Below are 70,425 nucleotides of genomic sequence, written 5' to 3'. Positions count from 1 at the left end.
GACGTTATTTCACAAAAAGTGTAAAGAACAATAATATTTACAATAGTTATAACAGAGCTGTGCCCCCTCCATATATGAAATAATTGTATACCTCAGGCCTTGTGGCTCCTCGCAGATATATGTAATAATAATAATATCAGGACACCCCAGAGCTGTGCCCCTTCCATGTATAAAATAATTGCAGACCCCAGACCATGTGGCCCCCCGCTTAGTTTTCAATATTTACAGACCCCCAGAGCTGTGCTGTAAAATAAATAAAAAACCAACACAAGTGGAACCCCCCCCCAAAAAATGTCACAAGAATAACAGACCTCAGATCAGTTGGGAAATGCTGAAAAACTAAGAATGATGCGCTGAAAATACACTGCCGATTGAAGAGACCGGTCACCAGCAAAAACAAGCTGCAAGATAAGCTGAAAATCAAGCTGGAAGAAAAGTAATGCCAGGAGACCCTGCAAGGAAACCGATCCCTTCAAGCGCCGAGGAGAAAGTGAAGGGAGAGGAGCGGTTGCTGACAACTTTGCCGGTTGCTAAGCGACGTCACTTCCGGAAGTGACGTCACGCGTGACGTCACGAAGGCGGGCTTTTCAAACTGAAAACCAGGAAGAAGCTCTCGGCAGCGCGCACGTATCAGAGAAGAAGCTTGCTGGCCCTTCAAGATGGCGAAGACTCAATATTCATCACAGAAAACGGCGAATTGGATTTTTTACTCATCCATTATAGGAAACCAGTATGCAGCAGAGCATTTCAAGTCAAAAATGTAAGTTGATTATTTTGGGCTTTTATGACTAAATGGTGTTACTGGTCCTTTAAGACTTCAGTTTGGCCAAATTCAAAAGCTGAATCCTACATGACACAACTTCTAGATATAAAAATTTGTTTATATAAAATAGAGAGCCATTAAACGGTCAGTGGTCAGTGGTCAGTGGTCAGTGGTCAGTGGTCAGTGGTCAGTGGTCAGTGGTCAGTGGTCAGTGGTCAGTGGTCAGTGGTCAGTGGTCAGTGGTCAGTGGTCGCCCCTACACCCACAACCCCCAGGCCAAAAGGCACTTAGGTGCAAGGGTCAATGGGAACCTTCACACAAAGGCTAGGGCGCACCCCTTTATCCCACAACCCCCAGGCCAAAAGGCACTTAGGTGCAAGGGTCAATGGGAACCTTTACACAAAGGCTAGGGTGTGCCCCTTTATCCCACGACCCCCAGGCCAAAAGGCACTTAGGTGCAAGGGTCAATAGGAACCTTCACGCAATGGCTAGGGCGAGCCTCTTTATCCCCAAGCACCAGGCCAAAAGGGTCATTAACTCACCTTCACCTGAAGGTTAGGGAGAGCCCCTTTATCTAAACACACAGCGCAAAAGGCACAAAGGTTGTTGGCTTCACATTCACCCAAAGGCTTGTAAGAGCCCCTTTATCCCTGACCCACAGGCCAAAAGGCACTAAGGGGCAAGGATCATTGGATTCACCTTTGCCTGAAGACTACACTTGCTTGTACAGTTATAAAACATCCCTTAGACCTACTACAGTACCCCCAGCATGTGCCCAGTCCATTCACCATGGGGGAAAAGGCAGAAGGTCTATAGGCAAAACCCCACGCTAAGTACAGGGAAACCATTGCACAGACACTATATACCTTCCCAGGCATGCTGATTTGCATATGCAAATGATGCTGGCCCCATTGCACAGCTCTGTCGGGGGGTACGGCCATATTGAAGTTTCCTATAGAAGGAGTTGCATTTTTTCCCCCTTCTCTAAATTTTCCACCTTAGAGACAAAAATTGGATTTCCCCTGAAATAAACAACGCAATTAGACCCTGACAAACTCACTGACATAATCACAGTAACATTGCTTGTGGCATCTCTTTGCTCCCCCATAACTAGAGATGTAGCGAACTGTTCGCCGGAGAACTAATTCGCACGAAAATCGGGTGTTCGCAAGTTCGCAAACTTTTAGCGATGTTCGCAATTTTGGGTTCGCCTTAGCTGGAGCCAAATTTTGACCTCTCACCCCAGAGCCAGCAGATACATGGCAGCCAATCAGGCAGCTCTCCCTCCTGGACCACCCCTGGACCACCCCTGGACCACTCCCTTCCATATATAAACCGAAGCCCAGCAGCCATTTTACATTCTGCCTGTGTGTGCTTGTTGAGTTAGCATAGGGAGAGAGCTGTGCAGGGGTTTGAGGGACAGTTTAGGTAGCTTTGCTGACTAGTAATCTACTTTCTACTGCTCTGTATGTAGCTGCTGTGGGACAGCTGTCCTGCTGATCTCATCTGCTGTAACCCAATAGTCCTTGTAAAAGCAGTTTATTACACAAGTTTAGAAATGTAGTGTGATTTCTGCCCTTTACAGCACAAAACGCAACGTTGTGTCAACAACGTATTTTTCAGAGAAATTTTTGCCCTTGATCCCCCTCCTGCATGTCACTGTCCAGGTCGTGGCACCCTTTAAACAACTTTAAAATCAGTTTTCTGGCCAGAAATGGCTTTTCTAGGTTTTAAAGTTCGCCTTCTCATTGAAGTTTATGGGGTTCGCAAAGTTCGCAAAAGTTCGCACTTTTTGGCAAAAGTTCGCGAACGGGTTCGCGAACTTTTTTTCTGAGGTTCGCTACATCCCTACCCATAACTTCCTCCCTTCCCAGCAGGTCCGACCTCAGCTTCATAGAGTTTGGCCTGGAGGGAATGTGCCATTGTGCTTGCTGTACTAGTGATTGGCAAGTTAAAGGGAATGTAAGAGCTCTGCGCAGTGGCAGTATCATAGCCAATGAGGTCAAACTGAGGCGTGATTATTGCTAATTGTGATGAAGCTGAAGCTTGATGAAAGCAGAGGGGCTGTGTTCCCATTAGGGAGGAGCTGCTGGCTTATTTTTTGTCGGGGGCTTCGCACATGCTCCTTCTGCCTAATCATGCTGCACTTCCTTTGCCCCAGCCATTAGGTGGGCGGGAGGTATTTTTCTTTTATTCCTTCCAGCTGCCAGCTGGAGCCTTACCAAGGCAAGATTTGTGCACCCTGGATGGGTGTCATAGTCCTCTGGGCTTGACCCTAGGCCAAGACTTGGTGGGTCTCACCCTAGCTTCAGCGAAGGTGGATCTGCCCACACATGCTGTTCATTGGCGAAAGCCTTGGGCACATGAGCATCGGAGCCCATACCTTCGGGTAGGACTCACAGGCGTAAGAACTGAAACACCATTCCCAAACACAGAAACCATCCCCACACAGATTCTGTAGCTGATCCAGCCCAGCAGCCCTCTCCCCCCACTGATACAAACCCCCTTACACTTAGGGAGACTATCTTTAGAGACATGCAAATGTGCAGTTGTTACACCATGCAGCCATATTGGGATTCTGTAGAACTACAGCTGAAGAAACAAACATTCTGCGGGTTTCCCTCACTTTCCAAATTGCAGGAGTCTCGGGGCTGGAACATGAAGCAACCCCCCCCAAATCCCCAGCAGTAAAGACAGTAGATGGTTTAGCTCTATTAGCCGGACTACACACTTCATGCACAGCAAGATTTTTGTTCCCACTTTGCACGTCCATTGACTCCCCCACCTCACCCCCAGCCGTGTCCCAGACAATCTCTCCAGGGATATTTCCATCAGAAAGTGGACTCACAGCACTTCCAATCAAGAATTCCTCCAATACACCTGCAGTTTGGCTCCCATCATGGGCCCCACCCCCTTCCACTGTATGCCCCTCCCCCACACTCTCCAGTGTAGCCCCCTCAGCTATTGGCTCAATCACAGGGAATAATTCAGTTTCAGCAACAACATTTTCAGAATTGTCCCTCAGAGACAGCCCACCCCCAGATTCCCCTCACCCCTTCAGCCTCAGGGGGTTCAGCCCTTCTCACAATCCCTGCATAGGGCACCCCAGCTGCTCAAACTCTGGGGCAGTTTCTAGCCGGATGCTCCTGGCTTTCCCATATATCCCACCACCTTGGCTGCATGCAAGCGCCAGCTTCATGGCCCACATTAGCACAATTGCCCCAGCACTTACCCTTAGGGCAGGCATCATAGATATGGCCATAAGTAAAGCATTGCCTACAGTACTTGGGTACCAGGGTAATACACAAAACCCCTGTTCCCAGAAATAGAAACATTTGCCGGAGGGTGTTTAACCCCTCCAATGCCATCCGGGCCAGGACTGAGCTTCACCCAAAATTTCAGCTTTCCATTAAATATTTTAAAGCAGTTGGTTTGCCTTATACCTCCTTTAATTTTACTGCAGTACTTTTTCGAAAAGAACAGAATCAGGTCCTAATCCGTAAGATTAAGCATGTGCAGAATAAGGGGTTTTTCCTCCATAAAGTATAGCGGGAGCACATCAAAACCTCTAAAGGAGCCATGTTTCATGTTAAATCTTTCAAAAATATCCCCACACATAGATACATTATATAATCACATCATACGATCTAAGCAATACATAATCCTGCCGGCAGAAAATGTCTTTTACCTGAAGCTCAAATTCTGCCATTATTATGTCTTTTCCAAAACATCCCAACCCAACTCCTGCCCCACATACAGGCTTCCCCGGACAATGTAAAATTTAACTTACAGACACAGTCTCCTTCATTTCTATTATGCAAGAGTTACAACACAAACAAAACAAGAGTGTGCTAAGCAGACTGGGGGTGCCATGCAGACTGGGGGTGCCATGCAGACTGGGGGTGCCATACACAGCCTGTTTATAATAGTGAGACACAAACTCTGAGCTCAGTGTCAGTCACTTTGCATCCTGGGAAGGAACATAGTGTTTGTGCAGAGGTTCCCCTGTACATGTTGTTCTGCCTATACACCTACTGGCACAGTTTGGCCTCTCCCCGTGTGTAATGCACACACACCCCCATGCAACTGGCTTCATAAACACTTTGAGAGAAGTTATTGGTCTGTTGTGTGGTTGTATATAAAAGAAAAGAAAAGAAAAAAAAAAAAAAAAAAACACCCCGGTGCTAAAGCTAATATATATATACAGGCTAAAAGGCCCACGCTTGAGGTGCTGAAAGTGATGTACTTGGCCTCATTAAAACTGTCCGGTAAGCTCCGAGCTAAAAATGCTAAAACAAAACTAACAGCTGCCAGAAGCCCCATATACCCAATAACTGAGTAAAAGCCAATAGCTGAGCCCTCATTGCACTGAATGATGATGGTTCCAGGGGAAGTGTGAATGTCCAGTTCCTGAAAGGGAGGAGAAATGGCCAACCAAGTCATGCAGATGATTATTTGAATGGATGAGCAGAACAAGACTACAGAATTGGACAGTTTGACTCCCAGCCATTTTCTCCATGAGCTCCCTGGCTTGGTGGCTTTGAAAGCAACACAAACCATGATAGTCTTGGCCAGGAGAGAAGAGACAGCTATGGAGAAGGTGATTCCAAAAGTGATGATGCGCAGCATGCAGGTTATATCCACAGGGCGACCGAGGAACAGAAACACACTGAGGAAGCTCAGCTTGATGGAGACAAGGAGGAGGAAGCTCAGGCTCCGGTTGTTGGCTCTCACTATGGGGGAGTCCCGGTATGTAATGAAGGCGCCTAATATTAGTAGAGTTATAAGAAAAGACAGATCTGAAATTGATGAAAAAAATACAGAAATCATATCACTTGTATATGAGAGAAATTGTTCTTGCAATACACTGATTTTTTTCTCTCATTGGGCCATTCCATGTCTGGGGATCTGATGCAGTTCTCATTATCTGTAACAATAACAAAACAAATGCAAAATAAAATATATTTGGTTATCGGTGATAAACGATTAAAAGAATAAAATTGAGAGTGTACTTACTAATGCTAGCACTGCGCTACGAATACTGTCACGTACAATTAGGATAATTTGGTAGTTAAATGGACACAAATCCCAGCACTAAAGCTGCCCCACAGCGCCCCCTAGTTCTCTATAGAAGTTGATAAAAAAACATAATTTTACATGGAAACCAATTCCCCAATGTGAATTCTACCAAAAACTTAATTAAAGATACAAGAGAAGTGACCAATGAGAATGCTGATTCCCAGCACTGTGTCAGGCCCCTTGCTGGTACCTTACATATAGAGATAATGATGCCATTTCTTCTTCTGCGGCCCTCCGCTCTCCCTATGCTAATGCAGAGGCAGCAGAAAGTAGAGGGCGCCGCGGATTGCTAGCCGGCAAGGCTAGCTAAACTTGCCGGCCCTCCGCTCTCCCTTTGCTAATGCAGAGGCAGCAGAAAGTAGAGGGTGCCGCGGATTGCTAGCCGCCAAGGCTAGCTAAACTGGCCGGCTCTCCCTATGCTAGTGCAGAGGCAGCAGAAAGTAGAGGGCGCCGCGGATTGCTAGCCGCCAAGGCTTTCTAAACTGTCCGGCCCTCTGCGGCCCTCCGCTCTCCTTATGCTAATGCAGAGGCAGCAGAAAGAAGAGGGCGCCGTGGATTGCTATCCGCCAAGGCTAGCTAAACTGGCTGCTCTCCCTCTGCTCTCCCTCTGCTCTCCCTCTGCTCTCCCTCTGCTCTCCCTCTGCTCTCCCTCTGCTCTCCCTCTGCTCTCCCTCTGCTCTCCCTCTGCTCTCCCTCTGCTCTCCCTCTGCTAGCCGCTAAGGCTAGCTAAACTGGCCGGCCCTCCGCGGCCCTCCACTCTCCCTATGCTAATGCAGAGGCAGCAGAAAAAAAGAGGGTGCTGCGGATTGCTAGCCGCCAAGGCTAGCTAAGCTTGCCGGCTCTCCCTATGCTAATGCAGAGGCAGCAGAAAGTAGAGGGCGCCGCGGATTGCTAGCCGCTAAGGCTAGCTAAACTGGCCGGCCCTCTGCAGCCCTCCGCTCTCCCTATGCTAATGCAGAGGCAGCAGAAAGTAGAGGGCGCCGCGGATTGCTATCCGCCAAGGCTAGCTAAACTGGCCGGCTCTCCCTATGCTAATGCAGAGGCAGCAGAAAGTAGAGGGCGCCGCGGATTGCTAGCCGCCAAGGCTAGCTAAACTGGCCGGCTCTCCCTATGCTAATGCAGAGGCAGCAGAAAGTAGAGGGCGCCGTGGATTGCTAGCTGCTAAGGCTAGCTAAACTGGCCGGCTCTCCCTATGCTAATGCAGAGGCAGCAGAAAGTAGAGGGCGCCGCGGATTGCTAGCCGCCAAGGCTAGCTAAACTGGCCGGCTCTCCCTATGCTAATGCAGAGGCAGCAGAAAGTAGAGGGCGCCGTGGATTGCTAGCCGCTAAGGCTAGCTAAACTGGCCCGCCCTCCGCCCTCCGCCCTCCGCCCTCCGCCCTCCGCCCTCCGCCCTCCCTATGCTAATGTAGAGGGTGCCGTGGATTGCTAGCTGCCAAGGCTAGCTTAACTGGCTGGCCCTCTGCGGCCCTCTGCGGCCCTCCGCTCTCCCTATTCTAATGCAGAGGCAGCAGAAAGTAGAGGGCGCCGCGGATTGCTAGCCGCCAAGGCTAGCTAAACTGGCTGGCCCTCCGCGGCCCTCCGCTCTCCCTATGCTAATGCAGAGGCAGCAGAAAGTAGAGGGCGCTGCGGATTGCTAGCCGGCCCTCTGCGGCCCTCCTCTCTCCCTATGCTAATGCAGAGGCAGCAGAAAGTAGAGGGCGCCGCGGATTGCTAGCCGCCAAGGCTAGCTAAACTGCCCTCCGCCCTCCGCCCTCCGCCCTCCGCCCTCCGCCCTCCGCCCTCCGCCCTCCGCCCTCCGCCCTCCGCCCTCCGCCCTCCGCCCTCCGCCCTCCGCCCTCCGCCCTCCGCCCTCCGCCCTCCGCCCTCCGCCCTCCGCCCTCCCTATGCTAATGCAGAGGCAGCAGAAAGTAGAGGGCTCCGCGGATTTCTGGCCGCCAAGGCTAGCTAAACTGGCCGGCCCTCCGCTCTCCCTATGCTAATGCAGAGGCAGCAGAAAGTAGAGGGTGCTGCGGATTGCTAGCCGCCAAGGCTACCTAAACTGGCCGGCCCTCCGCTCTCCCTATGCTAATGCAGAGGTAGCAGAAAGTAGAAGGCGCCGCGGATTGCTAGCCGCCAAGTGTGGCGGAATGTGTTTGGGAAATTCCTTGCTAATGCCCACAAAGACCTTTCCTGGGCCATTGTACACCAGTGTCTTCCCACGCGAGAGTTTCAGCACAAAAGGGGACTGGTGGCAAGGGCTAAATGTCCTCGGGAAACCTGCTGCATTGATGAGACATAGTTACATAGTTACATAGTTACATAGGGTTGAAAAAAGACCATTGTCCATCAAGTTCAACCCATCCGAGTAAACCCAGCACACAACCTATACTAACCAATCTATACACTCACATACATAAACTATATATATACAACCAGTAATACTAACTGTAGATATTAGTATCACAATAGCCTTGGATATTCTGCTTGTTCAAAAACTCATCCAGGCCCCTCTTAAAGGCATTAACAGAATCTGCCATTACCCCATCTCTAGGGGCATTCCATAACCTCACTGCCCTCACCGTGAAAAACCACCTACGCTGCTTCAAATGGAAGCTCTGTTCCTCTAATCTAAAGGGGTGACCTCTGGTGCGTTGATGGTTTTATGGGAAAACACAACCCCCCCATCTGCCTATAATCCCCCCTAATGTACTTGTACAGAGTAATCATGTCCCCTCGCAAGCGCCTCTTTTCCAGAGAAAACAACCCCAACCCTGACAGTCTCACCTCATAGTTTAACCCTTCCATCCCCTTTACCAGTTTAGTTGCACGTCTCTGCACTCTCTCCAGCTCATTAATATCCTTCTTAAGGACTGGAGCCCAAAACTGCACCGCATACTCAAGGTGAGGCCTTACCAGGGACCTATAAAGCGGCAAAAATATGTTCTCATCCCTTGAGTCAATGCCCTTCTTTATACAAGACAGCACTTTATTTGCTTTAGTAGCCACAGAATGACACTGCCTGGAATTAGACAACTTGTGATCTACAAAAACCCCTAGATCCTTCTCCATTAAGGAAACCCCCCAACACACTCCCATTCAGTAGATAGTTTGCGTTTATATTATTCCTACCAAAGGGCAGAACTTTGCACTTATCAACATTGAACCTCATTTTCCAGTTTGCTGCCCAGTTTTCCAATTTTGTCAAATCGCTCTGCAAAGCGGCAGCATCCTGCATGGAACTTATAGTTTTGCACAATTTAGTGTCATCAGCAAAAATAGAAACAGTACTCTCTATGCCCCCCCCCAGGTCATTAATAAACAAGTTAAAAAGCAAAGGACCAAGGACTGACCCCTGCGGTACCCACTAACCACACTGGCCCAATTAGAAAATGTTCCATTTACCACCACTCTTTGTACTCTATCCTTCAGCCAGTTCTCTATCCAATTACAAATATTATGTTCTAGGCCAATATTCCTCAATTTGATCATTAACCTTCTGTGAGGTACTGTATCAAACGCTTTAGCAAAATCTAAGTAGATGACATCAACTGCCATTCCAGCATCAAGGTTCCTGCTCACCTCCTCATAAAAGGCAACTAAATTAGTCTGGCAAGATCTGTTACGCATAAAACCATGCTGGCACAAACTAATAGTATTGTGAACTGCAATGTATTCAACTATCCTATCCCTTATTACCCCTTCCAGAAGCTTTCCTACTACTGATGTCAGACTAACAGGCCTATAGTTTTCAGGCTGAGAACGAGATCCCTTTTTAAATAACGGCACCACATTAGCAATCCGCCAGTCTCTCGGCACCATGCCAAACCTCAACGAATCCTGAAAAATTATGTGAAGAGGCTTGGCAATCACAGCGCTCAGCTCATTTAATACCCTGGGATGAATCCCATCCGGCCCTGGACCTTTGTTTACCTTTACATGTTCAAGTCTCTTTTGAATCCCCCCCCGAGTGACCCATGCGTCAGTAGCTAAATTACTAGCACTGGGCATATTACAAGGGAAGCCTTCATTATCTGGCTCCTCAGATGTATAGACAGATGAAAAATAAGAGTTCAAAATTTCAGCTTTTTCCCCGTTCTCATCAACCAACGTACCTCCCCGTATTGCATTTGTTTTGGAACTGCCCTTATGCACAAGAGGTATGGAAAGTGGCAGCTCCTCTTTTTAAACATGTCGGGGGTCTTAACAATTTTAATCATCTTATGGTTTTATATGGTCTTTTTGTATGTCCTAATAAAAATCAATACAATGTATGTTGGATGAGTATTAATTGTTTTAAAAATGCCATCTGGAAAACACGAAATATTTTACTTTTTAAACATGATTTTATTGATGTTAAAAATTGTATTAAAATTGCTTTTAGTGACATGTATATATATTTTTTAAGAGATAAAAAACATTTGGGGACTGAGAAAGCTATGTCTGTCTGGGGTTTTAAACACTGGAATGACATTTTAATGTGATTTTACTGCTTTCTCTTTTTTAAAAATTGTATAAATCCTCTCTTAAGCATTGTATATATTTTATATTCAACAAAGTATTTTATGGTGTTTTTATTCTGTAATTCAATAAAACTTTGTTGAAACCTTAGTGCTAAAGCTAATAATATTCTGTACCTTAGCCCTGGGGGGGAGTGTAAGGGGCAGATACAGTCACTGTGTTACATACAGAGAAACCTTTCCAATGGGGCAGTTTATTCCCAGAGGGGCTGTTTGTAACAGCAAAGTGACTGGAACTTTTGTCTCAGCTTCTGCCTCTGTTTCCAACCTTTGTAACTTATATTTGTTACACAGCTCAGTATTTGGGATCATTACAAGGGGGAAAGAGAAGCCACACTAAGGATTCAGCTAAAGTCTCACCCCAAGCTCAAAGTGCCAGAGCAGGACTTCAGTTATTTAGGGAGCAGCCAGACAGGACTGTGATTGGTTGGCCTGTATGCATGTTTAATAGGGAACAGGCAGAGACTAGAGCAAGCATAGGAAAGAAGAATATTGTGAGTGTCTAGTAGAATTAAGTCTAAAACAACTGGACTTTTCTGAGTTTTTCTTGAAAACGTTTCACCACTCATCCGAGTGGCTTCTTCAGTTCAAATGACTGGTAGGGAATTCCCCGGTATTTAAACTCTTGATGGTAGTAGAGTCACAGACATCCAATAAGAGCCAATCAGAGCCATTGGCTCTAGAGAGCTGGGAAAAGTATATTAAACAATACAAAAGAAAACTATAAAACCCACATTACATTACAGGGCAACACATAAACCAGTCCTGTCTGAATATTATGGTTCTCATTTTTAATCAGCTTTTATGTTTCTATGAGATGTTACCTGCAGTTTCATAATTTACTATTATCCCTATTATACTATTATAAGTTCTGTTTCCAAGCAAATGGGACTTTGTGTTCATTTCAGGTCTCAACAAAATAATGTAACATTTGGGCAGAAATATAGAGGCTAAAAGGCCGGCGCTTGAGGTGAGTATGGCAAATATCTCCACACACACAGTGTTTTTGCCTTTGGTGCTCAGATAGGCCGGGATCATTGTGATCCAAACACTGCAGAAGAGCAGCATGCTGAAAGTGATGTACTTGGCCTCATTAAAACTGTCCGGTAAGCTCCGAGCTAAAAATGCTAAAACAAAACTAACAGCTGCCAGAAGCCCCATATACCCAATAACTGAGTAAAAGCCAATAGCTGAGCCCTCATTGCACTGAATGATGATGGTTCCAGGGGAAGTGTGAATGTCCAGTTCCTGAAAGGGAGGAGAAATGGCCAACCAAGTCATGCAGATGATTATTTGAATGGATGAGCAGAACAAGACTACAGAATTGGACAGTTTGACTCCCAGCCATTTTCTCCATGAGCTCCCTGGCTTGGTGGCTTTGAAAGCAACACAAACCATGATAGTCTTGGCCAGGAGAGAAGAGACAGCTATGGAGAAGGTGATTCCAAAAGTGATGATGCGCAGCATGCAGGTTATATCCACAGGGCGACCGAGGAACAGAAACACACTGAGGAAGCTCAGCTTGATGGAGACAAGGAGGAGGAAGCTCAGGCTCCGGTTGTTGGCTCTCACTATGGGGGAGTCCCAGTATGTAATGAAGGCGCCTAATATTAGTAGAGTTATAAGAAAAGACAGATCTGAAATTGATGAAAAAAACACAGAAATCCCATCATTAGTGCACAAGAGAAATTGTTCTTGCAATACACTGATTTTTTTCTCTCATTGGGCCATTCCATGTCTGGGGATCTGATGCAGTTCTCATTATCTGTAACAATAACAAAACAAATGCAAAATAAAATATATTTGGTTATCGGTGATAAACGATTAAAAGAATAAAATTGAGAGTGTACTTACTAATGCTAGCACTGCGCTACGAATACTGTCACTTACAATTAGGATAATTTGGTAGGTAAATGAACACAAATCCCAGCACTAAAGCTGCCCCACAGCGCCCCCTAGTTCTCTATAGAAGTTGATAAAAAACATAATTACACATGGAAACCAATTCACCAATGAGAAATCTACTACTTAATTAAAGATGGCCAATGAGGATGCTGATTCCCAGCACTGTGTCAGGCCCCTTGCTGGTACGGAAAATATAGTGTTGGTGGATGGAGCACGCCAGGACCACTTCTCCATGAAAATGTATTCTTTATTTCATATCTCCATTAAAAACATGTTGCAAAAAACCACACCATGAGCTTAACGCGTTTCGTGGCCTGCTGCCACTTCCTCAGACTCTATAACAGGTATATACACACACACACACACCCACCAGTACCTTAAATACCCAAGTGAGACCCACCCCCATGGTATACATTAACCTCCAGGTTACCAACTCAACCCTAATTGAAATGCATATACAAACATAAGATTAAAATATTAAGCAGTTATACATAAAATTAATAAATAATCTCATGTCTGAGGGGTGACTCTATGACACTTATACTAAGTCTCAAAAAAAGAGAAATACAATATGATTCACTCCTAAGATGTATCCCATGAATGGACTGGTGTGGTTATGGTACAATTGCTGGTACCTTACATATAGAGATAATGATGGCATTTTCCCGTCATTATATGGCACAGGAATCAGACATGGGGATAAAGGGACAGACTTGTTCAGTGCTGGGAAACTGTGCTTATTGCTCCCAACTCCAATTGCAGGAACAGAGAACAGGGAGCCGGATTTACTCACATCAGCTGGGATTCTCATTGGGGGATTTCTTGCATTTTAATGCAGTTTTATTGGGCAATATTGCTTTAAGAATACAACCCTGATGTTGCTGGACTACAGCTCCCAGCATGCCTCACCCTTCATTATATGTTACATTATTCTGGGATTTGTAGTCCGGCAACAGCTGAGTAAAGTTTGGTTGAGCCGCGCTGTGCCGCAGGGTTTAGTTTCCCTTTGAGACTTCAGTTTGGCCAAATTCAAAAGCTGAATCCTACATGACATAACTTCTAGATATAAAAATATTTGTTTCATTATTACATTACCTAAAAGCTCAATTTCCTTACCTTTCTCTGTTCTGTTGCATAATGGTGAGTCCTGCAGACGTACTGAGCCCCATGATCTCCCCCCACTCGGGCAATATATTTATATAAATAATGAAATGAGTGAAATGATAAACTGGCTGGATCTGTAGGAGGTTCTTTTGCCTCTGGGGCAAGTGCACTTGTTCACCTTAGTTTATATAAAATAGAGAGCCATTAAACTGCCCCTTATCTCATTATAAGGAACCCCAATATAGTGCACCCCAGCTTTAGATGAATCTGTATTCCTTGTACTACAACCTGCCCCTTATGGAATCAGTTCAAGACCCCAGCAACTCTATACACAAAACTTACTTTTTTCTTTCTTTCGACTTACTGTTAGGGTGAGCCCCTTTATCCCACGACCCCCAGGCCAAAAGGCACTTAGGTGCAAGGGTCAATAGGAACCTTCACACAAAGGCTAGGGCACGCCCCTTTATCCCACAACCCCCAGGCCAAAAGGCACTTAGGTGCAAGGGTCAATGGGAACCTTCACACAAAGGCTAGGGCGCGCCCCTTTTATCCCACAACCCCCAGGCCAAAAGGCACTTAGGTGCAAGGGTCAATGAGAACCTTCACACAAAGGCTAGGGCACGCCCCTTTATCCCACGACCCCCAGGCCAAAAGGCACTTAGGTGCAAGGGTCAATGGGAACCTTCACACAAAGGCTAGGGCGCGCCCCTTTTATCCCACAACCCCCAGGCCAAAAGGCACTTAGGTGCAAGGGTCAATGAGAACCTTCACACAAAGGCTAGGGTGAGCCCCTTTATCAGGCAAGCCCCTTTTATCCCATGACCCCCAGGCCAAAAGGCACTTAGGTGCAAGGGTCGATGGGAACCTTCACACAAAGGCTAGGGCAAGCCTCCTTATCCAAGATCACAAGGCCAAAAGGGTCATTAAATCACCTTCACTTGAAGGTTAGGGAGAGACCCTTTATCCCAACACACAGTGCAAAAGGCACAAAGGTTGTTGGCCTCACATTCACCTAAAGGCTTATAAAAACCCCTTTATCCCTGACCCACAGGCCAAAAGGCACTAAGGTGCAAGGATCATTGGATTCACCTTTGCCTGAAGACTACACTTGCTTGTACAGTTATAAAACATCCCTTAGACCTACTACAGTACCCCCAGCATGTGCCCAGTCCATTCACCATGGGGGAAAAGGCAGAAGGTCTATAGGCAAAACCCCACGCTAAGTACAGGGAAACCATTGCCCAGACACTATATACCTTCCCAGGCATGCTGATTTGCATATGCAAATGATGCTGGCCCCATTGCACAGCTCTGTCGGGGGGGTACGGCCATATTGAAGTTTCCTATAGAAGGAGTTTACCCCCTTCTCTAAATTCTCCACCTTGGAGAGGAAGATATGGCTGGATTTCCCCTGAAATAAACAACTCAATTTGACCCTGACAAACTCACTGACATAATCACAGTAACATTTCTTATGGCCCCCCCTTTGCTCCCCCATAACTTCCTCCCTTCCCAGCAGGCCCTGCCTCAGCTCCATGGAGTTTGGCCTGGAGGGAATGTGCAATTGTACTCGCTGCTCTAGTGATTTGGCACCGCACCCTGCGCTGTAAAGTTAAAGGGACACTAAAGCCTAAAAAAAAAAGAATATGGCTAGAAATGTTTAGCTCTGCCTGTTCCCTATTAAACATGCATACAAGCCAACCAATCACAGTCCTGTCTGGCTTAAAAACTCAAAGCAAAGTCAATGGAGACTCAGGCACTGACTGGTTATTATACAGAGACATAAACTGTGCCAAAAGCTCCAATCATTTTGTTTATACAAAATTTGGTGAATTTCCCCATTACAGATTTCTCTATACATAATATAGTGATTTGCATATGCACCTTACGGTCTCCCCAATGTACAAAGCATTATTGGCTGTAGCTGTGGGGATATAAAGTAACAACTTCTGTCAAAGTGTTTAAGAAGCAGTTGCATGGGGGTGTGTGTGCATTGCACACGGGGAGAGGCCAAACTGTGCCAGTAGGTGTATAGGCAGAACAACATGTACAGGGGAACCTCTGCACAAACACTATGTTCCTTCCCAGGATGCAAAGTGACTGACACTGAGCTCAGAGTTTGTGTCTCACTATAATAAACAGGCTGTGTATGGCACCCCCAGGCTGTATGGCACCCCCAGTCTGCTCAGCAAACCCTCGCTTTGAATAGTGCTTTGGTTGAGTTATAACTCTCAGCCAAAGTGATGGAGACCGGTTCTGTGAGGAATACGCTCCGGTTTCAGGTGAAGCCTGGATGTGTGACTAGAGTCGAGCTGGGATCTTTTGTGAAACAGATACTAATGAAAGAACTTGAGCTTCAGGTAAAAGACATCTTCTGCCTGCAGGATTGTGCATCACCTCGATCATATGATGTGACTTTTTATAGTGAATCTGTTTGTGTGGAAATTTTTGAAAGATTTAAGGCAAAGAGAAACATGGCTCCTTTGGAGGTTTTTGATGTACTCCCACTATACTTTATGGAGGAAAAACCTCTTATTCTGCACATGTTTAACCCGTTTACTGATATGGGTCTGATTCTGGCCTTTTTGAAAAAGTACTGCAGTAAAATTAAAGGAGGTATAAGGCAAACAAACTGCTTTCAAATATTTAATGGAAAGCTGAAATTTTGGGTGAAGCTCAGGCCTGACCCAGATGGCATTGGAGGAGTTAAGCACCCTCCGGCAAATTTTTCTATTGCTGGAAACAGGGGTTTTTTGTATTACCCCGGCCAACCCAAGTACTGTAGGCAATGCTTTACTTATGGCCATATCCGTGATGACTGCCCTAAGGGTAAGTGCTGCCGCAATTGTGCTAATGTGGGCCATGAAGCTGGTGCTTGCATGCAGCCAAGGCGGTGTGATATATGGGGAAGCCAGGAGCATCCGGCTAGAAACTGCCCCAGAGTTTCATCAGCTAGAATGTCCTATGCAGAGATTGTGAAAAGGGCTGAACCACCTGAGGCTGAAGGGGTGAGGGGAACTGGGGGGGCTGTCTCTGAGTGACAATTCTGAAAATGTTGTTGCTGAAACTGAATTAACTGTGATTGAGCCAACATCTGAGGAGGCTACACTGGAGAGTGTGGGGGAAGTGCCTAGAGTGGAAGAGAGTGTGGCCCCTGATGGTAGCCATACTGCAGGTGCATCGGAGGAATTCTTGATTGAAAGTGCCGTGAGTCCACTTTCTGATGGAAATATCCCTGGAGAGATTGTCTGGGACACGGCTGGGGGTGAGGGGGAGGAGTCAATGGACGTGCAAAGTGGTAACAAAAATCTTGCTGTGCATGAAGTGTGTAGTCCGGCTAAAAGAGCTCAACCATCTACTGTCTTTACTGCTGGGGATTTGGGGGAGGGGGTTTCTTCATGTTCCAGGCCTGAGACTCCTGCAATTTTCAGAGAAGCCGTACAATCACCTGACCAAAGCTACTTGGAAAGTGAGAGTGTGGAGAACCTGCAGAACGTTTGTTTCTTCAGCTGCAGTTCTACAGAATCCTAATATGCTTGCATGGTGTAACAACTTCACCTTTGCATGTCTCTCCCTAAATGTAAGGGGGTTTTCATCAGTGGCGAAGAGGGCTGCTGTGCTAGAATTGATTTCTGTATTTTTTCTGAGCATTTTAGTTTTGGTAGGATGAGTACTCAGGCCATTCCTTTTTCTGATCATGTTATTCTTTGTTGGGAAGTCATGTTAAACAATACATTTTCCTTTGGGTGGGGATTATGGAAATTACATTTGAAGCTATTGGAGGATAATGAGTGCAGGGAACAATTTGAGTGCTTATATAGAAAGTGGTGTATGGAGAAAGGGAATTTTGTTAATATACTGGAGTGGTGGGATTGGGCAAAAGGTAAAATAGCCAAGTTTTTTAAACGGGAAGGATATAAGAAAGGCAGATTGAGGAGAAATATGTACGATGGGTTATGTAATAGGCTGCAAATGCTGTATAAACTGGGAAATGCTGCTGTTGATGTAGAGGAGGAAATTATTAAGGTTAGAAAGGAAGTTCAAAAGACAATTAATGAAAGGGGTAAAAGTATCATTTATAGAACCAAGGTTAAGCATCTTGATAATGATGAGAAATGCTCACGTTTCTTTTTCAAAAAAATGTGTCATAAAAGAAGTGTTTTTGTCAAAATTCTAAATAAGGAGGGTGATGAGGTATATGGGGGGGAAATGCATAAATGTATCAGAGAGTTTTATGGGGATTTGTTTTGTGGGAGCAGAGAGGGAATTGACACGGAGTTCTTGAATATTATTGATAACTGTTTGGACAAGGGGGACATAGACTTTTTGGCTAAAGATGTGGATGTTGGTGAAATTTGGGTGACAGTGAAGTCGATGGGCCTTAAATAAAACTGCGTGTAGTGACGGGATAATCAGTGAATTTTATGTGAAATACTGGGATATAATTAAGGAGGAGTTTTTGGAATTGTGTAAATATATTATGCTGAATGGAGTGTTGTCTAGGTCAATGAAGGAAGGGGTTATTGTTTTAATCTTCAAAAAGGGGGATCGGCGGGATATTAGAAACTGGCGACCGATCACATTATTAAACTCCGATTATAAAATTCTGGCAAAGATGGTGGCGAACAGGTTACGGCTGGTTGTGGAGAAGTTAGTTGGTGAATCTCAAGCGTGTGCGGTGCCTGGGCGGGTAATTACGGAGAATTTAATTTTGTTACGTGATATTATTTCTTATGTTCAAGAGAGAAATTGTTCCATGTTTGTTGCTTCGATAGATCTAGAGAAAGCATACGATAAGGTCTCACATAAGTTTCTGTTTGCCGTTTTAAATAGGATGGGGGTCCCAGAGAGGTTGCTAAAAGTGATTAAGGGGTTCTATTCTGATATTGTGAGCAGGTTGTTAGTTAATGGTTCTTTGGGTGAGAGCTTTAAGGTATTGTCTGGTGTGAGGCAGGGGGGCCCCCTGTCTCCTATTGCTTTTATTTGTATAATGGAACCTTTATTGAGATTAGTGCAGAAAGATAAAGTTATTAGGGGATGTACCGGGGAGTGGGGGGAGGAAGGTTAAATCTTTATGTTACATGGATGACATTGTTATTTTGTGTGAGTCATATGTGGCGATACATAGGGTGACGTTATTGCTAAATGTATTTTGTTGTGTATCAAATATGAGGGTTAATTGGAGTAAGTGTAAACTTTGTGTTTTTGGCAAAGATGTGGAACTAGAGGAGGATGTGATAGAGGTAGCAAAGGATGGAATGAAGGTGCTAGGGATCTTTTTTGATAAGGGATTGAGTGGGGGAGTGGTGTGGAATGCTGTGGGTGAGAAAATTGCAAGAAAATTGCGTTTTTGGTGCCTGAGAGACTTATCTTTGGCTGGGAAAGTGATTGTGGTGAAAACTGTCTTGTTGTCTATCATTATTTATGCAAGTAATGTATTCCCTCCGGATACCAAGTGTGTGCAAAAAATGAATAGGCTGATTTTTGTTTTCTTGTGGGGGTCCCGTATGGAGAAGTTGAGGAGAGAAATTGTGTATAAGCAGCAGAAAAATGGTGGGTTGGATTTACCAAATATTTGTGTGTTTGTGCAGCTGCAATATTGGGGCTGTATTGTGAGAATACTAAGTAAGGATAGCTGCTGTGCTTGTATGATTCAGTATATGGGCGGGTGGCTGTTTAGGCGGTGGGGATGGCAGGCTACAGAGTTAAATAGACCTGTTCATTTTGAAGTTCCTAAGTTCTATTTATGTCTGAAAGAGTTTAGGGATACATATGAGCTGGAGAAATTGGGAGTAGAAGAGAAAAATAAAAAAGTTGTTAAACAATGGATAAGGAGGAATGAGCGGGTAAGTAACATGGATGGGTTGAAGTCTGATTATTCTCTTAGATTGTGGTCTGGGGAAGCGGGGATTGTGTAGGGCTGCGGTGTGCCCAGTGGGGGGGTACGGTGATGTTGAGACAGTAGATCATTTATTTTGGGGTTGTGTGTATGCTCGTGAGGTTAGGGATGGGCTCAAACCTTTATTTAGAGAGTTATGTGGGTTGGAGACTGTTACCTGGGGAACAATTATGTTCGGGCTGGGTGTTGCTAACAAAGTGAAATCAAGAGTATTATGGCTGTTGTTAGGCTGTATTAAAGAAGTCCTATGGGATGTTAGGAATCTATTAATATTTAAAAACCAAGTGATTGGGAAAGAAATGTGTTTAAATATGATTTTGGGGAGATTATATGTGTATTATTTGAGAGATGTTTATCATTCAAATGCTACTGATGCAGAAGGCGTATGGAAGTATAAAAAATGGCGGTTTTTGATCAAATAAATATGTATGCTTTTTTTTGGCTGATTTAATTATCATTTAAATAAAGGTGCCACGATGATGTAAATTGAAAGATTTATTGTCTAAATATTTGACTGAGTATCTTTCTAACCACTGAGTGGTTTAAAAAAAAAAAATGCAAATGCAGAGGCATCAGAAAGTAGAGGGTGCCGAGGATTGCTAGCCACCAAAGCTAGCTATACTGGCCGGCCCTCTCTCACTATGCTAATGCAGAGGCAGCAGAAAGTAACGGGCGCCGAGGATTGCTTGCTGCCAAGGCTAGCTAAACAGGCTGGCCCTCTCTGGCCCTCTCTGGCCCTCTCTGGCCCTCTCTGGCCCTCTCTGGCCCTCTCTGGCCCTCTCTGGCCCTCTCTGGCCCTCTCTGGCCCTCTCTGGCCCTCTCTGGCCCTCTCTGGCCCTCACAGAGGCAGCAGAAAGTAGATGGCGCCGAGGATTGCTAGCCGCCAAGGCTAGTTAAACTGGCCGGCCCTCTCTCCCTATGCTAATGCAGAGGCAGCAGAAAGTAGAGGGCGCAGAGGATTGCTAGCTGCCAAGGCTAGCTAAACTGGCAGGCCCTTTGCGGCCCTCTCTCCCTATGCTAATGCAGAGGCAGCAGAAAGTAGAGGGCAACGAGGATTGCTAGCTGTTAAGGCTAGCTAAACTGTCCGGCCCTTTGCATCCCTCTCTCCCGATGCTAATGCAGAGGCAGCAGAAAGTAGAGGGTGACGAGGATTGCTAGCCGTCAAGGCTAGCTAAACTGACTGGCCCTCTGCGGCCCTCTGCGGCCCTCTCTCCCGATGCTAATGCAGAGGATTGCTAGCCGCCAAGGCAAGCTAAACTGGCCGGCCCTCTGGGGCCCTCTCTCCCTATGCTAATGTAGAGGAAGCAGAAATAAGAGAGCGCTAAGGCTAGCTAAACTGGCCGGCCCTCTGCGGCACTCTCTCCTTATGCTAATGCAGAGGATTGCTAGCTGCCAAGGCTAGCAAAATTGTCCGGCTCTCTCTCCCTATGCTAATGCAGAGGATTGCTAGCTGCGAAGGCTAGCTAAATTGGCCGGCCCTCTGCAGCCCTCTCTCCCTATGCTAATGCAGAGGCAGCAGAAAGTAGAGAGCGCCGAGGATTGCTAGCCGCCAAGGCAAGCTAAACTGGCCGGAGGCGGAGGCGGAGGCGGAGGCGGAGGCGGAGGCGGAGGCGGAGGCGGAGGCGGCGGCGGCGGCGGCGGCGGCGGCGGCGGCGGCGGCGGCGGCGGCGGCGGCGGCAGCGGCAGCCGAGGATTGCTAGCTAAACTGACCTGCCCTCTCTCCCTATGCTAATGCAGAGGAAGCAGAAAGTAGAGGGCGCAGAGGATTGCTAGCCGCCAAGGCTAGCTAAACTGGCTGTCCCTCTGTTCCCCTCTCTCCCTATGCTAATGCAGAGGCAGCAGAAAGTAGAGGGCGCTGAGGATTGCTAGCCGCCAAGGCTAGCTAAACTGTCCGGCCCTCTCTCCCTATGCTAATGCAGAGGAAGCAGAAAGAAGAGAGCGCTGAGGATTGCTAGCCGCCAAGGCTAGCTAAACTGGCCGGCCCTCTCTCCCTATGCTAATGCAGAGGCAGCAGAAAGTAGAGGGCGCCGAGGATTGCTAGCCGCTAAGGCTAGCTAAACTGGGCGGCACTCTGTGGCCCTCTCTCCCTATGCTAATGCTAATGCAGAGGCAGCAGAAAGTAGAGGGCGCCGAGGATTGCTAGCCGCTAAGGCTAGCTAAACTGGGATATTGTACTGTTTAAAGAAACACAGAGAGAAGAGGTGACTGAGAGCTTAAAATGGCAGCACATGCTCTTGAGGGGCCATCATCTGACAAAATGCATCCTTGCTTTGTGCTTTATTTGTCTCCAAAGGAAAGCCTTATATGGCTGAAGCCAAAGCTTTGCTGGGGCAGTCATACTGCACTGAAAGATTTTTCTGTCTGCTTGGTGATACCCAAACCAATGCACAACTGACCAGGAATGGAAATAGAGTAAAGCTCCAAAATGCTTGGCCTACTGTAACATTACATAGAACTGTATTGTATTGTGGCCCTCTCTCCCTATGCTAATGCAGAGGAAGCAGAAAGTAGAGGGCACAAAGGATTGCTAGCCGCCAAGGCTAGTTAAACTGGCGGGCCCTCTCTCCCTATGCTAATGCAGAGGCAGCAGAAAGTAACGGGCGCCGAGGATTGCTTGCTGCCAAGGCTAGCTAAACAGGCTGGCCCTCTCTGGCCCTCTCTGGCCCTCTCTGGCCCTCTCTGGCCCTCACAGAGGCAGCAGAAAGTAGATGGCGCCGAGGATTGCTAGCCGCCAAGGCTAGTTAAACTGGCCGGCCCTCTCTCCCTATGCTAATGCAGAGGCAGCAGAAAGTAGAGGGCGCAGAGGATTGCTAGCTGCCAAGGCTAGCTAAACTGGCAGGCCCTTTGCGGCCCTCTCTCCCTATGCTAATGCAGAGGCAGCAGAAAGTAGAGGGCAACGAGGATTGCTAGCTGTTAAGGCTAGCTAAACTGTCCGGCCCTTTGCATCCCTCTCTCCCGATGCTAATGCAGAGGCAGCAGAAAGTAGAGGGTGACGAGGATTGCTAGCCGTCAAGGCTAGCTAAACTGACTGGCCCTCTGCGGCCCTCTGCGGCCCTCTGCGGCCCTCTCTCCCGATGCTAATGCAGAGGATTGCTAGCCGCCAAGGCAAGCTAAACTGGCCGGCCCTCTGGGGCCCTCTCTCCCTATGCTAATGTAGAGGAAGCAGAAATAAGAGAGCGCTAAGGCTAGCTAAACTGGCCGGCCCTCTGCGGCACTCTCTCCTTATGCTAATGCAGAGGATTGCTAGCTGCCAAGGCTAGCAAAATTGTCCGTCTCTCTCTCCCTATGCTAATGCAGAGGATTGCTAGCTGCGAAGGCTAGCTAAATTGGCCGGCCCTCTGCAGCCCTCTCTCCCTATGCTAATGCAGAGGCAGCAGAAAGTAGAGAGCGCCGAGGATTGCTAGCCGCCAAGGCAAGCTAAACTGGCCGGCGGCAGAGGCAGCGGCAGAGGCAGCGGCAGCGGCAGCGGCAGCGGCAGCGGCAGCGGCAGCGGCAGCCGAGGATTGCTAGCTAAACTGACCTGCCCTCTCTCCCTATGCTAATGCAGAGGAAGCAGAAAGTAGAGGGCGCAGAGGATTGCTAGCCGCCAAGGCTAGCTAAACTGGCTGTCCCTCTGTTCCCCTCTCTCCCTATGCTAATGCAGAGGCAGCAGAAAGTAGAGGGCGCTGAGGATTGCTAGCCGCCAAGGCTAGCTAAACTGTCCGGCCCTCTCTCCCTATGCTAATGCAGAGGAAGCAGAAAGAAGAGAGCGCTGAGGATTGCTAGCCGCCAAGGCTAGCTAAACTGGCCGGCCCTCTCTCCCTATGCTAATGCAGAGGCAGCAGAAAGTAGAGGGCGCCGAGGATTGCTAGCCGCCAAGGCTAGCTAAACTGGGCGGCACTCTGTGGCCCTCTCTCCCTATGCTAATGCAGAGGCAGCAGAAAGTAGAGGGCGCCGAGGATTGCTAGCCGCTAAGGCTAGCTAAACTGGGCGGCACTCTGTGGCCCTCTCTCCCTATGCTAATGCAGAGGAAGCAGAAAGTAATGGGCGCTGAGGATTGCTAGCCGCCAAGGCTAGCAAAACTGGCCAGCTCTCTCTCTCCATATGCTAATGCAGAGGCAGCAGAAAGTAGAGGGCGCTGAGGATTGCTAGCCGCCAAGGCTAGCAAAACTGGCCAGCTCTCTCTCTCCATATGCTAATGCAGAGGCAGCAGAAAGTAGAGGGCGCCGAGGATTGCTAGCCGCCCAGGCTAGCTAAACTGGCCGGCCCTCTCTCCCTATGCTAATGCAGAGGCAGCAGAAAGTAATGGGCGCTGAGGATTGCTAGCCGCCAAGGCTAGCAAAACTGGCCGGCTCTCTCTCTCCATATGCTAATGCAGAGGCAGCAGAAAGTAGAGGGCGCCGAGGATTGCTAGCCGCCCAGGCTAGCTAAACTGGCCGGCCCTCTCTCCCTATGCTAATGCAGAGGCAGCAGAAAGTAGCTAGCCTTGGCGCCCTCTACTTTCTGCTGCCTCTGTATTAGCATAGGGAGAGAGGGCCAGCAAGTTTAGCTAGCCTTGGTGGCTAGCAATCCTCTGCGCCCACTACTTTCTGCTGCCTCTGCATTAGCATAGGGAGAGAGAGTGGGCCAGTTTAGCTAGCCTTAGCGGCTAGCAATCCTCGGTGCCCTCTACTTTCTGCTGCCTCTGCATTAGCATAGGGAGAGAGGGCCGGCCAGTTTAGCCTAATGCAGAGGCAGCAGAAAGTAGAGAGCACTAAGGCTAGCTAAACTGGCCAGCCCTCTGCGGCCCTCTCTCCCTATGCTAATGCAGAGGCAGCAGAAAGTAGAGGGCGCCGAGGATTGCTAGCCGCAAGGGCTAGCTAAACTGGCCGGCCCTCTGCGGCCCTCTCTCCCTATGCTAATGAAGAGGCAGCAGAAAGTAGAGAGCGCCAAGGCTAGCTAAACTGGCCAGCCCTCTGCGGCCCTCTCTCCCTATGCTAATGCAGAGGCAGCAGAAATTAGAGGGCGCCGAGGATTGCTAGCCTCTAAGGCTAGCTAAATTGGCCGGCCCTCTCTCCCTATTCTAATGCAGAGGCAGCAGAAAGTAGAGGGCGCTGAGGATTGCTAGCCTCAAAGGCTAGCTAAACTGGCTGGCCCTCTGCGGCACTCTCTCCCTATGCTAATGCAGAGGCAGCAGAAATTAGAGGCCGTCGAGGATTGCTAGCCGCTAAGGCTAGCTAAACTGGCGGGCCCTCTACGGCCCTCTACGGCCCTCTACGGCCCTCTACGGCCCTCTACGGCCCTCTACGGCCCTCTACGGCCCTCTCTCCCTATGCTAATGCAGAGGAAGCAGAAAGTAGAGGGTGCCAAGGATTGCTAGCCACAAAGGCTAGCTGAACTGGCCAGCCCTCTCTCCCTATGCTAAGGCAGAGGCAGCAGAAAATAGAAGACGCCGAGGATTGCTAGCCGCCAAGGCTAGCTAAACTGGCTGGCCCTCTACGGCCCTCTCTCCCTATGCTAATGCAGAGGCAGCAGAAAGTAGAGGGCGCCGAGGATTTCTAGCCGCCAAGGCTAGTTAAACTGGCCGGCCCTCTCTCCCTATGCTAATGCAGAGGACTGCTAGCTGCCAAGGCTAGCTATACAGGCCGGCCCTCTGCGGCTCTCTCTCTCCCTATGCTAATGCAGAGGCAGCAGAAAGTAGAGGACGTTGAGTGATCGCTTCTCGGCCTTTTGGCTCAGACCAAGTGTAGGACTGAGTCAGAAGTGCCCAGGGACATCGCCCCTTGGCCTTGTAGCATCGGCTATCAGCCTTAAAGGACAACTAAAGCCTAAAAATGAATATGGATAGAAATGTTTAGCTATGTGTTTTGGGCCCTTATACCAGCCCAAAGCCACGAAAGCTCTATAGAAATAAAGATTCATGCCCCTGAAGATGCCCACAGTAGCTCTCCATCTTTTGCCTTGCCCAACTACTGCACATGCTCAGTTTGCTCTTGGCTGATGTCAGTGACCTGAGCTTAGGGATCCACTCACAATATTTTTCTTTCCCCTGCCTGCTTGGTCTGGTCACTATTAAACATGCATACTAGCCAACCAATCACAGTCCTGTCTGGCTGCTCTCTTAAAAACTAAAGGCACTTTGAGCTTGGGGAGAGACTTTAGCTGAATCCTTAGTGTGGCTTCTCTTTCCCCCTTGTAATGATCCCAAATACTGAGCTGTGTAACAAATATAAGTTACAAAGGTTGGAAACAGAGGCAGAAGCTGTGACAAAAGTTCCAGTCACTTTGCTGTTACAAACAGCCCCTCTGGGAATAAACTGCCCCATTGTAAAGGTTTCTCTGTATGTAACACAGTGACTGTATCTGCCCCTTACACCCCCCCCCCCAGGGCTAAGGTACAGAATATTATTCACTTTAGTGCCCATCAGCCCAATAACTTCTCTGTATGTAACACAGTTAGTGTAATGTGAGTATAAGAGAAAGTCATTTGTAGAAGGATAGAATTCAGAATGTGTTTATGTCAGAAAAAGCCCCAATTATCTTCTGAGCTGATATTTTGGGGGATGGGGATATGGGAATATTTGGGAGTCTGTTGTAAACAAGTTATGTCTAAATACTGAGCTAAAGCTTGTTTGTATTGATATCCTGTAATACAGTGTGTATAATAGGGCAGCGCTAGTTTATATGTACCTGTACCCATGATGCACCTGTGTCTCTGTGCCAATGGGATCATTTGTAGGTTCCACCTAGTTCTCTATGTAGGTTGAAGGAAAAAATATATACACAAAAGCATTGACCAATGAGAATGCTGATTAGATTCCCAGCACTATATCAGCCATTTTGATATTATCTTACATATAGAGATAATGATGCCATTTTCCCGTCATTATATGGCACAGGAATCAGACATGGGGATAAAGGGACAGACTTGTTCAGTGCTGGGAAACTGTGCTTATTGCTCCCAACTCCAATTGCAGGAACAGAGAACAGGGAGCCGGATTTACTCACATCAGCTGGGATTCTCATTGGAGGATTCTTTTGCATATTTATGCAGCCACTGGCTTTGTGCTGTTGTTTTGATAATTTACTACGTTCCCTAAGCTCAGCCTCCCAACAGCAGCCCAGAGCAAACTGAGCATGTGCAGGAGCCAGATCTTATAGAAGATGGTATAACAAAGTAACAAGATGGCGGCCCCCTCGGGACAACTTTGAAAGCATAAATCATTATTTAAATAAGGCTTCTCAACCCCTGGGCTTGTGCAGTAAGTTCAGAATGTTTATTTTTATGTTCAGTATATAAAATACAGCATTTCTAATGATTTTCTATTTTAGGGTTTAGTTCTCCTTTAAACTCTTCAGTGGGCCCCTGGTGTTCATATTTAGGGTGTTTTATCTTGGTACCTAATGCTATGTGGGAGATAAGATGCTGGAAACTGGAAGCTTTGAGTGGATTTTTGGAAATGTTATCAAAATTGCCAACTTTAGGAAAGCTTTATGGCTTGGTACTGTGGAGTAGAAAGACATGGGTACCCATTTTAGATTCGGGGGAATGTGTACTTTCCAAAAATATATGACTTTCTGGGGTGAATGTACTTTTTACTAGTTTTATCCCACATCTAATGATGTAAATGTTGATTTTGCAGAAGCTGAAATGACAGTACATATGGGTGTATGTTCCCATTGGGGCCCCTACATGCCACATACTTAGCTAAACCTATACATATTGGGCATCAAACTGTTCAGGGGACCCCTGGCGTTCATATTTAGGGGGGTTTATTTGGTTACTTTATGACCTGTAGGAGATAAGATACTATAGACTAGAAGCTTTGAAGCGATTTTAAAAAAATTTCACAAATTTTGATAAAAACCAATAACTTTAGGAAAGCATTGCGACTTCATAGTTTGGAGTAGACAAACAGTTGTGCCTATTCTGGATTCCCCAGAATCTCTTCTTTCTAAAAATGTAAAATTTTCTGGGATAAACTTTCTGTAAGTGGAATTTTTGGCCTTGAAATCTAAAGTATGCAGCTTTCTGGAGCAGTGTTTTGGAAATTTGGTAGGTTACTGCTGGGAGTTTGTGACCTAAACAAGTGAGAAATCTCCATAAAACTATATATATTTGGTATTGGCACATTCAGGAGACATGGGACTTTCCAAATCAGTTGTAATTTCATGCATAAACTAATTTTTGTTTCTGGTGCATGTGTTTATATTATGGAAAATATGATTTTTTTTCATTTTTTAGACATTTAGAAGCCTATATCTTGTTACAGAATTGGAATTACACAAAAAGTCTACCATATTTTAAAAGCTTAGGTTGTCCTGAAAAAAACAATATATAGTTTTCCTGGGTAAACTAAAAGTCCCCCCAAGGAAAGGCCCCTAAAGTGAAACAGTGCAAAATGTTCAAAAACTGTCTGGCAGTAGAAGTTCCGCTTTGTCCAAAACGGCTGGCAGTGAAAGGGTTAATGCCATTTTACTTGCCTATGCAGTACTGCTCTGTCCATTTACTTTGGAAGAGTCCAATATTGAAGGGGCATAGTAGAACCCCCACTCTGCAGGCAACTTCAACCGTCTCTTCAAAACATTATTTAGTAGAATTAAGTTTAAAACAACTGGAAGGGTGGATGGGTAGAATTCCCTACCATGCAGTTGAACTGAAGAAGCCACTCGGATGAGGGTGAAATGTTTTCAAGAAAACTCAGAAAGTCCAGTTGTTTTAGACCTAATTCTACTAGATACTGTATATCATGGGCTGGGTGAATGAGAAGCTTCATAAACATCTCTTTAAAACATTATTAACCAACAATGGGCAAATCTGCCCCTTTTCACTGCGCAAATAAAATTGCAAAATGGCAAAAATTCACAAAGCACATTGAATTCACAAGGGTTTTTTTTTCCAATTCTTGGCATTTTATTTTCCAGAGCACAATACATTGGAGTCTATGGAGCAAAGCCCGGCAAAAAAAAAGTTGCTTATCACTATTAGTAAATACAGCACCAACATATTCCTAAGGATTTGCAGACATGCTTGGATTTGTGCAACAAGTGACATCCTAGCCCAAAGCCATCGCTTGATAAGGTTATAGCAATAGGACAAGCCATATATACCCTACTGTACAAAACTCTAGTTCATGTTTTTATCTGTATAACTATATAGGCTGATGCCACACGGGGCTGAGGTACACACAGTGGATTTTGGTGTGGAAATGAATCCTCACATATGTACCTGCCCCGGGCCGGAGCAATGGTTCTGGGTGCAGACAAGGAAGGAGGTTGATGCCAGCATGGGGCTGATTCTCAGCCTGTGATTTTCCCACATTCACATACATTTGGCACAGCACATACATAATAATAGTAATAATAATGCTTTATACAATGTTAATTTTGCCTAAACCTTAACCTTAAGCTTTAGTGGCCTTTAAACTTGATTAGATCAGTGATTCTGCTCCTGTACAGCAGGGCCCCCCATAGAGTTACAAGGAAGAACGTTACCATTTAGAAGATGAGACAAATGACTTCTTGCTGCCAGAGATGCAAAATGGATCATTGCTCCTTCTATATTGCTGCAGTTGCAGTTGGTCAGTGCAGTTGGTGGAACAGACAGGGAGCTGCTCTATTTATTAGGACAGTGAGGGTGGGTATCATGGTGCTTATATACAGTTCCCTGTTTGCTGATGGCTCTTATATGATGCTTGGAGCTACAGGGAAGAAATGATTCCCAAAATACCAGAGTTTAATACAGATATATAGAAAATTAAACATTTATAGGCACAAATGGAACTCACAGTAGATGGATTTGCTGAGGTAAAGAGGCCCAGGCACACTCAGTACCAGAGCGTATCCCACACTCACACTCCTCTCTGGGGACTGAGCAGGATCCCACTCCCCTCTGTGTGACACCCTGTAGGGGGCCTGGGTCACTTCCAGTGGAACCTCCAGACCCTCAGTCTTCGCAGTGAATTTCCACATTTCGCCATTGGCAAATTGTTTCGCGAAACTTCTGTGAAAATTCACCACGAAAAATTTGGCGCGTGGAAATTTTTTTGTTGCGCGTCAAATTGGGCATGGTCGCATCAAAATGGGCATGTAGTGTCAAAAAAGGGTGCGGTCACGTCAAATAAGCGAGGGCGACAAAAAAATAGACACGAGTGACAAAAAAATAGCCACAGGCGACAAAAAAATCACAGAACAAATGCGTGTCACTAATTTTTGGCCATTTCGCGAATTTTCTGGCAAAGCGAAATGGGACAGATTCGCTCATCACTACTGTTATGGCAAAGAAAGCAGCGCCAGAGTGAAGCCCCATGATTAATTACATCACAGAGTCAGTGCAAGTTCAGGAAGTGGGGGTTGCACCTACGTTGGGGGGGGGGTGCCCCTTTCCAAACCCACGGCAGAGGGAAGCAGCCAGAAGGAATTGTGGGACTCACTCAAATGGGTGCGGCTGAGCTTTAGAAGACCTGCTCAGAGCATGCAGCAGATGTGAAGGTGAGATCCAAACCTACAAGAGACACTAAACCCTGCTGTGCAACACTGCTCAACCAAACTTTACTCAGTTAGTAGTGAATTAAAAATCCCAGTGTAGGGGACTGGAAAAATATCTACCACTTTCTCGGGCAGTTTCTCCTAGACAAGGCTGGCACCAGGGGTAGACAAAAGAGGCACCTGCCTAGGGCACAACTCTGGGGGGGGCACCAGTCAATTACCTCTCCTGCCTACCCCTGGTCCTAGGGCACCCAGTCAGCTTGGGCCTCCCCTGTTCCTTGATCTTAGAAAGCTAAGGAGGATCCTTGGGTATAGAAGGGCCCTAAAGTCCTGTTCCTAAGGTAAAGTTTGCCCCTGGCAGTTTAGAAACTAAACCACAGTCCAGAGAGAAAATCTGGAGAGTAACTTCTAAAACTTCTATATGCACCACATTAAAGGGAAACTAAAGTCTAAAATAGAAAATAATTAGAAATTCTGCATTTTGTATACAGAACATAAACATTATGAACTTGCTGCACCAGCCCAGAGATTGAGAAGCCTAATTAAAGTAAAGCTTTAGGGTTTCAATGTTGTCCACAGGGGGCCGCCATCTTATTACTTTGTTAGACCTTTATTATAAGGGCTTGCACATGCTCAGTGAGCCCTGGGCTGCTGTAAGGAGGCGGAGCTTAGGGAATGTAGTAAATTATCAAAACAAACAACACAAGTCACATTACATCTGCCATAGAAGCCGATACAGCAAAGCTGATTAATAATAAGAATCATAATATGCAGCCTGCACTGATTCCTGTGTTGCCCTGTAATGTAATGTGGGTTTTAGAGTTTTTTTCTTTTGTTTAATACAAGTTTTCCCAGCTCCTCAGTGTCAGTGGCTGCATTAATATGCAAAAGAATCCCCCAATGAGAATCCCAGCTGATGTGAGTAAATCCGGCTTCCTGTTCTCTGTTCCTGCAATTGGAGTTGGGAGCAATAAGCACAGTTTCCCAGCACTGAACAAGTCTGTCCCTTTATCCCCATGTCTGATTCCTGTGCCATATAATGACGGGAAAATGCCATCATTATCTCTATATGTAAGGTAATATCAAAATGGCTGATATAGTGCTGGGAATCTAATTAGCATTCTCATTGGTCAATTTTTCCAACCAAAACACCTTCCATCCTTCCATCCTTCCATCCTTCCATCCTTCCATCCTTCCATCCTTCCATCCTTCCATCCTTCCATCCTTCCATCCTTCCATCCTTCCATCCTTCCATCCTTCCATCCTTCCATCCTTCCATCCTTCCATCCTTCCATCCTTCCATCACATTACACTGACCAAAGCAAAGGGTTGCTGAGCAGCCTGGGGGTGCCATACAGACTGGGGGTGCCATACAGACTGGGGGTTCCATACGCAGCCTGTTTATAATAGTGAGACACAAACTCTGAGCTCAGTGTCAGTCACTTTGCATCCTGGGAAGGAACATAGTGTTTGTGCAGAGGTTCCCCTGTACATGTTGTTCTGCCTATACACCTACTGGCACAGTTTGGCCTCTCCCCGTGTGTAATGCACACACACCCCCATGCAACTGGCTTCATAAACAGTTTGACAGAAGTTATTGGTCTGTTGTGTGGTTGTATATAAAAGAAAAGAAAAAAAAAACCCCGGTGCTAAAGCTAATATATATATACAGGCTAAAAGGCCCAGGCTTGAGGTGCTGAAAGTGATGTACTTGTTCTCATTAAAACTGTCCGGTTAGCTCCGAGCTAAAAATGCTAAAACAAAACTAACAGCTGCCAGAAGCCCCATATACCCAATAACTGAGTAAAAGCCAATAGCTGAGCCCTCATTGCACTGAATGATGATGGTTCCAGGGGAAGTGTGAATGTCCAGTTCCTGAAAGGGAGGAGAAATGGCCAACCAAGTCATGCAGATGATTATTTGAATGGATGAGCAGAACAAGACTACAGAATTGGACAGTTTGACTCCCAGCCATTTTCTCCATGAGCTCCCTGGCTTGGTGGCTTTGAAAGCAACACAAACCATGATAGTCTTGGCCAGGAGAGAAGAGACAGCTATGGAGAAGGTGATTCCAAAAGTGATGATGCGCAGCATGCAGGTTATATCCACAGGGCGACCGAGGAACAGAAACACACTGAGGAAGCTCAGCTTGATGGAGACAAGGAGGAGGAAGCTCAGGCTCCGGTTGTTGGCTCTCACTATGGGGGAGTCCCGGTATGTAATGAAGGCGCCTAATATAAGTAGAGTTGTAAGAAAAATCAGAACTGAAATTGATGAAAAAAACACAGAAATCCCATCATTAGTGCACAAGAGAAATTGTTCTGTTCTTGCAATACACTGATTTTTTTCTCTCATTGGGCCATTCCATGTCTGGGGATCTGATGCAGTTCTCATTATCTGTAACAATAACAAAACAAATGCAAAATAAAATATATTTGGTTATCGGTGATAAACGATTAAAAGAATAAAATTGAGAGTGTACTTACTAATGCTAGCACTGCGCTATGAATACTGTCACGTACAATTAGGATAATTTGGTAGTTAAATGGACACAAATCCCAGCACTAAAGCTGCCCCACAGCGCCCCCTAGTTCTCTATAGAAGTTGATAAAAAACATAATTTTACATGGAAACCAATTCCCCAATGTGAATTCTACCAAAAACTTAATTAATGATACAAGAGAAGTGACCAATGAGAATGCTGATTCCCTGTGTCAGGCCCCTTGCTGGTACCTTACATATAGAGATAATGATGGCATTTTCCCGTCATTATATGGCACAGGAATCAGACATGGGGATAAAGGGACAGACTTGTTCAGTGCTGGGAAACTGTGCTTATTGCTCCCAACTCCAATTGCAGGAACAGAGAACAGGGAGCCGGATTTACTCACATCAGCTGGGATTCTCATTGGAGGATTCTTTTGCATATCAATGCTGCCAATGCGGGCACTGGGGAGCCTGAAAAGTTTTATTGTGCAATATTGCTTTAAGAATCCAAACCTGATGTTGCTGGACTTCAGCTCCCAGCATGCCTCACCCTTCATTATATGTTACATTATTCTGGGATTTGTAGTCCAACAACAGCTGAGTAAAGTTTGGTTGAGCTGTGCTGTGCAGCAGGGTTTGGTGTCCCTTTAAGACTTCAGTTTGGCCAAATTCAAAAGCTGAATCCTACATGACACAACTTCTAGATATAAAAATTTGTTTATATAAAATAGAGAGCCATTAAACGGTCAGTGGTCAGTGGTCAGTGGTCAGTGGTCAGTGGTCAGTGGTCAGTGGTCAGTGGTCAGTGGTCAGTGGTCGCCCCTACACCCACGACCCCCAGGCCAAAAGGCACTTAGGTGCAAGGGTCAATGGGAACCTTCACACAAAGGCTAGGGCGCACCCCTTTATCCCACAACCCCCAGGCCAAAAGGCACTTAGGTGCAAGGGTCAATGGGAACCTTCACACAAAGGCTAGGGTGAGCCCCTTTATCCCACAACCCCCAGGCCAAAAGGCACTTAGGTGCAAGGGTCAATGGGAACCTTCACGCAATGGCTAGGGCACGCCCCTTTATCCCACGACCCCCAGGCCAAAAGGCACTTAGGTGCAAGGGTCAATGGGAACCTTCACGCAATGGCTAGGGCGTGCCCCTTTATCCCCAAGCACCAGGCCAAAAGGGTCATTAACTCACCTTCACCTGAAGGTTAGGGAGAGCCCCTTTATCTAAACACACAGTGCAAAAGGCACAAAGGTTGTTGGCCTCACATTCACCTAAAGGCTTATAAAAACCCCTTTATCCCTGACCCACAGGCCAAAAGGCACTAAGGGGCAAGGATCATTGGATTCACCTTTGCCTGAAGACTACACTTGCTTGTACAGTTATAAAACATCCCTTAGACCTACTACAGTACCCCCAGCATGTGCCCAGTCCATTCACCATGGGGGAAAAGGCAGAAGGTCTATAGACAAAACCCCACGCTAAGTACAGGGAAACCATTGCACAGACACTATATACCTTCCCAGGCATGCTGATTTGCATATGCAAAGTGACTGATTTTAGGGTGCCCCATTGCACAGCTCTGTCAGGGGGGGTACGGCCATATTGAAGTTTCCTATAGAAGGAGTTGCATTTTTACCCCCTTCTCTAAATTCTCCACCTTAGAGACAAAAATATGCCTGGATTTCCCCTAAAATAAACAACGCAATTAGACCCTGACAAACTCACTGACATAATCACAGTAACATTGCTTGTGGCATCTCTTTGCTCCCCCATAACTAGAGATGTAGCGAACTGTTCGCCGGAGAACTAATTCGCACGAAAATCGGGTGTTCGCAAGTTCGCGAACTTTTAGCGATGTTCGCAATTTTGGGTTCGCCTTAGCTGGAGCCAAATTTTGACCTCTCACCCCAGAGCCAGCAGATACATGGCAGCCAATCAGGCAGCTCTCCCTCCTGGACCACCCCTGGACCACCCCTGGACCACTCCCTTCCATATATAAACCGAAGCCCAGCAGCCATTTTACATTCTGCCTGTGTGTGCTTGATGAGTTAGCATAGGGAGAGAGCTGTGCAGGGGTTTGAGGGACAGTTTAGGTAGCTTTGCTGACTAGTAATCTACATTCTACTGCTCTGTATGTAGCTGCTGGGGACAGCTGTCCTGCTGATCTCATCTGCTGTAACCCAATAGTCCTTGTAAAAGCAGTTTATTACACAAGTTTAGAAATGTAGTGTGATTTCTGCCCTTTACAGCACAAAACGCAACGTTGTGTCAACAACGTATTTTTCAGAGAAATTTTTGCCCTTGATCCCCCTCCTGCATGCCACTGTCCAGGTCGTGGCACCCTTTAAACAACTTTAAAATCAGTTTTCTGGCCAGAAATGGCTTTTCTAGGTTTTAAAGTTCGCCTTCTCATTGAAGTCTATGGGGTTCACAAAGTTCGCAAAAGTTCGCACTTTTTGGCAAAAGTTCACGAACGGGTTCGCGAACTTTTTTTCTGAGGTTCGCTACATCCCTACCCATAACTTCCTGCCTTCCCAGCAGGTCCGACCTCAGCTTCATAGAGTTTGGCCTGGAGGGAATGTGCCATTGTGCTTGCTGTACTAGTGATTGGCAAGTTAAAGGGGATGTAAGAGCTCTGCGCAGTGGCAGTATCATAGCCAATGAGGTCAAACTGAGGTGTGATTATTGCTAATTGTGATGAAGCTGAAGCTTGATGAAAGCAGAGGGGCTGTGTTCCCATTAGGGAGGAGCTGCTGGCTTATTTTTTGTCGGGGGCTTCGCACATGCTCCTTCTGCCCAATCAGCTTCACTTCCTTTGCCCCAGCCATTAGGTGGGCGGGAGGTATTTTTCTTTTATTCCTTCCAGCTGCCAGCTGGAGCCTTACCAAGGCAAGATTTGTGCACCCTGGATGGGTGTCATAGTCCTCTAGGCTTGACCCTAGGCCAAGACTTGGTGGGTCTCACCCTAGCTTCAGCGAAGGTGGATCTGCCCACACATGCTGTTCATTGGCGAAAGCCTTGGGCACATGAGCATCGGAGCCCATACCTTCGGGTAGGACTCACAGGTGTAAGAACTGAAACAACATTCCCAGACACAGAAACCATCCCCACACAGATTCTGTAGATGATCCAGCCCAGCAGCCCTCTCCCCCCACTGATACAAACCCCCTTACACTTAGGGAGACTATCTTTAGAGACATACAAATGTGCAGTTGTTACACCATGCAGCCATATTGGGATTCTGTAGAACTACAGCTGAAGAAACAAACATTCTGCAGGTTTCCCTCACTTTCCAAATTGCAGGAGTCTCGGGGCTGGAACATGAAGCAACCCCCCCAAATCCCCAGCAGTAAAGACAGTAGATGGTTTAGCTCTATTAGCCGGACTACACATTTCATGCACAGCAAGATTTTTGTTCCCACTTTGCACATCCATTGACTCCCCCACCTCCTCCCCAGCCGTGTCCCAGACAATCTCTCCAGGGATATTTCCATCAGAAAGTGGACTCACAGCACTTCCAATCAAGAATTCCTCCAATACACCTGCAGTTTGGCTCCCATCATGGGCCCCACCCCCTTCCACTGTATGCCCCTCCCCCACACTCTCCAGTGTAGCCCCCTCAGCTATTGGCTCAATCACAGGGAATAATTCAGTTTCAGCAACAACATTTTCAGAATTGTCACTCAGAGACAGCCCACCCCCAGATTCCCCTCACCCCTTCAGCCTCAGGGGGTTCAGCCCTTCTCACAATCCCTGCATAGGGCACCCCAGCTGCTCAAACTCTGGGGCAGTTTCTAGCCGGATGCTCCTGGCTTTCCCATATATCCAACCACCTTGGCTGTATGCAAGCGCCAGCTTCATGGCCCACAGTAGCACAATTGCCCCAGCACTTACCCTTAGGGCAGTCATCACGGATATGGCCATAAGTAAAGCATTGCCTACACTACTTGGGTACCAGGGTAATACACAAAACCCCTGTTCCCAGAAATAGAAACATTTGCCGGAGGGTGTTTAACCCCTCCAATGCCATCCGGGTCAGGACTGAGCTTCACCCAAAATTTCAGCTTTCCATTAAATATTTTAAAGCAGTTGGTTTGCCTTATACCTCCTTTAATTTTACTGCAGTACTTTTTCGAAAAGGACAGAATCAGGTCCTAATCCGTAATATTAAGCATGTGCAGAATAAGGGGTTTTTCCTCCATAAAGTATAGTGGGAGCACATCAAAACCTCTAAAGGAGCCATGTTTCATGTTAAATCTTTCAAAAATATCCCCACACACAGATTCATTATATAATCACATCATACGATCTAAGCAATACATAATCCTGCCGGCAGAAAATGTCTTTTACCTGAAGCTCAAATTCTGCCATTATTATGTCTTTTCCAAAACATCCCAACCCAACTCCTGCCCCACATACAGGCTTCCCCGGAAAATGTAAAATTTAACTTACAGACACAGTCTCCTTCATTTCTATTATGCAAGAGTTACAACACAAACAAAACAAGAGTTTGCTGAGCAGCCTGGGGGTTCCATACAGACTGGGGGTGCCATACAGACTGGGGGTGCCAAAAGGCACTTAGGTGCAAGGGTCGATGGGAACCTTCACACAAAGGCTAGGGCGTGCCCCTTTATCCCACGACCCCCAGGCCAAAAGGCACTTAGGTGCAAGGGACAATGAGAACCTTCACACAAAGGCTAGGGTGAGCCCCTTTATCAGGCAAGCCCCTTTTATCCCATGACCCCCAGGCCAAAAGGCACTTAGGTGCAAGGGTCGATGGGAACCTTCACACAAAGGCTAGGGCGTGCCCCTTTATCCCACGACCCCCAGGCCAAAAGGCACTTAGGTGCAAGGGTCAATGGGAACCTTTACACAAAGGCTAGGGCACGCCCCTTTATCCCACAACCCCCAGGCCAAAAGGCACTTAGGTGCAAGGGTCAATGGGAACCTTCACACAAAGGCTAGGGCAAGCCTCCTTATCCAAGATCACAAGGCCAAAAGGGTCATTAAATCACCTTCACTTGAAGGTTAGGGAGAGACCCTTTATCCCAACACAGTGCAAAAGGCACAAAGGTTGTTGGCCTCACATTCACCTAAAGGCTTATAAAAACCCCTTTATCCCTGACCCACAGGCCAAAAGGCACTAAGGGACAAGGATCATTGGATTCACCTTTGCCTGAAGACTACACTTGCTTGTACAGTTATAAAACATCCCTTAGACCTACTACAGTACCCCCAGCATGTGCCCAGTCCATTCACCATGGGGGAAAAGGCAGAAGGTCTATAGGCAAAACCCCACGCTAAGTACAGGGAAACCATTGCACAGACACTATATACCTTCCCAGGCATGCTGATTTGCATATGCAAATGATGCCGGCCCCATTGCACAGCTCTGTCAGGGGGGGTACGGCCATATTGAAGTTTCCTATAGAAGGAGTTTACCCCCTTCTCTAAATTCTCCACCTTAGAGAGGAAGATATGGCTGGATTTCTCCTGAAATAAACAACTCAATTTGACCATAACAAATTCACTGACATAATCACAGTAACATTCCTTATGGCCCCCCCTTTGCTCCCCCATAACTTCCTCCCTTCCCAGCAGGCCCTACCTTAGCTCCATGGGGTTTGGCCTGGAGGGAATGTGCAATTGTACTCGCTGCTCTAGTGATTTGGCACCGCACCCTGCGCTGTAAAGTTAAAGGGACACTAAAGCCTAAAAAAAAGAATATGGCTAGAAATGTTTAGCTCTGCCTGTTCCCTATTAAACATGCATACAAGCCAACCAATCACAGTCCTGTCTGGCTTAAAAACTCAAAGCAAAGTCAATGGAGACTCAGGCACTAACTGATTATTATACAGAGACATAAACTGTGCCAAAAGCTCCAATCATTTTGTTTATACAAAATTTGGTGAATTTCCCCATTACAGATTTCTCTATATATAATATAGTGATTTGCATATGCACCTTACGGTCTCCCCAATGTACAAAGCATTATTGGCTTTAGCTGTGGGGATATAAAGTAACAACTCCTGACAAAGTGTTTATGAAGCAGTTGCATGGGGGTGTGTGTGCATTACACACGGGGAGAGGCCAAACTGTGCCAGTAGGTGTATAGGCAGAACAACATGTACAGGGGAACCTCTGCACAAACACTATGTTCCTTCCCAGGATGCAAAGTGACTGACACTGAGCTCAGAGTTTGTGTCTCACTATTATAAACAGGCTGTGTATGGCACCCCCAGTCTGTATGGCACCCCCAGGCTGTGTATGGAACCCCCCAGTCTGCTCAGCAAACCCTTGCTTTGAATAGTGCTTTGGTTGAGTTATAACTCTCAGCCAAAGTGATGGAGACCGGTTCTGTGAGGAATACGCTCCGGTTTCAGGTGAAGCCTGGATGTGTGACTAGAGTCGAGCTGGGATCTTTTGTGAAACAGATACTAATGAAAGAACTTGAGCTTCAGGTAAAAGACACCTTCTGCCTGCAGGATTGTGTATCACCTCGATCATATGATGTGACTTTTTATAGTGAATCTGTTTGTGTGGAGATTTTTGAAAGATTTAAGGCAAAGAGAAACATGGCTCCTTTGGAGGATTTTGATGTACTCCCACTATACTTTATGGAGGAAAAACCTCTTTTTCTGCACATGTTTAACCCGTTTACTGATATGGATCTGATTCTGGCCTTTTTGAAAAAGTACTGCAGTAAAATTAAAGGAGGTATAAGGCAAACAAACTGCTTTCAAATATTTAATGGAAACCTGAAATTTTGGGTGAAGCTCAGGCCTGACCCGGATGGCATTGGAGGAGTTAAGCACCCTCCGGCAAATTTTTCTATTGCTGGAAACAGGGGTTTTTTTGTATTACCCCGGCCAACCCAAGTACTGTAGGCAATGCTTTACTTATGGCCTTATCCGTGATGACTGCCCTAAGGGTAAGTGCTGCCGCAATTGTGCTAATGTGGGCCATGAAGCTGGTGCTTGCATGCAGCCAAGGCGGTGGGATATATGCGGAAGCCAGGAGCATCCGGCTAGAAACTGCCCCAAAGTTTCATCAGCTAGAATGTCCTATGCAGAGATTGTGAAAAGGGCTGAACCCCCTGAGGCTGAAGGGGTGAGGGGAACTGGGGGTGGGCTGTCTCTGAGTGACAATTCTGAAAATGTTGTTGCTGAAACTGAATTATTCCCTGTGATTGAGCCAATAGCTGAGGAGGCTACACTGGAGAGTGTGGGGGAAGTGCCTAGAGTGGAAGAGAGTGTGGCCCCTGATGGTAGCCATACTGCAGGTGCATCGGAGGAATTCTTGATTGAACGTGCCGTGAGTCCACTTTCTGATGGAAATATCGCTGAAGAAATTGTCTGGGACACGGCTGGGGGTGAGGAAGCGGTGGAGGAGCCAATGGACGTGCAAAGTGGTAACAAAAATCTTGCTGTGCATGAAGTGTGTAGTCCGGCTAAAAGAGCTCAACCATCTACTGTCTTTACTGCTGGGGATTTGGGGGAGGGGGTTTCTTCATGTTCCAGCCCTGAGACTCCTGCAATTTTCAGAGAAGCCGTACAATCGCCTGACCAAAGCTACTTGGAAAGTGAGAGTGTGGAGAACCTGCAGAACGTTTGTTTCTTCAGCTGCAGTTCTACAGAATCCTAATATGCTTGCATGGTGTAACAACTTCACCTTTGCATGTCTCTCAAGATAGTCTCCCTAAATGTAAGGGGGTTTTCATCAGTGGCGAAGAGGGCTGCTGTGCTAGAATTGATTTCTGTATTTTTTCTGAGCATTTTAGTTTTGGTAGGATGAGTACTCAGGCCATTCCTTTTTCTGATCATGTTATTCTTTGTTGGGAAGTCATGTTAAACAATACATTTTCCTTTGGGCGGGGATTATGGAAATTAAATTTGAAGCTATTGGAGGATAATGAGTGCAGGGAACAATTTGAGTGCTTATATAGAAAGTGGTGTATGGAGAAAGGGAATTTTGTTAATATACTGGAGTGGTGGGATTGGGCAAAAGGTAAAATAGCCAAGTTTTTTAAACGGGAAGGATATAAGAAAGGCAGATTGAGGAGAAATATGTACGATGGGTTATGTAATAGGCTGCAAATGCTGTATAAACTGGGAAATGCTGCTGTTGATGTAGAGGAGGAAATTATTAAGGTTAGAAAGGAAGTTCAAAAGACAATTAATGAAAGGGGTAAAAGTATCATTTATAGAACCAAGGTTAAGCATCTTGATAATGATGAGAAATGCGTTTCTTTTTCAAAAAAATGTGTCATAAAAGAAGTGTTTTTGTCAAAATTCTAAATAAGGAGGGTGATGAGGTATATGGGGGGGAAATGCATAAATGTATAAGAGAGTTTTATGCAGGTTTTGTGGGAGCAGAGAGGAAATTGACACGGAGTTCTTGAATATTATTGATAACTGTTTGGACAAGGGGGACATAGACTTTTTGGCTAAAGATGTGGATGTTGGTGAAATTTTGGTGACGGTGAAGTCGATGGCCTTAAATAAAACTGCGGGTAGTGACGGGATAATCAGTGAATTTTATGGGAAATACTGGGATATAATTAAGGAGGAGTTTTTGGAATTGTGTAAATATATTATGCTGAATGGAGTGTTGTCTAGGTCAATGAAGGAAGGGGTTATTGTTTTAATCTTCAAAAAGGGGGATCGGCGGGATATTAGAAACTGGCGACCGATCACATTATTAAACTCCGATTATAAAATTCTGGCAAAGATGGTGGCGAACAGGTTGCGGTGGTTGTGGAGAAGTTAGTTGGTGAATCCCAAGCGTGTGCGGTGCCTGGGCGGATAATTACGGAGAATTTAATTTTGTTACATGATATTATTTCTTATGTTCAAGAGAGAAATTGTTCCATGTTTGTTGCTTCGATAGATCTAGAGAAAGCATACGATAAGGTCTCACATAAGTTTCTGTTTGCTGTTTTAAATAGGATGGGGGTCCCAGAGAGGTTGCTAAAAGTGATTAAGGGGTTCTATTCTGATATTGTGAGCAGGTTGTTAGTTAATGGTTCTTTGGGTGAGAGCTTTAAGGTATTGTCTGGTGTGAGGCAGGGGGGGCTCCTGTCTCCTATTGCTTTTATTTGTATAATGGAACCTTTATTGAGATTAGTGCAGAAAGATAAAGTTATTAGGGGATTTGATGTACCGGGGAGTGGGGGGAGGAAGGTTAAATCTTTATGTTACATGGATGACATTGTTATTTTGTGTGAGTCATATGGGGCGATACATAGGGTGACGTTATTGCTAAATGTATTTTGTTGTGTATCAAATATGAGGGTTAATTGGAGTAAGTGTAAACTTTGTGTTTTTGGCAAAGATGTGGAACTAGAGGAGGATGTGATAGAGGTAGCAAAGGATGGAATGGAGGTGCTAGGGATCTTTTTTCATAAGGGATTGAGTGGGGGAGTGGTGTGGAATGCTGTGGGTGAGAAAATTGCAAGAAAATTGCGTTTTTGGTGCCTGAGAGACTTATCTTTGGCTGGGAAAGTGATTGTGGTGAAAACTTGTTGTCTATTATTATTTATGCAAGTAATGTATTCCCTCCGGATACCAAGTGTGTGCAAAAAATGAATAGGCTGATTTTTGTTTTCTTGTGGGGGTCCCGTATGGAGAAGTTGAGGAGAGAAATTGTGTATAAGCAGCAGAAAAATGGTGGGTTGGATTTACCAAATATTTGTGTGTTTGTGCAGCTGCAATATTGGGGCTGTATTGTGAGAATACTAAGTAAGGATAGCTGCTGTGCTTGTATGATTCAGTATATGGGCGGGTGGCTGTTTAGGTGGTGGGGATGGCAGGCTATAGAGTTAAATAGACCTGTTCATTTTGAAGTTCCTAAGTTCTATTTATGTCTGAAAGAGTTTAGGGATACATATGAGCTGGAGAAATTGGGAGTAGAAGAGAAAAATAAAAAAGTTGTTAAACAATGGATAAGGGGGGGGGCGGAGCCAAGATGGCGGCTTGAGAGGACGTGTTTGCTGTGAGCTCCTCACCATACAGATTATCCTGAACAATATTCAGCTTCTAGAACTCTTACTTCGACACCCCGTTATATGACTAACATCCCTGCTGACAATGGGGAAGCATACTGCCAAATCCGCTTCAGCCAAAATGGACAAATACCTTAGTTCATCTCAACCACCGCCGGAGTCTATTTCAGAGCGCGAACGTGCTGCGTCTCCTACGCCTCCCACAGCAGAACAGGCCCCAACATCGCATGCGGAGCCGACAAATCGTGACATACTCCAGGCGATAACCGACTCTCACACTAGCATGACATCGCAGCTGGACACTATCAAAATCGACATTTCGCACCTGAGACAGGACTTGCAAAACCTGAGAGAGAGGACATCGGAAGTGGAACTCCGAGTCTCTTCCCTGGAAGATGCAACCCGCCCGATGCCAGAGGAATTATCTCGCTTAAACAAACAAGTCGCAGATGCCATGCTCAAAGCGGATGATCTGGAAAACCGCCTGCGCCGTAACAACCTACGCCTAGTTGGTCTACCGGAAAATTCAGAAGGAAATAAACCGGAGCGCTTTGCTGAGGACTGGCTGCGGCAAACTCTAGGTGCGGACCAATTCTCCCCCTTCTTAGTCATAGAACGGGCACACCGGGTCCCCACCAGGCCTCTACCACCCGGGGCAAATCCGCGCCCACTAATTATGAGATTTCTCAACTACAGGGACCGCGATGCGGCCCTGTCTGCCGCACGGGCCAAAGGGCAGCTGACCTACAACGGGGCCCCCATCTCTCTATTCCCCGACTATTCCATCTCGGTTCAGAAACAGCGTGCCTCCTTCATCGGGGTGAAACGGAGACTGAGATCCGAAGGGTTGATTTACTCAGTATTATTTCCCGCTAAACTCCGTATTATAGACGGGCCGAACACGCACTTCTTCTTGTCATCGGCTGAGGCGGATCGTTGGCTCGACTCCAGAAGAGCCCACGGGAATCAACGAGCTGGCTCCCCAAGACAGTGAGGACGCACTGCGCCACCCGTGAGTACATATGAACCCCCGCGGCCCTTCCTAAGCACTAACTAACTTGTCCAAACTTAACCACAAGTGCCTTCCCTTGTGACCTGGTAGGCCCCCCCCATGACCCGGGGCATCGATATGGCACAAGATATAGAGGGACGCGCACCCAATACCTCTACAACTCGGCCAAGGCGGAGCGTCAGTCAGTGTGCCCCTGCTCAGCATACACCACACGCTGCTAAGGCATTATACCCGGCCCTAGCAAGCTCCTCCATAAATCCGGGCTGATCCAGAGGCCCACTACATGGCGGGCATCAATTATCGACCTAAACCCTGGAATATTACCTACCATAAGCCCATCCACGCTCCACCACATCGGGAATCCTTGGGATCCCAGGACCTTGTTACTACTGCCAGGGCACCTATACCCCATACTTATTTGCCAATGCAGGACATCGCTCCTATCACTCTACTATGGCACCAAAACCTAACATAGAAGCGTCAGTTAAGGATGGTGAGGACGGACAATGGCTCTCAAGCACAGTGCTACTACTCCTTCTCCATAAAAGTTTTTCTGTTATGGGTACAGGCCCACCCAAGTTCGGGGGGTGGGCAGGGGGGGTGTTTGGGTTTCTATGGGCCCCTGTTTGTTTGGTCCCTACTGCTTTTCCCCTACTCCATTTCCCGCAACGGAACTACAACCTCACCCAGCGAGTCACAATGGCAAACTATAAAAGTGCCACCAGTACAACCCCAACGATGCAGCATCGCACCAGTGCTGTAATTATGCTTATGGACACTAGTTCAGTTACCAATACCCCACTACACCTACCATGTCGGATACAAACATAATATCCTGGAATACTCGGGGCCTGAACTCCAAGTTCAAGCGAGCTCAACTCTTTGACTACATTAAACATTGGAAACCTGATCTGCTCCTACTCCAAGAAACCCATCTAGTCGGCCAAAAACTTCTGTCTCTCAAAAAACGCTGGGTCGTCCACACTTATCATGCCCCCTTCTCAACTCATGCGAGGGGGGTATCTATCTTGGTCCGTAAAGGTGTACTGTTTGAATGTTTGGGATTGAACACTGATTTTTACGGTCGTTATATTGTTTTGCATTGCAGAATCGCCAATCAGCTCATAACACTGGCCAATGTCTACAGCCCCCCTCCCGCAGACAATGATTTATTGGGAAAAATTTATACTGCAATAGCCTCATTTCCCAGTGCCCCTATATGCCTTCTTGGGGACTTTAATGCAGTCCTTGCCCCACACCTAGACAGGTTGGGACAAACGGGTACCCAATCTACTACTCTAGCTAAATGGGCAGATGCCTTAAGCCTCACTGAACTGTGGAGATTGAAACACCCCCAAGAAAAGCAATACTCGTGCCACTCACCAACCTATGGTTCCCTATCCAGAATTGACCTAGCATTTGCATCAACCGGCTTTGCACAATTGACGGTCTCCGCGGAATATCTCCCCAGAGCCTTCTCTGATCATTCCCCACTGCTTATAACACTAAATTTATTCACGGAAGCCAGACAAGCTGATTGGCGGTTATGCCCATTGTGGTTATCAAATGAAATAGTGAGGGAACCCTCACAGACTGAATACACGGCATATTGGGAACTCAACCAGGGCTCTGCCCCTAGGGAAGAACTATGGGAGGCGTCCAAGGTAGTGGCCAGAGGTACCTTAATAAGTGCAATCGCCAAAGCCAGAAATAAATCTAAAGAGGAGGTCAAAGAGGCTGAGGCTGCCCATGGGGAAGCAGAAAAAGATCACATAAATACGCAATCAGAAGAGTCACAACAACTCCTTAGTCAAGCACAAAGAAATGTAGAGCTAGCACATACCAAACTCACTAGAAAGAGACTACTTTATACCAACCAAAGGATCTTTGATCAGGGGGAAAAGGCAGGCAAACTGCTAGCCTATCTCTCTAAATCCAGGGACTCACAGACGTTAATCCCTAGAATTAGAGACCCCAATGGAGTCCTTGCTACGACCCCTTCGGTCATCCTTGACATCTTTGCCAAATATTATCAGGACACATACCAGTCACTATATCAGGCCACTCCAGAGGATCTCACAGCCTTCCTCAACAAGATAGAGTTCCCAACTCTACCCCCAGCAGAAGCAGCCCGTATGGATGCTCCTATCACTGAAATGGAAGTGGCTGAGGCATTAGCAGCGCTTCCCTCGGGCAAGACCCCGGGGCCGGATGGATTCCCGGTGGCCTGGTACAACCTCCAGGGCCCCTTGCTAGTACACCACCTCCACCAGACGTACCTCAACGCAATAGAAAAGGGACAGTTACCCCCCTCCTTCTACGAGGCCACTGTAGTCCTCATAGCCAAAGAAGGTAAGGACCCAGAACTATGTGACTCCTATAGGCCCATATCGCTTATAAACACGGATGCTAAAATATTTGCTAAGATACTGGCAAGTAGGCTAGCTAAGGTAGCCCCCCTGCTAATACACGCGGACCAGTCAGGCTTTATGCCAGGGAAATCTACCTCTCATAATCTCAGGAGGGTCTATACTCATCTGCAAATAAAACATGACAACTGTGGCTCACGTGCCTTGGTCTCACTAGATGCGGCCAAGGCATTTGACTCGGTTGAATGGCCTTACTTATGGGAAGTGCTGAGGAAATTCGGCCTTGGACCTCAGTATATTAGCTGGATCCAACTGCTATACAAAAAGCCAAAGGCCCGTATTAAAATCCATGGTACTCTTTCTGACTCTTTTCCCCTCCATAGAGGTACTAGGCAGGGCTGCCCCCTGTCGCCTCTATTATTTGCCTTTGCCATTGAACCACTTGCCCTGCAGATACGACAGTCCCCCGACATAATAGGCTATAAGTTGCACACTATGGAAGACAAGCTTGCCCTATATGCAGATGACTTGCTACTCTTCCTAGCCGATACCTCCGCTTCCCTACGGGCAGTACTTCAGACACTCTCCCTATTCGGCAGCTACTCAGGCCTCCGCATCAACAGAGCCAAATCAGTAATTCTCCCAGTAGACCCCGTACAGAACCCCCCTGCAGATACCCATGGCCTACGCTGGGTTACTAAATTTCAATACCTTGGCATCCAAATCTCACCCTCAACCGCAGTATATGTTGCAGATAACATTGTACCTCTTATAGACCAGCTCAAGTCCACAATAACCTTCTGGGCCAAACTCCCTCTTACACTATGGGGAAGAATAAATCTGTTTAAAATGATCTACCTCCCCAAATTTTTGTATAAACTACACAACTCACCTGTCTGGGTCACTAAAAAGATCTTCCAGAGAATTAACTCACTATTGATTCCCTTCATATGGGCCAACAGAACCCCTAGAATAACATGGAAAGCATTAACAGCTCCACTATCAGATGGGGGACTGGCACTTCCACATTTACACCTATACTTCCTGGCTAGCCAATTATATTATGCACACGCTTGGATTCATACTGACGGGAAGGACCCAGGTATCCTCATCCTGTCACACCAAGCCGGTTCACTGGAAGTAGTCCAGAATGCCTTATACAAAAAGCCCTCAGACTACCCCAAATGCCCCACCACTGGTACCGTCCCAGTTAAGGCATGGAAAGTTGCAACTAGTTTACTACAATGCCCTACTCCCCCCATTTCCCCCTTTCTCCCTCTATGGAACAACTCTAATCTGCCGCACCTCCAGGGCCTCCAAGACGTCCAGTACTGGGCTCAAAAGGGCATCAATTACCTAGGTGATATCCTGGACAATGGGAAATTCCCTTCCTTGGAACAGCTCCGAGATAAGTTAAATAGACAAGACCTTCAGGTATTCTGCTATTTTCAGCTCCGACATGCCTTCAAAGCCCAATTCTCAACTTTGGAGCCAGAGCTCACCCCCTCGAACCTAGAGTCAACATTAAGAAACCCCCAAACAGGTAAATTAACCTCTAGACTATACAAAACTCTGCTCAACTCCATCCCATCCCCCTTTAACACCGCTCGCCGTAAATGGCAGCAAATAACCCCAAACATGACCAATGAACAATGGAGCGAGACCACAGAAGTATTATATACCAACTTGATCTCACTTCGGGATAGATTAATACAATACAAGTTCATCCACCAACTCTATATGACACCCACTAAACTGCAAAAAATGGGACGCAACCCTGAGGCTACATGCCCCAGATGCCATCAGACAGGGTCCTCCTTTCTACATCTAGCCTGGGAATGCCCACCAATCCAGAGATACTGGTCCAAGATAATAAAATATATGGTCGACAACCTGGGGTTCCCCAACTTATGCACACCAGAAATATGCCTACTGGCCCAGCTTGAGGATCTTGTGCCAGATAACAAAACTCCGCACTATCCTATACTATGCTAAAAAAGCGGTAATATTAAACTGGTTGGGAAACAACGCTCCCACAGTGAAAATATGGCAGACCCTTATTAACACCGCTCTACCCTCTATCAGAATCACATATGAAGCCCGGGGGTGTCCCACTAAATTTGAAAAAATCTGGTCCCCATGGCTGGAGCTAAATCCCGGCACACCTGTAGGAATATGAGGCCCCCAGGCTACTAAACTTCACACTCAACATGGAGGACTATGCTAACCTGCCGTAACCCTCCAGAATAAGAATTGCCATGTGCCTGCTCTAGAGTTCATATTTCAGTACTGTATGTCTCCTTTTTCCAAATTTCTGTATAACACTGTGCACATCACTGTATGTAACTTGAATTGTGCCAAAAAACTGTGTATCTCCATTGCTCCCTCCTCCCTTCCCCTTCCTTATCCCTCCCCCCTTCTCCTATGTTATAAAACAATAAAAAATGATACTATAAAAAAAAAACAATGGATAAGGAGGAATGAGCGGGTAAGTAACATGGATGGGTTGAAGTCTGATGATTCTCTGAGATTGTGGAAAAAGTTGCAAAAGTCTGAGTTGGCAAAGCGTCAGCGGGATGTGGTATGGATGTCCCTGCATAAGTGCTTGCCGACAAGGGAATTTCTGGGGAAGCGGGGATTGTGTAGGGCTGCTGTGTGCCCAGTGGGGGGGTACGGTGATGTTGAGACAGTAGATCATTTATTTTGGGGTTGTGTGTATGCTCGTGAGGTTAGGGATGGGCTCAAACCTTTATTTAGAGAGTTATGTGGGTTGGAGACTGTTACCTGGGGAACAATTATGTTCGGGCTGGGTGTTGCTAACAAAGTGAAATCAAGAGTATTATGGCTGTTGTTAGGCTGTATTAAAGAAGTCCTATGGGATGTTAGGAATCTATTAATATTTAAAAACCAAGTGATTGGGAAAGAAATGTGTTTAAATATGATTTTGGGGAGATTATATGTGTATTATTTGAGAGATGTTTATCATTCAAATGCTACTGATGCAGAAGGCGTATGGAAGTATAAAAAATGGCGGTTTCTCATCAAATAAATATGTATGTTTTTTTTTGACTGATTTAATTGTCATTTAAATAAAGGTGCCACGATGATGTAAATTGAAAGATTTATTGTCTAAATATTTGACTGAGTATCTTTCTAACCACTGAGTGGTTTAAAAAAAAAAAAATGCAGAGGCAGCAGAAAGTAGAAGGCGCCGCGGATTGCTAGCCACCAAGGCTAGCTAAACTGGCCGGCCCTTCGCTCTCCCTATGCTAATGCAGAGGCAGCAGAAAGTAGTGGGTGCCGCGGATTGCTAGCCGCCAAGGCTAGCTAAACTGGCTGGCTCTCTGCTCTCCCTATGCTAATGCAGAGGCAGCAGAAAGTAGAGGGCGCCGCGGATTGCTAGCCGCCAAGGCTAGCTAAACTGGCCGGCCCTCCGCTCTCCCTATGCTAATGCAGAGGCAGCAGAAAGTAGAGGGCGCCGTGGATTGCTAGCCGCCAAGGCTAGCTAAACTGGCCGGCTCTCCCTATGCAAATGCAAATGCAAATGCAGAGGCAGCAGAAAGTAGAGGGCGCCGCGGATTGCTAGCCGCCAAGGCTAGCTAAACTGGCCGGCTCTCCCTATGCTAATGCAGAGGCAGCAGAAAGTAGAGGGCGCCGCGGATTGCTAGCCGCCAAGGCTAGCCGCCAAGGCTAGCTAAACTGGCCGGCCCTCTGCGGTCCTCCGCTCTCCCTATGCTAATGCAGCGGCAGCAGAAAGTAGAGAACGCTGCGGATTGCTCTCCCTCTGCTCTCCCTCTGCTCTCCCTCTGCTCTCCCTCTGCTCTCCCTCTGCTCTCCCTCTGCTCTCCCTCTGCTCTCCCTCTGCTCTCCCTCTGCTCTCCCTCTGCTCTCCCTCTGCTCTCCCTCTGCTCTCCCTCTGCTCTCCCTCTGCTCTCCCTCTGCTCTCCCTCTGCTCTCCCTCTGCTCTCCCTCTGCTCTCCCTCTGCTCTCCCTCTGCTCTCCCTCTGCTCTCCCTCTGCTCTCCCTCTGCTCTCCCTCTGCTCTCCCTCTGCTCTCCCTCTGCTCTCCCTCTGCTCTCCCTCTGCTCTCCCTCTGCTCTCCCTCTGCTCTCCCTCTGCTCTCCCTCTGCTCTCCCTCTGCTCTCCCTCTGCTCTCCCTCTGCTCTCCCTCTGCTCTCCCTCTGCTCTCCCTCTGCTCTCCCTCTGCTCTCCCTCTGCTCTCCCTCTGCTCTCCTCTGCTCTCCCTCTGCTCTCCCTCTGCTCTCCCTCTGCTCTCCCTCTGCTCTCCCTCTGCTCTCCCTCTGCTCTCCCTCTGCTCTCCCTCTGCTCTCCCTCTGCTCTCCCTCTGCTCTCCCTCTGCTCTCCCTCTGCTCTCCCTCTGCTCTCCCTCTGCTCTCCCTCTGCTCTCCCTCTGCTCTCCCTCTGCTCTCCCTCTGCTCTCCCTCTGCTCATGCAGAGGCAGCAGAAAGTACAGGGCGCCGCGGATTGCTAGCCGCCAAGGCTAGCTAAACTGGCCGGCCCTCTGCGGCCCTCCACTCTCCCTATGCTAATGCAGAGGCAGCAGAAAGTAGAGGGCGCCGCGGATTGCTAGCCGCCAAGGCTAGCTAAACTGGCTGGCTCTCTGCTCTCCCTATGCTAATGCAGAGGCAGCAGAAAGTAGAGGGCGCCGCGGATTACTAGCCGCCAAGGCTAGCTAAACTGGCCGGCCCTCTGCTCTCCCTATGCTAATGCAGAGGCAGCAGAAAGTAGAGGGCGCCGCGGATTGCTAGCTGCTAAGGCTAGCTAAACTGGCCGGCCCTCCGCTCTCCCTATGCTAATGCAGAGGCAGCAGAAAGTAGAGGGCTCCGCGGATTGCTAGCCGCCAAGGCTAGCTAAACTGGCCGGCTCTCCCTATGCTAATGCAGAGGCAGCAGAAAGTAGAGGGCGCTGCGGATTGCTAGCCGCCAAGGCTAGCTAAACTGGCCGGCCCTCTGCAGCCCTCCACTCTCCCTATGCTAATGCAGAGGCAGCAGAAAGTACAGGGCGCCGCGGATTGCTAGCCGCCAAGGCTAGCTAAACTGGCCGGCCCTCTGCAGCCCTCCACTCTCCCTATGCTAATGCAGAGGCAGCAGAAAGTAGAGGGCGCCGCGGATTGCTAGCCGCCAAGGCTAGCTAGACTGGCTGGCCCTCCGCTCTCCCTATGCTAATGCAGAGGCAGCAGAAAGTAGAGGGCGCCGCGGATTACTAGCCGCCAAGGCTAGCTAAACTGGCCGGCCCTCCGCTCTCCCTATGCTAATGCAGAGGCAGCAGAAAGTAGAGGGCGCCGCGGATTACTAGCCGCCAAGGCTAGCTAAACTGGCCGGCCCTCCGCTCTCCCTATGCTAATGCAGAGGCAGCAGAAAGTAGAGGGCGCCGCGGATTGCTAGCCGCCAAGGCTAGCTAAACTGGCCGGCCTCCGCTCTCCTATGCTAATGCAGAGGCAGCAGAAAGTAGAGGGCGCCGCGGATTGCTAGCCGCCAAGGCTAGCTAAACTGGCCGGCCCTCTGCTCTCCCTATGCTAATGCAGAGGCAGCAGAAAGTAGAGGGCGCCGCGGATTGCTAGCCCAAGGCTAGCTAAACTGGCCGGCCCTCTGCTTTCCCTATGCTAATGCAGAGGCAGCAGAAAGTAGAGGCGCCCGATTGCTAGCCGCCAAGGCTAGCTAAACTGGCCGGCCCTCCTCTCCCTATGCTAATGCAGAGGCAGCAGAAAGTAGAGGGCGCTGCGGATTGCTAGCCGCCAAGGCTAGCTAAACTGGCCGGCCCTCTGCAGCCCTCCACTCTCCCTATGCTAATGCAGAGGCAGCAGAAAGTAGAGGGCGCCGCGGATTGCTAGCCGCCAAGGCTAGCTAAACTGGCCGGCCCTCCGCTCTCCCTATGCTAATGCAGAGGCAGCAGAAAGTAGAGGGCGCCGCGGATTGCTAGCCGCCAAGGCTAGCTAAACTGGCCGGCCCTCTGCGGCTCTCCCTATGCTAATTGCAATGGCAGGGCCAGAAAGTAGAGGGCGCCGCGGATTGCTAGCCGCCAAGGCTAGCTAAACTGGCCGCGCCTCCGCTCTCCATAATACTAATGCAGAGGCAGCAGAAAGTAGAGGGCGCTGCGGATTGCTACCCGCCAAGGCTAGCTACAACTGGCTGGCCCTCTGCTCTCCCTATGCTAATGCAAGGCAGGACGAAAAGTAAGAGGGCGCCGCGGATTGCTAGCCGCCAAGGCAAGTGTAGAAATACAGGAGGTCTTGGCCGGAGGTGCTCGGGGCCCAATTATTAACATTGCTGGCCTTGTCGTACTCAAAGCAAGCTGCTTTTGAGGGGCATTCTATCCTGGGCAAGCTCGGTCTTAAACTGGAACATTTCCTTTAATTAAGCTCGTGAGTGTTCTTCAATATCACATGCCCATCGGCCGAGCATTCATCCCTAGTCATTTTTCTAAAACTGTCTTTCATCGTGCAGGTGATCTTGGAAGACTGTTTGCCAGCCAAAAAATTAAACTAGCAGAATGGACATATACATGTCACCTTTGATGGAGAAGGAGTTTCCGCAGCTTTCTGAGCATCTTGGAGGCGAATTCGGGAGATCCTCGTCTGAGTGGGTTCAAAATTTTCCCACACATTACGGATGAAGTCTTTTTGGTGGTTAAGTCGTACTCCCCTTTTGTGCCACTCAAAGAGATAGAGTCGGTACTTGGTAGGTACTGCAAAAAACTTTCTTTTGTAGGTAAAATCCTGAATGAACTTGGAATATGGACTTCGAAATACAGGTTTAAAGCTATTTTCAAAGAGGGTATGTTTCCGCCGGCGAGATTTCGTTTGGGTACGGTAAACATTGACTGTTTTTTCAGTGGTATGCCAGATTTTTGCAGGAGGTGCCGGCAGTACGGGCATATAGCAGACGGATGTTCGCTGTGCCAAGGCTGTGGTAAGGCTGGCCATGAAATAACAAACTGTTCTTCCCCAAAGAAATTTAATTTTTGTTTCCAGGAAGGTCATTTGTATGCAACCTGAAAGGTTGCTCTGAGGAGACTGTGGCTATTCCGGGTAAGTCTTCTGTTCAGGCTGAATCTGCTTCTAAACCCCATGAAGAGGAGGATATCACTGATCAAGCTTCACAAAGTGGGCCTAAAGTAAAGCGTTCAAAAGAAAAGAAAGAGAGAGATAAAGAAAAGAAAAGAAGGAAGGAGACCCCGGATGTAAGTCCTTCTGGTGATTCATTAGATTCTTTTCTTGATTCTATTTCCAGGGGTGAAAGACTTTACGAGTCGTATAAAGATAAAACAAATAAAGAAATTTCAGAGATTTTGGAGGCATGGTCAGACGAAGAAGAATTTCAAGGTATACATGAGTGTATTAGTAAGACTCCTGAAAAGAAGGATGTTAGGGCTGCAGTTTTGAGCCATATTAGGGAATTTAAGTAAATTTTAAATAAAATAAAAATTGGTTACAGTGATGTTGTAAAAGTGATTGGTGGTTATTCACTATGAAGCTTTTATTACTGATTGAAACCTTACTGAGTCAGAGGTGCCCAGGGACATCGCCCCTTGGCCTTGTAGCATCGGCTATCAGCCTTAAGCTACATGCTGCTTTTGGGGGGCCTTCTACCCTGGGCAACGGGAAGTGATCACCTTTCACTGCAGTGATAACCCTGACCTTGGGGGGAAACTGCGAGTGTTCTTCGAGATGGCAGCGAAAGATGACGTCGTTCCTGTTTTCGTCCGAGTGAAGAATTCAGTGAGAGTCATTGCAGCCGATCCTTTGAACGTGGAGAAGAACTTGATCTACGTCGTTCAAGTGATATTGGAGGAGTTCGGGAGAGTCTCCAAGAACGAAATTCTTGCGATCCAGGACTATCCGAGGAGAGGCATCTATGATGTTACTTTTGAAGGAGAAGGTGTTTTTCATAGCTTCGTGAGAATCCTGGAGGAGAATCCGGCTGATCCGCGGTTAAGCGGATTTAAAGTTTTTCCGCATTTTGCAGAGGAGGAGATCTTTTTGGTGGTTAAAACGTATTCACCATTTGTGCCTCTTAAAGAGATCGAAACGGTTCTGGGAAGGTATTGTAAAAAGTTGACCTTCGGAGGTAAGATTTTGAATGAGCTGGGAATATGGACCTCAAAATATAGGTTCAAAGCCGTTCTTGAAAAAGGTATGTACCCACCAGCGAGGTTTCGATTGGGAACTGTTAACATTGATTGTTTTTTCAGTGGAATGCCGGAATTTTGCAGAAGATGTAAGCAGTATGGACATCTGGCAGATGGATGTGTCCTATGCCAGAACTGCGGTAAGACTGGTCATGAATTTAAAAGTTGTCCTTTACCAAGGAAATGTAATTTTTGTTTTCAAGGAAGGACATTTGTATGCAGCTTGCCCAAAAAGGAAAGATAAACCGGAGGAGGTTGATGTGACCGTGGGTAAGTCATTAATGCAGGTTGAGATGGCCCCTATTTTTCATAATGAAGAGGAGCCCACAGACCAAGCATCACAAAGTGAGTTTAAGGTTAAAAGAGCAAAGGAAAAGAAAAGAGAAGAAAAGAAAAGGAAAAAAGAGGAAACAGGTGTAAGTTCTTCTGCTGAATCTGTTGATTTTGGTCTTATTAAAACTCTCTCTAGAGGAGAGAAGCTTTACTGTTTCTATAAAGATAAGTCGTATGATGAACTTATGGAGGCCTTGGATACTTGGCCGGATGCAGAGGAGCAGCAAGATATATTAAAGAAATGTGTTATAGGTCGAGCGGATAGAGAAGTAAAAAGAGTGGTGTTAAAGTATTTCAGAGATTTAATGTAAAAACTTTTTAAATTTAAAAAATTTTCAAAAAAATTAAATAAATGAGAAAATATGGTTTCGAGTGATGCTGTGAAGTGATTGGTAGTTTACTACTTTATCGCTTTATTACTGAGTTGAAACCCTAATGCAGAGGCAGCAGAAAGTAGAGGGCGCCGCGGATTGCTAGCCGCTAAGGCTAGCTAAACTGGGCGGCCCTCTGCGGTCCTCCGCTCTCCTAATGCTAATGCAGAGGCAGCAGAAAGTAGAGAGTGAAGCGGATTGCTAGCCGCCAAGGCTAGCTAAACTGGCCGGCCCTCTGCGGCCCTCCACTCTCCCTATGCTAATGCAGAGGCAGCAGAACGTAGAGGGATCCGCGGATTGCTAGCCGCCAAGGCTAGCTAAACTGGCCGGCCCTCTGCAGCCATCTGCTATCCCTATGCTAATGCAGAGGAAGCAGAAAGTAGAGGGCGCTGCGGATTGCTAGCCGCCAGGGCTAGCTGAACTGGCAGTCTCTCTGCGGCCCTCCGCTCTCCCTATGCTAATGCAGAGGCAGCAAAAAGTAGAGGGCGCCGCGGATTGCTAGCTGCCAAGGCTAGCTAAACTGGCCGGCCCTCCGCTCTCCCTATGCTAATGCAGAGGCAGCAGAAAGTAAAGGGCGCCGCTGATTGCTAGCCACTAAGGCTAGCTAAACTGGCCGGCCCTATGCTCTCCCTATGCTCTCCCTATGCTCTCCCTATGCTCTCCCTATGCTCTCCCTATGCTCTCCCTATGCTCTCCCTATGCTCTCCCTATGCTCTCCCTATGCTCTCCCTATGCTCTCCCTATGCTCTCCCTATGCTCTCCCTATGCTCTCGCAGAGGCAGCAGAAAGTGGAGGGCTCTGCGGATTTCTAGCCGCCAAGGCTAGCTAAACTGGCCGGCCCTCTGCGACCCTCCTCTCCCTATGCTAATGCAGAGGCAGCAGAACGTAGAGGGCGACGCGGATTGCTAGCCGCCAAGGCTAGATAAACTGGCCGGCCCTCCGCTCTCCCTATGCTAATGCAGAGGCAGCAGATAGTAGAGGGCGCCACGGATTGCTAGCCGCCAAGGCTAGCTAAACTGGCCGGCCCTCTGCTCTCACTATGCTAATGCAGAGGCAGCAGAAAGTAGAGGGCGCCATGGATTGCTAGCCGCCAAGGCTAGCTAAACTGGCTGGCCCTCCACTCTCCCTATGCTAATGCAGAGGCAGCAGAAAGTAGTGGGCGCCGCGGATTGCTAGCCGCCAAGGCTAGCTAAACTGGCCGGCCCTCCGCTCTCCCTATGCTAATGCAGAGTCAGCAGAAAGTAGAGGGCGCCGCGGATTGCTAGCCGCCAAGGCTAGCTAAACTGGCCGGCTCTCCCTATGCTAATGCAGAGTCAGCAGAAAGTAGAGGGCGCCGCGAATTGCTAGCCGCCAAGGCTCTCCCTATGCTCTCCCTATGCTCTCCCTATGCTCTCCCTATGCTCTCCCTATGCTCTCCCTATGCTCTCCCTATGCTCTCCCTATGCTCTCCCTATGCTCTCCCTATGCTCTCCCTATGCTCTCCCTATGCTCTCCCTATGCTCTCCCTATGCTCTCCCTATGCTCTCGCAGAGGCAGCAGAAAGTGGAGGGCTCTGCGGATTTCTAGCCGCCAAGGCTAGCTAAACTGGCCGGCCCTCTGCGACCCTCCTCTCCCTATGCTAATGCAGAGGCAGCAGAACGTAGAGGGCGACGCGGATTGCTAGCCGCCAAGGCTAGATAAACTGGCCGGCCCTCCGCTCTCCCTATGCTAATGCAGAGGCAGCAGATAGTAGAGGGCGCCACGGATTGCTAGCCGCCAAGGCTAGCTAAACTGGCCGGCCCTCTGCTCTCACTATGCTAATGCAGAGGCAGCAGAAAGTAGAGGGCGCCATGGATTGCTAGCCGCCAAGGCTAGCTAAACTGGCTGGCCCTCCACTCTCCCTATGCTAATGCAGAGGCAGCAGAAAGTAGAGGGCGCCGCGGATTGCTAGCCGCCAAGGCTAGCTAAACTGGCCGGCCCTCCGCTCTCCCTATGCTAATGCAGAGTCAGCAGAAAGTAGAGGGCGCCGCGAATTGCTAGCCGCCAAGGCTAGCTAAACTGGCCGGCTCTCCCTATGCTAATGCAGAGGCAGCAGAAAGTAGAGGGCGCCGCGGATTGCTAGCCGCCAAGGCTAGCTAAACTGGCCGGCCCTCTGCGGCTCTCCCTATGCTAATGCAGAGGCAGCAGAAAGTAGAGGGCGCCGCGGATTGCTAGCCGCCAAGGCTAGCTAAACTGGCCGGCCCTCTGCTCTCCCTATGCGATCGCTTCTCGGCCTTTTGGCTCAGATCAAGTGTAGTGTCTGAGTCATTGGGTGCCCGGAGACATTGCCCCTTGGCCTTGTGGCATCGGCTATTAGCCTTAAGCCACATGCTGCTTTTGGGGGGCTTTCTATTCCGGGCAACGGGAGGCGATCACCCTGCACTACAGTGATAACCCTTGAGCTGTGGGGGAAGCTGTGAGTGTGTCGAGATGGCTGCGGAAGATGATGCAGTACCGATGTTCGTCCGTGTCAAGCATTCGGTGAGAGTCATTGCAGCGGATCCGGAGAATTTGGAGAAGAACCTGACCTACGTTGTTCGTGTGATTTTGGAGGATTTCGGAAGAGTCTCGAGGAGAGAGATCTTAGCGATCCAGGATTATCCGAAAAGGGGAGTCTACGATGTCACCTTCGATGGCGAGGGTGTATACCGGAGCTTCCTGGGAATCCTGGAAAAGTCTTCATCCGATCCCCGTCTAGATGGTTTTAAGGTTCTGCCGCATTTTACGGAGGAGGTTTTTTTGGTGGTAAAGCCGTATTCTCCATTCGTACCTCTTAAGGAAATAGAGGTTGTTTTGGGTAGGTACTGTGAAAAACTTGTTTTTGCAGGGAAGATTTTGAACGAACTTGGAATCTGGACTTGTAAGTATAAGTTCAAAGTGATCTTCCGGAAAGGTACCTTCCCTCCTTCAAGGTTCCGTCTGGGAACAGTGAACGTGGACTGCTTCTTCAAAGGAATGCCCGACTTTTGTAAGAAGTGTCGACAGTATGGTCATACGATTGATGGTTGCTTATGGTGTCAAAATTGTGGTAAGGAAGGGCACGAAGGTAAGTCCTGTTCCTTGCCAAAAAGATGTAATCTGTGTTTACAGGAAGGACACCTTTATGTGAAATGCCCTCAAAGGAAAGAGGAATCTGCTGAAGTTCTGTCAGAGATGGGTGAGTTGCCTATACCAGTTGATGTACCCCCTAGGTCTTCTGGTGAGGAGGTTGTGGCTGGTGATGATTCGCAAGAAGGACCTGCTATAAAGCGCAAAAAGGAGAAAAAGGAAAAAAAGGAGAAGATAAAGAAACCGGAGAATCTTGATGTAAGTTCTGAGTCTAGTAGTTCTACTAATGTGCATTCTCCTACCAGGGGTGAGAAACTCTACAAGTACTTCAGATGTAAGTCCGACGAGGCTCTCCAAGAAGCTTTAAGGGACTGGCCGTGTGCAGAAGAATATGAAGAGATGGTGGAAACGTGCATTAAAGGCTTTTCAGATGATATTGCTAGATTTAGATTGTTGAATTATTTAAGAGAATTAAAGTAAAAAAATTTTTTTTTTTTTTTTTTAAAAATTACAAAAAAAGAAATATAATAAAGAAAAAATATCTTGGTTTCTAATGATGCTGTAGAGTGGGTTGACTGATTTATCTGTTGATTCATTTTATTACTGAGTTGAAACCTTATGCTAATGCAGAGGCAGCAGAAAGTAGAGGGCGCCGCGGATTGCTAGCCGCTAAGGCTAGCTAACCTGGCCGGCTCTCCCTATGCTAATGCAGAGGCAGCAGAAAGTAGAGGGCGCCGCGGATTGCTACCCACCAAGGCTAGCTAAACTGGCCGGCGGTCTACGGCCCTCCGCTCTCCCTATGCTAATGCAGAGGCAGCAGAAAGTAGAGGGCGCCGCGGATTGCTAGCCGCCAAGGCTAGCTAAACTGGCCGGCTCTCCCTATGCTAATGCAGAGGCAGCAGAAAGTAGAGGGCGCCGCGGACTGTTAGCCGCCAAAGCTAGCTAAACTGGCCGGCCCTCTGCGGCCCTCCACTCTCCCTATGCTAATGCAGAGGCAGCAGAAAGTAGAGGGCGCCGCGGATTGCTAGCCGCCAAGGCTAGCTAAACTTGCCGGCCCTCCGCTCTCCCTATGCTAATGCAGAGGCAGCAGAAAGTAGTGGGCGCTGCGGATTGCTAGCCACCAAGGCTAGCTAAACTGGCCGGCCCTCCGCTCTCCCTATGCTAATGCAGAGGCAGCAGATAGTAGAGGGCGCCGCGGATTGCTAGCCGCCAAGGCTAGCTAAACTGGCCGGCCCTCTGCTCTCACTATGCTAATGCAGAGGCAGCAGAAAGTAGAGGGCGCCACGGATTGCTAGCCGCCAAGGCTAGCTAAACTGTCCGGCCCTCCGCTCTCCCTATGCTAATGCAGAGGCAGCAGAAAGTAGAGGGCGCCATGGATTGCTAGCTGCCAAGGCTAGCTAAACTGGCCGGCCCTCCGCTCTCCCTATGCTAATGCAGAGGCAGCAGAAAGTAGAGGGCGCCGCGGATTGCTAGCCGCCAAGGCTAGCTAAACTGGCCGGCCCTCTGCGGCTCTCCCTATGCTAATGCAGAGGCAGAAGAAAGTAGAGGGCGCCGCGGATTACTAGCCGCCAAGGCTAGCTAAACTGGCCGGCCCTCTGCGGCTCTCCCTATGCTAATGCAGAGGCAGCAGAAAGTAGAGGGATCCGCGGATTGCTAGCCGCCAAGGCTAACTAAACTGTCCGGCCCTCCGCTCTTCCTATGCTAATGCAGGGGCAGCAGAAAGTAGAGGGCGCCGCGGATTGCTACCCGCCAAGGCTAGCTAAACTGGCCGGCGGTCTGCGGCCCTCCGCTCTCCCTATGCTAATGCAGAGGCAGCAGAAAGTAGAGGGCGCCGCGGATTGCTAGCCGCTAAGGCTAGCTAAACTGGCCGGCTCTCCCTATGCTAATGCAGAGGCAGCAGAAAGTAGAGGGCGCCAAGGATTGCTAGCCGCCAAGGCTAGCTAAACTTGCCGGCCCTCCGCTCTCCCTATGCTAATGCAGAGGCAGCAGAAAGTAGTGGGCGCCGCGGATTGCTAGCCACCAAGGCTAGATAAACTGGCCCGCTCTCCGCTCTCCGCTCTCCGCTCTCCGCTCTCCGCTCTCCGCTCTCCGCTCTCCGCTCTCCGCTCTCCGCTCTCCGCTCTCCGCTCTCCGCTCTCCGCTCTCCGCTCTCCGCTCTCCGCTCTCCGCTCTCCGCTCTCCGCTCTCCGCTCTCCCTATGCTAATGCAGAGGCAGCAGAAAGTAGAGGGCGCCGCAGATTGCTAGCCGCCAAGGCTAGCTAAACTGGCCGGCCCTCTGCGGCCCTCTGCGGCCCTCCGCTCTCCCTATGCTAATGCAGAGGCAGCAGAAAGTAGAGGGCGCCGTGGATTGCTAGCCGCCAAGGCTAGCTAAACTGGCCGGCCCTCCGCTCTCCCTATGCTAATGCAGAGGCAGCAGAAAGTAGAGGGCGCCGCGGATTGCTAGCCGCCAAGGCTAGCTAAACTGGCCGGCCCTCCGCTCTCCCTATGCTAATGCAGAGGCAGCAGAAAGTAGAGGGCGCCGCCGATTGCTAGCTGCTAAGACTAGCTAAACTGGCCGGCCCTCCGCTCTCCCTATGCTAATGCAGAGGCAGCAGAAATTAGAGGGCGCCGTGGATTGCTAGCCGCCAAGGCTAGCTAAACTGGCCGGCCCTCTGCGGCCCTCCTCTCTCCCTATGCTAATGCAGAGGCAGCAGAAAGTAGTGGGCGCTGCGGATTGCTAGCCACCAAGGCTAGATAAACTGGCCCGCTCTCCGCTCTCCGCTCTCCGCTCTCCGCTCTCCGCTCTCCGCTCTCCGCTCTCCGCTCTCCGCTCTCCGCTCTCCGCTCTCCGCTCTCCGCTCTCCGCTCTCCGCTCTCCGCTCTCCGCTCTCCCTATGCTAATGCAGAGGCAGCAGAAAGTAGAGGGCGCCGCAGATTGCTAGCCGCCAAGGCTAGCTAAACTGGCCGGCCCTCTGCGGCCCTCTGCGGCCCTCTGCGGCCCTCTGCGGCCCTCTGCGGCCCTCTGCGGCCCTCCGCTCTCCCTATGCTAATGCAGAGGCAGCAGAAAGTAGAGGGCGCCGTGGATTGCTAGCCGCCAAGGCTAGCTAAACTGGCCGGCCCTCCGCTCTCCCTATGCTAATGCAGAGGCAGCAGAAAGTAGAGGGTGCCGCGGATTGCTAGCCGCCAAGGCTAGCTAAACTGGCAGGCCCTCCGCTCTCCCTATGCTAATGCAGAGGCAGCAGAAAGTAGAGGGCGCCGCCGATTGCTAGCTGCTAAGACTAGCTAAACTGGCCGGCCCTCCGCTCTCCCTACGCTAATGCAGAGGCAGCAGAAATTAGAGGGCGCCGTGGATTGCTAGCCGCCAAGGCTAGCTGAACTGGCCGGCCCTCCGCGGCCCTCCGCGGCCCTCCGCTCTCCCTATGCTAATGCAGAGGCAGCAGAAAGTAGAGGGCGCCGCGGATTGCTAGCCACCAAGGCTAGCTAAACTGGCCGGCCCTCTGTGGCCCTCCACTCCACTCCCCTCCGCTCTCCCTATGCTAATGCAGAGGCAGCAGAAAGTAGAGGGCGCCGCGGATTGCTAGCCGCCAAGGCTAGCTAAACTGGCTGGCCCTCTGCTCTCCCTATGCTAATGCAGAGGCAGCAGAAAGTAGAGGGCGCCGCGGATTGTTAGCCGCCAAGGCTAGCTAAACTGGCTGGCCCTCTGCTCTCCCTATGCTAATACAGAGGCAGCAGAAAGTACAGGGCGCCGCGGATTGCTAGCCACCAAGGCTAGCTAAACTGGCCGGCCCTTCGCTCTCCCTATGCTAATGCAGAGGCAGCAGAAAGTAGAGGGCGCCGCGGATTGCTAGCCGCCAAGGCTAGCTAAACTGGCCGGCCCTCTGCGGCCCTCCTCTCTCCCTATGCTAATGCAGAGGCAGCAGAAAGTAGCGGGCGCCGTGGATTGCTAGCCACCAAGGCTAGCTAAACTGGCCGGCCCTCTGTGGCCCTCCCCTCCCCTCCCCTCCCTCCCCTCCCTCCCCTCCCCTCCCCTCCCCTCCCCTCCCCTCCGCTCCCCCTATGCTAATGCAGAGGCAGCAGAAAGTAGAGGGCGCCGCGGATTGCTAGCCGCCAAGGCTAGCTAAACTGGCTGGCCCTCTGCTCTCCCTATGCTAATGCAGAGGCAGCAGAAAGTACAGGGCGCCGCGGATTGCTAGCCACCAAGGCTAGCTAAACTGGCCGGCCCTTCGCTCTCCCTATGCTAATGCAGAGGCAGCAGAAAGTAGAGGGCACCGCGGATTGCTAGCCGCCAAGGCTAGCTAAACTGGCTGGCCCTCTGTGGCCCTCCTCTCTCCCTATGCTAATGCAGAGGCAGCAGAAAGTAGCGGGCGCTGCGGATTGCTAGCCACCAAGGCTAGCTCAACTGGCCGGCTCTCCCTATGCTAATGCAGAGGCAGCAGAAAGTAGAGGGCGCCGTGGATTGCTAGCTGCCAAGGCTAGCTAAACTGGGCGGCCCTATGCTCTCCCTATGCTCTCCCTATGCTCTCCCTATGCTCTCCCTATGCTCTCCCTATGCTCTCCCTATGCTCTCCCTATGCTCTCCCTATGCTCTCCCTATGCTCTCCCTGCCCCTATGCTCTCCCTATGCTCTCCCTATGCTCTCCCTATGCTAATGCAGAGGCTGCAGAAAGTAGAGGGCGCCGCGGATTGCTAGCCGCCAAGGCTAGCTAAACTGGCCGGCCCTCTGCGGCCCTCCTCTCTCCCTATGCTAATGCAGAGGCAGCAGAAAGTAGCGGGCGCTGCGGATTGCTAGCCACCAAGGCTAGCTCAACTGGCCGGCTCTCCCTATGCTAATGCAGAGGCAGCAGAAAGTAGAGGGCGCCGTGGATTGCTAGCTGCCAAGGCTAGCTAAACTGGGCGGCCCTATGCTCTCCCTATGCTCTCCCTATGCTCTCCCTATGCTCTCCCTATGCTCTCCCTATGCTCTCCCTATGCTCTCCCTATGCTCTCCCTATGCTCTCCCTATGCTCTCCCTATGCTCTCCCTATGCTCTCCCTATGCTCTCCCTATGCTCTCCCTATGCTCTCCCTATGCTCTCCCTATGCTCTTGCAGAGGCAGCAGAAAGTAGAGGGCGCCGCGGATTGCTAGCCAGTGATCGCTTCTCGGCCTTTTGGCGAAGATCTTATGAGTATCTGAGTCATTGGGTGCCAAGAAACGTGACCCTCGGCCTTTAGGCATCGGCAATTAATTGTCTTAAGCCTAATGCTGCTATTGGGGGTTCACCTTTTTCTTGGCAACGGGTGGCGATCACCCTCCACTGCGGCGTGATCCCTATTCTGAGGGGGAAACTGTGAGTGCTTTGGATTACGATGGAAATCGCTGAGGAGACCGTTCCAGCTTTTGCTCGAGTGAGGAACTCGGTGCGCATCATCGTTGAAGACGCGACAACAAAAGAGAGCAAGTTGCTGCATGTCGTGAATACCATCCTGGGAGATTTCGGCCATGTAAGAAAAGGCGAAATTTTGGCAATCCAGGATTATCCGAAAAGGCGGATTTACGATGTGACCTTTGTCGGAGAAGGTGTGTTTTCTAGCTTCTGGAAAATTTATTCAGAAAATCGTGAAGATATTCGTCTTCGGGGATATAAGGTTATCCCACATTTTGCTCGAGAGGAAATTCTACTGGTGGTAAAGTCCTATTCACCCTTTGTAATTCGGAAAGAGATAGAGGTGGTGTTGAATAGGTTTTGTGAAAAAGTGGAGTTCGTGGGAAAAGTTCTTAATGAACTCGGTATTTGGACCTCTAAGTTCAAGTACAAAGTTAAATTCAAGAAAGGTTTGTACCCTCCGGCACGTTTTCGTTTAGGAAATATAAATTTGGATGTCTTTTTTCCTGAAATGCCAGTTTTTTGCAAAAAGTGCCGTTCTTATGGTCATACAGCGGAAAACTGTAATTTGTGCTCCAATTGTGGTGAAGATACACATATGACCAAAAATTGTGTCCTTCAAAAGAGGTGTAACTTGTGTTTTCAAATGGGGCATTTATATGCAGGTTGTCCACAAAGAGAGAAAGTGGAAAGTCAAAAATCTGTTCATGAGGATCTTAGTGCTTCTCCTAATCTTGAAGTTTTTGCTGATCCGGTGTTAAGTTTTGTTTTACAGGATAAAACTACTGAGGAAAAACGAGAAGAAAAGGAAAACTTACCTGATGTTGAAATGGAGAGTGAATCAGGTCAGGTGGGAAAAGTATTGGAATTTTTGTCTGATTTTGATCTTAGTGCTTCTCCGAATTTGCAATTTCTTGAAGAGAATTTATCGGAGTCCTTAAGTCCCGTGAGTGAGGAAGGGCATCTTCATGTGACTGGTGAGGAGAGTCCTGCAGGTAAAATGTCGCAGGAAGGGCTCACGGTAAAGAGAAAGACTGGTTTTGAGTCTCTTTCCAGAGGAGAGAAATTGTATAGATCTTACAAAGGGAAGTCCATTCAAGAGCTAAAGGAAGTTCTAAGTGATTGGTCAGATGAGGAAGAATATGGTAAATTAGGCAAATATTTCGAAGAAATTCCTAATAAGAAAGAAGCTCGGAAAAAGATTTTGAGGTACATTAAGAATCTAAAGTGACTCTTTTAAAATTAGAAAATATATATATATAAAAATAATAAAATGATTGGTTTCTATGATTATGTAAAGTGATTGGTGGTTTTCCTACTGTATTGCTTTATTACTGATTGAAACCTTACTGAGTCAGAGGTGCCCAGGAACATTGCCCCTTGGCCTTGTAGCATCGGCTATCAGCCTTAAGCTACATGCTGCTTTTGGGGGGCATTCTATCCTGGGCAACGGGAGGCGATCACCTCATCGCTACAGCGGTAACCCTTATCGAAGGGAGAAACTGTGAGCGGCTCTACGATGGCGGCGAAGGAAGAATCGGTTCCTGTCTTTGTCCGAGTCAAGAACACGGTCCGAATCCTAGCGGCTGATCCTTTGAATCTGGAGAAGAACCTGGCTTTCATCGTGCAGGTGATCTTGGAGGAATTCGGCAGGGTATCCAGGAGGGAGATCCTTGTGATACAAGATTATCCGAAGAAGGGGATATACGATGTCACCTTTGATGGAGAAGGAGTTTTCCGCAGCTTTCTGAGCATCTTGGAGGCGAATTCGGGAGATCGTCGTCTGAGTGGGTTCAAAATTTTCCCACACATTACGGATGAAGTCTTTTTGGTGGTTAAGTCGTACTCCCCTTTTGTGCCACTCAAGGAGATAGAGTCGGTACTTGGTAGGTACTGCAAAAAACTTTCTTTTGTAGGTAAAATCCTGAATGAACTTGGAATATGGACTTCGAAATACAGGTTTAAAGCTATTTTCAAAGAGGGTTTGTTTCCGCCGGCGAGATTTCGTTTGGGTACGGTAAACATTGACTGTTTTTTCAGTGGTATGCCAGATTTTTGCAGGAGGTGCCGGCAGTACGGGCATATAGCAGACGGATGTTCGCTGTGCCAAGGCTGTGGTAAGGCTGGCCATGAAATAACAAACTGTTCTTCCCCAAAGAAATGTAATTTTTGTTTCCAGGAAGGTCATTTGTATGCAACCTGTCCAACAAGAAAGGTAAGCTCTGAGGAGACTGTGGCTATTCCGGGTAAGTCTTCTGTTCAGGCTGAATCTGCTTCTAAACCCCATGAAGAGGAGGATATCACTGATCAAGCTTCACAAAGTGGGCCTAAAGTAAAGCGTTCACAAGTTGGGCCCGCGGTGAAGCGTAAAAAGGAAAAAAGAAAGAAAGAGAAAAAGAAAAAGCCGGAAGATATTGATGTAAGTTCATCTATGGAATCTGTTGAATCTGTTTCTTTGCAATCCCTTTCTAGAGAAGGACAAACCGAATAAAGAGATCCAGGAGTTCATATTTGAATTATCAGATGACGACGAGATTGAAATGATAAATAAGTGCATCAGGAACACTGAGAATAAAAATACCAGAGGTGAATTATTGCAGATCATGAAAAGTTTAAAACGAATTTTAATATATATACAAAAAAATAATAAAAGTTAAATGTGGTTTCAGATGATGCTGTAGAGTAATTTGGTGGATTTTATCTGCTACGTTGCTTTATTACTGAGCGAAACCCCCTAATGCAGAGGCAGCAGAAAGTAGAGGGCGCCGCGGATTGCTAGCCGCCAAGGCTAGCTAAACTGGCCGGCCCTCTGCTCTCCCTATGCTAATGCAGAGGCAGCAGAAAGTAGAGGGCACCGCGGATTGCTAGCCGCTAAGGCTAGCTAAACTGGCCGACCCTCTGTGGCCCTCCGCTCTCCCTATGCTAATGCAGAGGCAGCAGAAAGTAGAGGGCGCCGCGGATTGCTAGCCGCCAAGGCTAGATAAACTGGCCGGCCCTCCGCTCTCCCTATGCTAATGCAGAGGCAGCAGAAAGTAGAGGGCGCCGCGGATTGCTAGCCACCAAGACTAGCTATACTGGCCGGCCCTCCGCTCTCCCTATGCTATGATGATGAGAGATGAGAGAAGAGAGATGATGAGAGAGTGCCGCAGAGGGTCGCTCAGGATAGGTAGCCTTGCCAGCTAGGAATCCTCAGCATCCTCTACTTTCTGCTGCCTCTGCATTAGCGAGAGATGAGAGATGAGAGATGAGAGATGAGAGATGAGAGATGAGAGATGAGAGATGAGAGATGAGAGATGAGAGATGAGAGATGAGAGATGAGAGATGAGAGATGATGATGAGAGAGTGCCGCAGAGGGTCGCTCAGGCTAGGTAGCCTTGCCAGCTAGGAATCCTCAGCATCTTCTACTTTCTGCTGCCCCTGCATTAGCATAGGGAGAGAGGGCCGCACAGGCTAGCAATTCTCAGCGTCCTCTACTTTCTGCTGCCTCTGCATTAGCATAGGATGAGAGATGAGATGAGAGATGAGATGAGATGAGATGAGAGATGAGGAGAGATGAGAGATGAGATGAGAGATGAGATGAGATGAGAGATGAGATGAGATGAGAGATGAGATGAGAGATGAGATGAGATGAGGAGAGATGAGAGAGTGCCGCAGAGGGTAGCTAAGGCTAGGTAGCCTTGCCAGCTAGCAATCCTCAGCGTCCTCTACTTTCTGCTGCCTCTGCATTAGCATAGGGAGAGAGGGCCGCACAGGCTAGGTAGCCTTGCCGGTCTAGCAATCCTCAGCGTCCTCTACTTTCTGCTTCCTCTGCATTAGCATAGGGTGAGAGATGAGAAAGATGAGAGAAGAAGATGAGAGAAGAAGATGAGAGAAGAAGATGAGAGAAGAAGATGAGAGAAGAAGATGAGAGAAGAAGATGAGAGAAGAAGATGAGAGAAGAAGATGAGAGTGCAGCAGAGAGTCGCTCAGGCTAGGTAGCCTTGCCAGCTAGCAATCCTCAGCGTCCTCTACTTTCTGCTGCCTGTGCATTAGCATAGGGAGAGAGGGCCGCACAGGCCAGCAATTCTCAGCGTCCTCTACTTTCTGCTGCCTCTGCATTAGCATAGGGAGAGAGGGCCGCACAGGCTAGCAATTCTCAGTGTCCTCTACTTTCTGCTTCCTCTGCATTAGCATAGTGAGAGATGTGAGAGATGTGAGAGATGTGAGAGATGTGAGAGATGTGAGAGATATGAGAGATGATATGAGAGATGATATGAGAGATATGAGAGATATGAGAGATATGAGAGATATGAGAGATATGAGAGATATGAGAGATATGAGAGATATGAGAGATATGAGAGATATGAGAGATATGAGAGATATGAGAGATATGAGAGATATGAGAGATATGGGAGATATGAGAGAGTGCCGCAGAAGGTCGCTCAGGCTAGGTAGCCTTGCCAGCTAGCAATCCTCAGTGTCCTCTACTTTCTGCTGCCTCTGCATTAGCATAGGGAGAGAGGGCCGCACAGGCTAGGTAGCCTTGCCGGCTAGCAATCCTCAGCATCCTCAGCATCCTCAGCATCCTCAGCATCCTCAGCATCCTCAGCATCCTCAGCATCCTCAGCATCCTCAGCATCCTCAGCATCCTCAGCATCCTCAGCATCCTCAGCATCCTCAGCATCCTCAGCATCCTCAGCATCCTCAGCATCCTCAGCATCCTCAGCATCCTCAGCATCCTCAGCATCCTCAGCATCCTCAGCATCCTCAGCATCCTCAGCATCCTCAGCATTCTACTTTCTACTTCCTCTGCATTAGCATAGGGAGAGAGGGCTGCAAAGGCTAGCAATTCTCAGCGTCCTCTACTTTCTGCTTCCTCTGCATTAGCATAGGGAGAGAGGGCCGCACAGGCTAGCTAGCAATCCTCAGCATCCTCTACTTTCTGCTGCCTCTGCATTAGCATAGCGAGAGAGAGGGCCAAACAGGCTAGCAATGCTCAGCTCCCTCTACTTTCTGCTTCCTCTGCATTCGCATAGGGAGAGAGGGCCGCACAGGCTAGCAATTCTCAGCGTCCTCTACTTTCTGCTGCCTCTGCATTAGCATAGGGAGAGGGATGGGATGGGATGAGATGAGAGATGAGAGATGAGAGATGAGGAGAGATGAGGAGAGATGAGGAGAGATGAGGAGAGATGAGGAGAGATGAGGAGAGATGAGGAGAGATGAGGAGAGATGAGGAGAGATGAGGAGAGATGAGGAGAGATGAGGAGAGATGAGGAGAGATGAGGAGAGATGAGGAGAGATGAGGAGAGATGAGGAGAGATGAGGAGAGATGAGGAGAGATGAGGAGAGATGAGGAGAGATGAGGAGAGAGCCGCAAAGGGTCGCTCAGGCTAGGTAGCCTTGCCAGCTAGGAATCCTCAGCATCCTCTACTTTCTGCCTCCTCTGCATTAGGATAGGGTGAGATGAGATGAGATGAGATGATGAGATGAGATGAGATGAGATGAGATGAGATGAGATGATGAGATGAGATGAGATGAGATGAGATGAGATGAGATGAGATGAGATGAAGAGGGTCGCTCAGGCTAGGTAGCCTTGCCAGCTAGCAATCCTCAGCGTCCTCTAATTTCTGCTGCCTCTGCATTAGCATAGGGAGAGAGAGCTGCACAGGCTAACAATCCTCAGAACCCTCTACTTTCTGCTTCCTCTGCATTAGCATAGGGAGAGAAGGCCGCACAGGCTAGCAATCCTCAGCATCCTCTACTTTCTGCTGCCTCTGCATTAGCATTGGGAGAGAGGTTCGCACAGGCTAGCTAGCCTTGCTGGCTAGCAATGCTCAGCACCTTCTACTTTCTGCATTAGCATAGGGAGAGAGGGCCGCACAGGCTAGCAATTCTCAGCGTCCTCTACTTTCTGCTGCCTCTGCATTAACATAGGGAGAGAGATGAGATGATGGAGATGATGGAGATGATGGAGATGATGGAGATGATGGAGATGATGGAGATGATGGAGATGATGGAGATGATGGAGATGATGGAGATGATGAGAGATGGCCGCAGAGGGTAGCTAACGCTAGGTAGCTTTGCCAGCTAGCAATCCTAAGCGTCCTCTACTTTCTGCTGCCTCTGCATTAGCATAGGGAGAGAGGGCCGCACAGGCTAAGTAGCCTTGCCGGCTAGCAATCCTCAGAACCCTCTACTTTCTGCTTCCTCTGCATTAGCATAGGGAGAGAGAGCCGCACAGGCTAACAATCCTCAGCACCCTCTACTTTCTGCTTCCTCTGCATTAGCATAGGGAGAGAAGGCCGCACAGGCTAGCAATCCTCAGCATCCTCTACTTTCTGCTGCCTCTGCATTAGCATAGGGAGAGAGGTTCGCACAGGCTAGCTAGCCTTGCCGGCTAGCAATGCTCAGCACCTTCTACTTTCTGCATTAGCATAGGGAGAGAGGGCCGCACAGGCTAGCAATTCTCAGCGTCCTCTACTTTCTGCTGCCTCTGCATTAGCATAGGGAGAGAGATGAGAGATGAGAGATGAGAGATGAGAGATGAGAGATGAGAGATGAGAGATGAGAGATGAGAGATGAGAGATGAGAGATGAGAGATGAGAGATGAGAGATGAGAGATGAGAGATGAGAGATGAGAGAGTGCCGCAGAGGGTAGCTAACGCTAGGTAGCTTTGCCAGCTAGCAATCCTAAGCGTCCTCTACTTTCTGCTGCCTCTGCATTAGCATAGGGAGAGAGGACCGCACAGGCTAGGTAGCCTTGCCGGCTAGCAATCCTCAGAACCCTCTACTTTCTGCTGCCTCTGCATTAGCATAGGGAGAGAGGGCCGCACAGGCTAGCAATCCTCAGCACCCTCTACTTTCTGCTTCCTCTGCATTAGCATAGGGAGAGAGGGCCGCACAGGCTAGCAATCCTCAGCATCCTCTACTTTATGCTGCCCCTGCATCAGCATAGGGAGAGAGGTTCGCACAGGCTAGCTAGCCTTGCCGGCTAGCAATGCTCAGCACCTTCTACTTTCTGCATTAGCATAGGGAGAGAGGGCCGCACAGGCTAGCAATTCTCAGCGTCCTCTACTTTCTGCTGCCTCTGCATTAGCATAGGGAGAGAGATGAGAGAGATGAGAGAGGATGAGAGAGGATGAGAGAGGATGAGAGAGGATGAGAGAGGATGAGAGAGGATGAGAGAGGATGAGAGAGGATGAGAGAGGATGAGAGAGGATGAGAGAGGATGAGAGATGATGAGAGATGATGAGGTTTCGATCAGAAATAAAGTAACTAGCAGAAATAAACTCCACAGTATAACTTTACTTCATCATTTTAAACCTGTATACTTATTTTTATTAAAAAGAAAAGAAAACATTACGTCAAATTCCTGATAAATGTCAATACTTGATATCTCATGTTTTTTTCATCAGTTCCTGTTTCAATGCACCTATTAATACCCTCCAATTCCTCCTCATTCGTCCAGGTGCCCAAGTACTCTTGTATTTCTTTATCAGACCTTTTTTTCCAGAACTGATATAGTTTCTCGCCTCTAGTTTTATACACTTCCACATTGGATGGAGTTACCTGAATGTCTTTGTTCTTCTCTTTCTTTTTCCTTTTGACCATAGGTGATACCTCA

The 70,425-nt window shown here is 48.1% G+C and overlaps 3 protein-coding genes and 3 pseudogenes across 3 annotated transcripts in view; 5 read left to right on the top strand and 1 right to left on the bottom strand.

Annotated features, from left to right (window-relative positions):
* Positions 1-2,730: 2,730 nt before the first annotated feature.
* On the top strand, positions 2,731-2,888 carry LOC116411816 (annotated as a pseudogene).
* A 31,922-nt stretch (positions 2,889-34,810) lies between these two features.
* Positions 34,811-34,977, top strand: LOC116411820 (annotated as a pseudogene).
* A 4,391-nt stretch (positions 34,978-39,368) lies between these two features.
* LOC116411581 lies at positions 39,369-48,676 on the top strand. The gene is made up of 2 exons (XM_031904079.1): positions 39,369-42,127; positions 48,039-48,676. The coding sequence occupies exons 1-2, from the start codon at positions 41,763-41,765 to the stop codon at positions 48,610-48,612; spliced, it is 939 nt and encodes a 312-aa protein (XP_031759939.1). The 5' UTR covers positions 39,369-41,762; the 3' UTR covers positions 48,613-48,676.
* A 3,443-nt stretch (positions 48,677-52,119) lies between these two features.
* LOC105945811 lies at positions 52,120-54,479 on the top strand (annotated as a pseudogene).
* Positions 54,480-63,109: 8,630 nt separating this feature from the next.
* LOC108645355 lies at positions 63,110-67,624 on the top strand. Its single transcript, XM_031903524.1, has 4 exons — positions 63,110-65,188; positions 65,295-65,373; positions 66,993-67,238; positions 67,384-67,624. Exons 1-4 carry the CDS (start codon positions 64,342-64,344, stop codon positions 67,622-67,624), a joined length of 1,413 nt encoding a protein of 470 aa, XP_031759384.1. The 5' UTR covers positions 63,110-64,341.
* A 2,514-nt stretch (positions 67,625-70,138) lies between these two features.
* The window catches only part of LOC105945919 (zinc finger CCHC domain-containing protein 3-like), a 1,425-nt gene continuing 1,138 nt past the window's right edge, over positions 70,139-70,425 (bottom strand). The window contains exon 1 of the mRNA XM_012954963.3: positions 70,139-70,425. This exon is cut by the window's right edge and continues 1,138 nt beyond it. Within this exon, the coding sequence (XP_012810417.1) occupies positions 70,161-70,425 (265 nt within the window). The 3' untranslated portion in view covers positions 70,139-70,160.

The sequence above is a fragment of the Xenopus tropicalis genome, chromosome 6 (genome assembly GCF_000004195.4).
Source record: "Xenopus tropicalis strain Nigerian chromosome 6, UCB_Xtro_10.0, whole genome shotgun sequence".
Taxonomy (NCBI): domain Eukaryota; kingdom Metazoa; phylum Chordata; class Amphibia; order Anura; family Pipidae; genus Xenopus; species Xenopus tropicalis.
The sequence above is the reverse complement of the archived record's forward strand: the minus strand, read 5'-3'. Positions and strand labels throughout refer to the sequence as shown.

Bases quoted from the DNA above. Each gene is read 5' to 3' on its own strand.
- LOC116411581 (XM_031904079.1), top strand. From the start codon at position 41,763: ATGAATAGGCTGATTTTTGTTTTCTTGTGGGGGTCCCGTATGGAGAAG. The intron at 42,128-48,038 runs GGGGGGGGCGGA...ACAATGGATAAG, and splicing joins GTTGTTAAACAATGGATAAG to GAGGAATGAGCGGGTAAGTA.
- LOC108645355 (XM_031903524.1), top strand. From the start codon at position 64,342: ATGGCGGCGAAGGAAGAATCGGTTCCTGTCTTTGTCCGAGTCAAGAAC. The intron at 65,374-66,992 runs GTGCATCAGGAA...CCTCTGCATTAG, and splicing joins GAGATTGAAATGATAAATAA to CATAGTGAGAGATGTGAGAG. The intron at 67,239-67,383 runs GTCGCTCAGGCT...CAGCATCCTCAG, and splicing joins ATGAGAGAGTGCCGCAGAAG to CATCCTCAGCATCCTCAGCA.